The sequence below is a fragment of the Heterodontus francisci genome, unplaced genomic scaffold (assembly GCF_036365525.1).
Source record: "Heterodontus francisci isolate sHetFra1 unplaced genomic scaffold, sHetFra1.hap1 HAP1_SCAFFOLD_43, whole genome shotgun sequence".
NCBI lineage: Eukaryota > Metazoa > Chordata > Chondrichthyes > Heterodontiformes > Heterodontidae > Heterodontus > Heterodontus francisci.
In genome coordinates, this window is record NW_027141852.1 from 11,507,361 (window position 1) to 11,579,449 (window position 72,089).

At 45.8% G+C, this 72,089-nt stretch overlaps 4 non-coding genes across 4 annotated transcripts; all 4 read right to left on the bottom strand.

Moving 5' to 3' along the window:
- Nucleotides 1-3,209: 3,209 nt before the first annotated feature.
- Nucleotides 3,210-3,298, bottom strand: trnar-ucu (transfer RNA arginine (anticodon UCU)). The gene is given in 2 exon segments: nt 3,210-3,245; nt 3,264-3,298. It is a non-coding gene; the product is annotated as a tRNA-Arg (tRNA).
- Nucleotides 3,299-25,340: 22,042 nt separating this feature from the next.
- Nucleotides 25,341-25,423, bottom strand: trnal-cag (transfer RNA leucine (anticodon CAG)). The gene has a single exon. It is a non-coding gene; the product is annotated as a tRNA-Leu (tRNA).
- Nucleotides 25,424-29,146: 3,723 nt separating this feature from the next.
- Nucleotides 29,147-29,229, bottom strand: trnal-uaa (transfer RNA leucine (anticodon UAA)). Its single transcript has one exon. It is a non-coding gene; the product is annotated as a tRNA-Leu (tRNA).
- Nucleotides 29,230-53,080: 23,851 nt separating this feature from the next.
- Nucleotides 53,081-53,171, bottom strand: trnar-ucu (transfer RNA arginine (anticodon UCU)). The gene is given in 2 exon segments: nt 53,081-53,116; nt 53,135-53,171. It is a non-coding gene; the product is annotated as a tRNA-Arg (tRNA).
- Between the last annotated feature and the right edge of the window lie 18,918 nt (nt 53,172-72,089).

Sequence of the window (72,089 nt, forward strand, 5' to 3'; positions counted from 1 at the left end):
GTCTTTATATTTCTCGCTCGCTTTCTCTCATACTCTAATTTTACCTTCCTTATCAATCTTTTAGTCATTCTTTGCTGTTTTTTTATATTCTGTCCAATCTTCTGACCTGCCTCCCATCTTTGCACAATTATAGGCTTTTTCTTTAAGTTTGATAGTATCTTTAACTGTTTTCCTGAACCATGGATGGTGAGTCCCACCTTTGGAATTTTTCTTTCTCATTGAAATATATCTATTCTGTGCATTCTGAAATTTTCCTTAAATGTCTGCCACTGCATCTCTATTGACTTATCCCTTAACCTAATTTGCCAGTTCACCTTAGCTAGCTCTGCTTTCATGCCCTTATAATTGCCCTTATTTAAGTTTAAAATACTCGTTTGGGACCCACTCTTCTCTCCCTCAAACTGAATGTAAAATTCAATCATATTATGATCGCTACTACCTAGGGGCACCTTAACTACGAGGTCATTAATTAATCCTATCTCGTTGCACAATGCCAGGTCTAGTATAGCCTGCTCTCAGGTTGGCTCCAGAACTTATTTTTCCAAGAAATTATCCCAAAAACATTCTCTGTACTCCTCATCTAGGCTACCTCTGCCCATCAGAATTTCCAGTCTATATCTAGATTATAATCCCCCATAATTATTGCTGTACCTTTCTGACAAGCTGCCATTATTTCTTTTTTTATACCCCATCCTACAGTGTGGTTAATGTTAGCTGGCCTGTACACCACTCCCACAAGTGACTTCTTCCCTGTATTATTTCTCATCTCAACTCAAACTGCTTCTACATCGTGATCTCCTGAACTTAGGTCATCCCTCTCTATTGCGCTAATACCATCATTAATTAACAGAGTTACCCCATCACCTTTTCCAAGCTTCCTGTCCTTCCTAAATGCCATGTCACCTCCAATATTCTCATCCCAATCTCTGTCGCCCTGCAGCCATGTCTCTGTAATGACTATCAGATCGTACTTATTTATTCTATTTGTGCTCTCTGTTCATCTGTTTTGTTTCGAAAGCTCCATGCATTCAGATACAGAGCACTTAGTTTTGTCCTTTTATTATTTTTGTAACCTCTAGCCTTATCTGTTGATTTACTCTTAGATTTGTACATTCTGTCCCTTCCTGTCACAGTCTGTTTATCATTTCCCATATTTATACCTTTCTCTCTTGCCTTGCCTCTCCTCCTTGATTCACCATATCTTCCCAAATTTGATCCCTTGCCCCCACTATTCAGTTTAAAACCGTCTCTACGTCCCTCGTTATGTGGCTCGCGAGAACACCGGCACCAGCACGGTTCAGGTGTAGACCGTCCCAACGGTACAGCCACCTCTTTCCCCAGTACTGGTGCCAATGCCCCACGAACCAGAACCCACTACTACCACACCAGTCTTTCAGCCGCACATTACTTTCTCTAATCTTATTTGGCCTATGCCAATTTGCACATGGCTCAGGTAATAATCCAGAGATGATTACCTTTGAGGTTCTGCTTCTTAATTTGGTGCCTAGTTCCTCATACTGACTATGCAGAATCTCTATCCTTGTCCTGCCTATGTCGTTGGTACCGACATGGACCACGACAACTGGATCCTCCCCCTCCCATTGTATGTTTCGCTCCAGCCCTGAGCAGACGTCCTGAATCCTGGCACCGGCAGGCAACACAGCCGTCTGGACTCTTGCTCTTTGCTGCAGAGAACAGTGTTAATCCACCTTACTATACTGTCCCCTACTACCACTACATTCCTTTTTTCTCACACTTTGAGCCGCAAACACGTTTTTTTAATTTTCAAAATATACTTTATTCATAAAAATCTGCAAATATTACATTGCCAAACAGTTTCAAACAGCACCAAAAAATACAAACATTGCAAGGGAGATCAGTTTCCTTCTCTCCTATCATGAGTTTCTTCACAATCCTTCCATTTCACTATTGTCATGCCAATTACAGTTTTACATTTACAGCAAAAGAAAATATCAACGATACAGTTCGAGGGATTTCCCATGGATCCAGCCCCTCAGTTCAGCTTGGTGGGGGGACCTTACACTGTGGTCTTTCCCCATTGAGCCTTTGCTGCGGCTGCTCCAAGCTTTAGTGCGTCCCTCAGCACGTAGTCCTGGACCTTGGAATGTGCCAGTCTGCAACATTCGGTGGTGGACAACACTTTGCGCTGGAAGACCAGCAAGTTTCGGGCAGACCAAAGGGCGTCTTTCACCGAATTGATAGTCCTCCAGCAGCAGTTGATGTTTGTCTCGGTGAGCGTCCCTGGGAGCAGCCCTGAGAGCACAGACTCCTGTGTTACAGAGCTGCTTGGGATGAACCTCGACAAAAACCATTGCATCTCTTTCCACACCTGCTTTGCAAAGACACATTCCAGGAGGAGGTGGGCGACCGTCTCTTCCCCACCACAGCCAACGCGGGGGCACTGTGCGGAGGGGGCGAGACTTCGGGTGTGCAGGAAGGATCTGACGGAAAGGGCCCGTCTCACCACCATCCAAGCTACGTCTTGGTGCTTGTTTGAAAGTTCTGGTGATGAGGCATTCCGCCAAATGCCTTTGACGGTCTGCTCGGGGAACCATCCGACAGGATCCACCATCTCCTTTTCCCGTAGGCCCTTGAGGACATTCCGTGCAGACCACTGCCTGATGGACCGGTGGTCAAAGGTGTTTTGCCGCAGAAACTAAACACTTTTTTTTTATTTCCAAAATATACTTTATTCATAAACATCTGTAAAAATTACATTGCCAAACAGTTTCCAAACAGCACCAAAAAATACGAACATTGCAAGGGAGATCAGATTCCTTCAATACTCTCATGAGTTTCTTCCCAACCCTTCCGTTTCACAATTGTCATGTCAATTACAGTTTTACATTTGCAGCAAAATGGACCTTAATCACTTACAGATACTCATCAAACATGCAGCTTTTTCCAAACCAATCAACGACCTGCTTGCCTGTGATGTCACAGCTCAACAGATCCTCACCAAACAGCTCCTTCCACTGCACCGAAGCAAGAACCAAATCCTGTAAACTCACCCCAGCGGCTCTCTGTTTCCCTGCTCTCACTCTCCATTGTAATATCACTTTTTGATTTTTTTACCCCAGCTCTGCTCCTGCTGTGCTCCTCTCTCTCGCTCTGTCTCTGAGTCGGTGCTTTTGACACACTTGTTCACTCTCTGTTCCCTCGTGCTCTTCTGTCTCTGGTCCAAAATCTGTCTCTGGTGGGATTTGAACCCACAACCTTTGAATGCCTTCTTTATCATTATTTAGAAGTCCAACACGCTATCCATTGCGCCACAGACCCGCACATACTTTGATAAGCATCACCAAGGCCTTTGATCTTGTCAGCAGAGACGGACTCTTCAAATTGCGATGGAAACTCGGCTGCCCTCCTGAACTCTTGGGCATCATCTCTTCTTTCCACGAGAACATTCACAGTTCCATCAGTTACAATGGAGCAACATCAGACACTTTCAAGATCAGCAGTGGGGTAAAGCAAGGCTGCGTGCTGGCGCCAACTCTCTTCGGAACAGAGGAACATAGGAGTAGGCCATTCATCCCGTCGAGCCTTTTCTGCCATTCAATTCGATCATGGCTGATCATCTACCTCAACGCCCCTTTCCCGTGCTCTCCCCATATCCCTTGATGTCATGAGTATCAAGATTTCTAACAATTTATGTCTTGAACATGCTCAATGATTGAACAGCCACAGCTCTCTGCGGTAGAGAATTCCAATGATTCACCACCGTCTGAGTGTAGAAATTGAACTCGATCTCAGTTTAAATGGCCTACTCCTTATTCTGAGACTTGGTCCCCTGATTTTAGACTCACCAACCAGGGCAAACATCCTATCTACATCCACACTGTCACGCCCTATAAGAATTTTATCAGTTTCAATGAGATCACCTCTCATTCTTCGAAACTTAAAGGAATACAGGCCCAGTTTCCTCATAAGACAATCCCACCATCCCAGGGATTAGTCTGGTGACCCTCTGTTTCACTCCCTCTATGGCAAGTATATCCTTCCTTCGATGAGGAGACCAAACTATACACAATACTCCAGCGCGGTTTCACCAAGGCTCTATACAATTGCAACAAGACATCTTTACTCCTGTACTCATGACCCCTCGTGTGAAGGCCAACATACCATTTGCCTTCCTAATTGATTGCTGCACCTGCACAAGAGCTTTTAGTGTCTCATGAACAAGGACACCCAGGTCCCTTTGGAGATCAACACTTCCCAACCTCTCACCATTTAAGAAATACTCTGTCTTTCTGTTTATTCCACCAAAGTGGAGAACTTCACACTTACTCACATTATATTCCATCTGCCATGTTCTTTCCCATTCACTTAGCCTCTCCAGGTTCCCTGGAAGCCTCTCTGCATCCTTCTCACAGCTCACACTTCACCTAGCTTTGTGTCATCTGCAAACTTGGAAATATTACATTTAATCCCTACATCCAAATCATTTATTTCGGTTGTTAACAGCTGTGGCTCCAACACTGATTCTTGCAGTACCCCAATAGTAACAGCCTGCCATCCTGAGGAGGACCCGTTATTCCTGCTCTCTGTTTTCGGTCTGTTAACCAATTCTCAATCCATACCAGTATATTATCTCCAATCCTATGTGCTCTAATTTTGTTTACTCACCTCCTGTGTGGGACATTACCAAAGCATCCACTGGTTCTCCTTTATCTGTTCGACAGGTAACATCCTCAAAAAACTCAACGGATTTTTTCAAACCTGTTTTCCTTTTCATAAATCTATGTTGACTCTGCCCAATCATATCATTATTTTCTAACTGTCTATTTATCACATCCTTTATAATTGGTGTATTCTTCTCCATGCTGCTATAGTACACTTTCAGTGACACAGATGGGGGTGTTCACCTGTATATCAGAGCTGACGACAAGCTGTTCATCTTGGCAAGACTCCACTTGGACGTAGAGACTTGGACGTAGAGACTCCACTTTCTATCAACATTGACAACATCACTTTGGAGGTTGTCAACAGCTTCCCATACCTTGGATCAACAATCACCAGCAATCTGTCCCTTGATGCTGAAATCAGCACCAGGATTGCCAATGCTGCAGCTGTCATGTCAAAGTTGAAAAGACGGGTGTGAACCGACAGCAAACTGACCGTAAATACAAAGCTCCACGTGTACCAGGCTTGTGTTCTCAGCACCCTCCTTTAAAGTAGAGAATCATCAACAACTTATGCAAGCCAAGAAAAGCAGCTGAACAGCTTCCACCTCCACTGCCTCAGATGGATATTGGACATCTCCTGGCAGGACAGAGTGCCGAATGAGGAAGTACACCAGCGTGCAGGGATCCACAGCATGTTTGCCCTCTTGAGTCAGAGGCGGCTCTGTTGACTGGGCCAAATGAATGACAGTCACATTGCCAAATACATGCTCTGTGGTGAGCTTGCTATCAGCACAAGACCAACAGGTCAGGGAAAAAATCAAGTTATTTGGAGAGGTTTGAGTTAATTAAGGAGAGTGGGCATTGATTTATAAATGAAAGTTCATGCTTGATGAATCTAACTGCATTTTTTGATAAACTATCTGAGAAAGTTGATGAAGGGAATGCAGTGGATGTTGTTTATATGGATTTTACAAAAGCATTTTATAAAGTACCACATAAAAGGGTGGTTAACAAAATTGAGGTTCATGGATTAGGAGGGTCAGTGTCCATTTGGATAGGAAATTGTTTTAAGGACAGAAAACAGCGAGTCATATGAAATGGTTCTTGGTCAGACCGGAGGACAGTCGACAGTGGTGTTCCCCAAGGGTCAGTGCTAGAACCATTGCTTTTTTTTGCTACAGATTAATGACTTGGATCTTGGAATATCGAGCAGAATCCCAAAATATGCCGATGACACCAAACTTGGAGGAGTGGCAAACAGTGAGGATGATATGAACTGCCTGAAACAGGTTAGTTATCGGCTAGTAGGATGGGCAGACAGGTGGCAGATGGAATTTAATAGTGACAAGTGTGAGGTGATGCATTTTAGCAGAAGAAATAGGTAGAGGCAATATGTACTCAATGCTACATTTCTGAAGAGTGTGCTGGAATAGAGGGACCTGGAGTACATGTCCATCATTCTTTGAAGTTGGCAAGACATATTGCGAGAGTGGTTAGCAAAGCATGTGGGATCTTGGGCTTTATAAATAGAGACATTGAGTACAAAAGCAGGGTTGTTATGCTGAACTCTGGTTAGGCCCCAATTGGAGTGTTGCATTCAGATCTGCTCACCAATCTTTAGAAAGGATGTGCGGATTCTTGAGAGGATGCAGAGAATATTTACCAGAATAGTTCCAGGGATGGAGGGTTTTAGTTTCAAGGTTAGGTTAGAAAAACAGGGTTTTTTCTGCCTGTATCAAAGGAGATTGAGGGGAGAATTGATAGAGGTGTCGAAGGCTATGACAGTTTTAGATAAGTTGGCAAAGAAAAATTGTTCCCATTAATATTGGTACAAGGACTAGGGGATTCAGATTGAAGGTTTCGGACAAGAGATGCAGGGGGAATGTGCGGAAGAGCTTTTTTACACAGTGATTGGTAATGATCTGTAACTCGCTGCCCCCGAGGGCGGAGGAAGTGGAGACAATCGTTGGTTACAAAAGGAATTTCGATGGGCATTTGAAGGAAATACATTTACAGGGCTAGGGGGATCGAGCAGACAAGTGGGACTGACTGGATCGCTCCATGGAGAGCTGGCCTGTACTCGATGGGGCAAATGGCCTCCTTTTATACCACAAATGACCCAATGACTCGATGAGTCTATGTCACTCTCAGAATCAAGACAACAGAGTGACAGATTTAACACAACATTATAACATATGTTTGGTTTGACAAATTCAATAGTAACTCGTCTCCACTCCTAGTATTTCTAAATCCCACACATTCACTATAATGTCAACAATTATTTCCTGTTGTGTCTCTCAGATTTGTAAACTTCACTATATTGGAGCGAGGTGACATCTACTGGCGGGAAGCAAGAACTCCAATCAAGCAGCAGAAACTCCACAGTCTGTCAGGGTTAAAGAAACATTGCAATATGAGGAAATAGTGAAGGGGTTTGATCGGGTTGATGGAAACATGATTCCACTTGTGGTATCGTATGAAGCAAGGGCCGGAAATATAAAATTGTCGTTAATAAAAGAAATGAGGAATTCATGAAAAATGCATTTGCTTAGAGAATGGTTATAGAGATATACAGCACTGATATAGGCCCTTTGGCCCACTGAGTCTGCACTGACCATCAACCACCCATTTATACTAATCCTATGTTAACCCAGAATTCCCTACCACATCCCCACATTTCTCCTATCACCTACCCTGGGGCCAATTTACAACAGTCAATTTATCTATCAACCCACAAGTCTTTCGTTGTGGGAGGAAACCAGAGTACCTTGTGGAAGCCCACATAAACAACTTGCAAACTCCACACAGGCAGTATACAGAACTGAATCGGGGTCATTGAAGTTGTGAAGCTGCAGTGCTCACCACTGCACCACCCTTAGAATGTGGATAGAGTAAAAAGTGAGATTGGATGGACAGAAGCAGTCTGAAAAGATGGCTCAAACAAAAGGTGAAAACCCTGAAATGTTAACTCTTTTCTCTCTCCACAGATGCTGTCAGAGGTGCTGAGTATTTCCAGCACTTTCTGTTTTTATTTCAGCTTTGTAGGATATTGTTTTGATCTGAAAAAAATGCATGATCGGCTGTGGGTGCCAGTGAAATTCCACAGGAGCGAATAAAAGCTATGCTAACGGTGGCTCGTTGGTTTAGGGGTATGATTCTTGCTTTGGGTATATAAGTGATTAATATGTGGGAGGTCCTGGGTTCAAATCCCAGACGAGCCCTTCTCTGTTGCCATTTTCAGTTTAAGGTCATCGATTGCTTTCAGCCTTCCAGAAAGCGGAATCGATTTCCAAACTGAGCCTGCTTGAGGACCGGGCAACTGGATTCAAAGAGCTTGTCGACAACATTGAAATGAACAAAATATACAGATTGTCAAGTGGGAATATAAGGTTGCAACAGTAACTGAAGGCCTGCTCTGGTCAGCAAATGAAACCCGACCCAAGCCTGACAGCACCACATCCGACCTGGTCCGAGTCCTTTCATTTTTTTCCCGTGCCCGAACTGACCACCAGAATGTTCAGTTAAACTTGCTTCCGTTTTTCACTTTTTAAGCTTGTGCAGGTAAGGCAACAAAAACTGTAACTGGACTTGAAATGTTGTTTAAATGTACATTAAGATTAGAGCTATGCACCGGAGGTGATGAGCTGAAGATTGTTACCATAGAAGTTAGTGATTGTGAGGTCACTAGTTAAAGAGAAAGTCATGGAGTTGTGCCCAGACAGGTTGTCTCACACTGTATTGATTAAAATATTGCCCGAAGGCTAGAAAATATAATTATACATTCCCTAGACTCCTGCTTTACAGGTTGAAATACTTTCTGCAAGTTTATCCAGAGAGCAGCTGAGATGCAGAGACCAGGAAGGTCTTGAATGATTAATTATTATAAAATATACATTCTTATATTAAAGAGATTGTGCTCTACCTTCGATGGAATCGCTCACTGCATACTAGTGCGGAGTGTTTCCCGCCTTGACGTCCTGACTGTCACTGGATCTTGAGTCCAGGCCTCTGGATTACTGGTCCAGTAATCTTTGAAATTTCTCCCTTGATCTAATATTTTGATCTGGTAAGTCAGATTTTACAAAAAAAAATTAAATGATTTAAGACTGCTTCATGTTCAGCAGTGCCAAATGAGTAAAGAAATTCAAATATATTCAAAATTATATATCAACTATTAAATACTAATGCCCAGCTTTGAATACAAAAAATGCCTCTAATTGTGTTCTGGTCTGGAATGGAATTCTTCAGTGTTTCTGTTTAGCTTGGATTGACTCATCAATTTTCTTGTTTTTCACTTTGTCGATGCCTTTGAATAATTGTGGATCCTTCTTCAGGGTGTCTTCTTTCACCAGGTAGTTCTGACCTCTGATGATGTTGATCGGAATCAGCTTCAATTTGCTGATAGTTTTGGAAGTGAGCAGATTTCCTTTGCTTGAGTTTACAACATGGAACTTAGTCTGGCGTGTGGACCCATGGGAGGATTTGAAAGCTGCCCTTGCATTGGAGCATACAGTTGCATCCATCCAAACAGAGGTACAGTAGAAGTGACATATTCAGTTCAGTCTGTCGATCATAGGACTTTTAATCTTAGGGTTGTGAGTTTGAGCGCCATTTATTTTTTCCATTTTTTAGGCTTCATTAGCAGAGAATACAGGGAGTGTTTGAAATGAAATTCAACAACAGTATGAGAAACGCTCTCTTTCATTCGGGACTCTCGAGAGCGAGGAGTGAACAGCTGGGAAGTCAATTTCATCGGGAGTTTTGGCGGAGCAGGGACTGCTGGGTAAGTAGAAACCTATATATTTGGGCTGTGTAAATTCTCTTACCTTTTCGTTGTGCAGCTTTTCCAGGAACACAGGCATTGCGAGCGAGGAGTGAACAGCTGGGAAGTCAATTTCATCGGGAGTTTCGGTGGAGCAGGGACTGCTGGGTAAGTAGAAACCTATATATTTGGGCTGTGTAAATTCTCTTACCCTTTCGTTGTGCAGCTTTTCCAGGAGCACAGGCATTGCGAGCGAGGAGTGAACAGCTGGGAAGTCAATTTCATCGGGAGTTTCGGTGGAGCAGGGACTGCTGGGTAAGTAGAAACCTATAGATTTGGGCTGTGTAAATTCTCTTACCTTTTCGTTGTGCAGCTTTTCCAGGAGCACAGGCATTGCGAGCGAAGAGTGAACAGCTGGGAAGTCAATTTCATCGGGAGTTTCGGTGGAGCAGGGACTGCTGGGTAAGTAGAAACCTATATATTTGGGCTGTGTAAATTCTCTTACCTTTTCGTTGTGCAGCTTTTCCAGGAGCACAGGCATTGCGAGCGAGGAGTGAACAGCTGGGAAGTCAATTTCATCGGGAGTTTCGGTGGAGCAGGGATTGCTGGGTAAGTAGAAATATATATATTTGGACTGTGTAAATTCTCTTACCTTTTCGTTGTGCAGCTTTTCCAGGAGCACAGGCATTGCGAGCGAGGAGTGAACAGCTGGGAAGTCAATTTCATCGGGAGTTTCGGTGGAGCAGGGACTGCTGGGTAAGTAGAAACCGATATATTTGGGCTGTGTAAATTCTCTTACCTTTTCGTTGTGCAGCTTTTCCAGGAGCACAGGCATTGCGAGCGAAGAGTGAACAGCTGGGAAGTCAATTTCGTCGGGAGTTTCGGTGGAGCAGGGACTGCTGGGTAAGTAGAAACCTATATATTTGAGCTGTTTCTGAACCCGAGACACTACTCTTGTAGTGTCTCCCACCCGCCCTCCTCCTCTTACCAAAAAAAAGGACTCGGTTGTGTGTAGGTAAGGTAAGGCTTTTTCTATTTCTCTTCTTGTTTTATCGTGTGATTGGTTAAAAACTTGGGTATTTAGAATAGTGGGAATGGAGGTGAAGGCAGTTGAATGTTCCTCCTGCAGAATGTGGGAGGTAAGGGTCGCCAAGGGTGTCCCTGCTGACTGCATCTGCAGGAAGTGCACCCAGCTCCAGCTCCTCGAGGACCGCGTTAGGGAACTGGAGCTGGAGCTGGAGGAACTTCGGATCATTCGGGAGGCGGAGGGGATTATTGAGAGGAGTTATCGGGAGGCAGTCACACCTCAGGTAAAAGAAGAAGGTAGATGGGTTACTGTCAGGGGAAGGAGAGGGAACCAGCAGGCAGTGCAGGGATCCCATGTGGCCGTTTCCCTCAACAACAGGTATACCGTTTTGGATACTGTTGGGGGAGACGACTTATCAGGGGTAGGCAATGGGATACAGGTCTCTGGCGCAGAGTCTGTCCCTGTTGCTCAGAAGGGAAGGGGTAAGAGGAGCAGAGCATTAGTCATTGGGGACTCCATAGTTCGGGGAACAGATAGGAGGTTTTGTGGGAACGAGAGAGACTCACGGTTGGTGTGTTGCCTCCCAGGTGCCAGGGTACGTGATGTCTCTGATCGTGTTTTTGGGATCCTCAAGGGGGAGGGGGAGCAGCCCCAAGTCGTGGTACACATAGGCACCAACGACATAGGTAGGAAGACAGATGGGGATTTAAGGCAGAAATTCAGGGAGCTAGGGTGGAAGCTTAGAGCGAGAACAAACAGAGTTGTTATCTCTGGGTTGTTGCCCGTGCCACGTGCTAGCGAAGTGAGGAATAGGGAGAGAGAGGAGTTGAACACGTGGCTGCAGGGATGGTGTAGGAGGGAGTGTTTTGGTTTCCTGGATAATTGGGGCTCTTTCTGGGGTAGGTGGGACCTCTACAAACAGGATGGTCTTCACCTGAACCAGAGGGGTACCAATATCCTGGGGGGGAGATTTGCTAGTGCTCTTCGGGGGAGTTTAAACTAATTCAGCAGGGGGATGGGAACCTAAATTGTAGTTCCAGTGTGCAGGATGTTGAGAGTAGTGAGGGCAGAGATAAGGTTATAAGGACACAAGAGGGCACTGGCAAGCAAGAGCTTAGTTTAAAATGTGTCTACTTCAACGCCAGGAGCATCCGGAATAAGGTGGGTGAGTTTGCAGCATGGGTTGGTACCTGGGATCTCGATGTAGTGGCCATTTCAGAGACATGGGTAGAGCAGGGACATGAATGGATGTTGCGGGTTCCGGGATTTAGATTTTTCACTAAGAACAGAGAAGAGGGTAAAAGAGGGGGGCGGGGGGGGGTGTGGCATTGTTAATCAAGGAAAGTATTACAGCGGCAGAAAGGACGTTTGAGGATTCGTCTACAGAGGTAGTCTGGGCCGAGGTTAGAAACAGGAGAGGTGAGGTCACCCTGTTGGGAGTTTTCTATAGACCTCCAAATAGTTCCAGAGATGTAGAGGAAAGGATAGCAAAGATGATTCTTGACAGGAGCGAGAGTAACAGGGTAGTGGTTATGGGGGACTTTAACTTTCCAAATATTGACTGGAAATACTATAGTTCGAGTACTTGAGATGGGTCTGTTTTTGTCCAGTGTGTGCAGGAGGGTTTTCTGACACAGTATGTAGACAGGCCAACCAGGGGCGATGCCACATTGGATTTGGTACTGGGTAATGAACCCGGCCAGGTGTTAGATTTAGACGTTGGTGAGCACTTTGGTGATAGTGATCACAATTCGGTTAGGTTTACCTTAGCGATGGGCAGGGACAGGCATATACAGCAGGGCAAGAATTATAGCTGGGGGAAAGGAAATTATGATGCGATTAGGCAAGATTTAGGATGCGTAGGATGGGGAAGGAAACTGCAGGGGATGGGCACAATCGAAATGTGGAGCTTATTCAAGGAGCAGCTACTGCGTGTCCTTGATAAGTATGTACCTGTCAGGCAGGGAGGAAGTTGTCGAGCGAGGGAGCTGTGGTTTACTAAAGAAGTTGAAGAGCTTGTCAAGAGGAAGAAGAAGGCTTATGTTAGGATGAGACGTGAAGGCTCAGTTAGGGCGCTTGAGAGTTACAAGCTAGCCAGGAAGGATCTAAAGGGAGATATAAGAAGAGCAAGGAGAGGACACGAGAAGTCATTGGCGGATAGGATCAAAGAAAACCCTAAGGCTTTCTATAGGTATATCAGGAATAAAAGAATGACTAGAGATAGGTTAGGGCCAAACAAGGATAGTAGTGGGAAGTTGTGTGTGGAATCGGAAGAGATAGGGGAAGTGTTAAATGAATATTTTTCGTCAGTATTTACTGTGGAGAAAGAAAATGTTGTCGAGGAGAATACTGAGATACAGACTACTGGGCTAGATGGGATTGAGGTTCACAAGGAGGAGGTGTTATCAATTTTGGAAAGTGTGAAAATAGATAAGTCCCCTGGGCCAGATGGGATTTATCCTAGGATTCTCTGGGAAGCCAGGGAGGAGATTGCAGAGCCTTTGTCCTTGATTTTTATGTCGTCATTGTCGACAGGAATAGTGCCGGAAGACTGGAGGATAGCAAATGTTGTCCCCTTGTTCAAGAAGGGGAGTAGAGACAGCCCTGGTAATTATAGACCTGTGAGCCTTACTTCGGTTGTGGGTAAAATGTTGGAAAAGGTTATAAGAGATAGGATTTATAATTATTTTGAAAAGAATAAGTTCATTAGAGATGGTCAGCACGGTTTTGTGAAGGGTAGGTCGTGCCTCACAAACCTTATTGAGTTTTTTGACAAGGTGACCAAACAGGTGGATGAGGGTAAAGCCGTGTATGTGGTCTATATGGATTTCAGTAAGGCGTTTGATAAAGTTCCCCACGGTAGGCTATTGCAGAAAATACGGAAGTATGGGATTGAAGGTGAATTAGTGCTTTGGATCAGAAATTGGCTAGCTGAAAAAAGACAGAGGGTGGTGGTTGATGGGAAATGTTCATCCTGGAGTTTAGTTACTAGTGGTGTACCGCAAGGATCTGTTTTGGGGCCACTGCTGTTTGTCATTTTTATAAATGACCTGGATGAGGGTGTAGAAGGGTGGGTTAGTAAATTTGCGGATGACACGAAGGTCGGTGGAGTTGTGGATAGTGCCGAAGGATGTTGTAGGTTACAGAGGGACATAGATAGGCTGCAGAGCTGGGCTGAGAGATGGCAAATGGAGTTTAATGCGGAAAAGTGTGAGGTGATTCACTTCGGAAGGAGTAACAGGATTGCAGAATACTGGGCTAATGGGAAGATTCTTGGTAGTGTAGATGAGCAGACAGATCTTGGTGTCCAGGTACATAAATCCCTGAAAGTTGCCACCCAGGTTAATAGAGCTGTTAAGAAGGCATATGGTGTGTTAGCTTTTATTAGTAGGGGGATCGAGTTTAGGAGCCACGAGGTCATGCTGCAGCTGTACAGGACTCTGGTGCGGCCGCACCTGGAGTATTGCGTGCAGTTCTGGTCACCGAATTTCGGAAGGATGTGGAAGCTTTGGAAAAGGTGCAGAGGAGATTTACTAGGATGTTGCCTGGTATGGAGGGAAGGTCTTACGAGGAAAGGCTGAGGGACTTGAGGTTGTTTTCGTTAGAGAGAAGGAGGAGAAGAGGTGACTTAATAGAGACATATAAGATAATCAGAGGGCTGGACAGGGTGGACAGTGAGAGCCTTTTTCCTCGGATGGTGATGGCAAACACGAGGGGACATAGCTTTAAGTTGAGGGGTGATAGATATAGGACAGATGTCAGAGGTAGTTTCTTTACACAGAGAGTAGTAGGGGCGTGGAACGCCCTGCCTGCAACAGTAGTAGACTCGCCAACTTTAAGGGCATTTAAGTGGTCATTGGATAGACATATGGATGAAAATGGAATAGTGTAGGTCAGATGGTTTCACAGGTCAGCGCAACATCGAGGGCTGAAGGGCCTGTACTGCGTTGTAATGTTCTGTGTTCTATAACTCTCTGCAGCATCTCGCTGTGAAAGATTGAACTTTATCTCATTTCTTTTTCAGCTGGGAGTCAGTGCTGCTCAGTGGGAATTCTAGCTGCCTCCCACCTCACAATCCATCAGTGCTGAGAAAGCAATGGGAAATATTACTCATGGCTGAGCAAGCAGAGGACACCGATTTAAGGTGAATGGGAAAAGAACCAAAGGCAACATGAGGAAAAACCTTTTTTATGCAGCAAATGGTTAAGATCTGATATGTACTGCCTGAGAGTGTGACGGAGGAAGATTCAACCATAGCTTTCAAAAGGATATATGATAATTGTCTGAAGGGGAAAAAAATCAGGTTTTCATTGAATACATGAGGATGTGGCATGAGCTGAGTTGCTTGTGCAGAGAGGCAGCACAAGCACGATGAGCTGAATCCTCCTTTTGTGCTGTAAGTATTCTGTGATCTATGATTCTATACAAAGTGAAACCAACACTCACAGATGAGAAACTGACAGGTACAGTGTAAACCCCAGACTAACAAACCAGCAATTGCCAGGGACAGAGTAAAACCAACAGTCCTCGACAAGAAACTGACAGATACTGTGTGAAACCCAAAAATCACTTATCAGGATTTGGCAGTTAATGTGTAAAAACCTCTCTTCAATATCCATCCTGCAAGGTACAAAGAAAATTAGGTACAAACCCAGGCTCATACTTCGAAGACTGAGAGATAAAGAGCAAAACACAGACTCACCTACAAGAGGCTGACAAGTACAGAGAATAAAATAGAGGGGGTGCAGATTAAAAACACATGCATGTAACGGATACTGATAGGGATAGAATCAAACCCTTTCTCACACATGACACGAAAATTGGTGGTGTTGTAAATAGTGAGGAGGAAAGCCTTAGATTACAGGCCAATATAGATCGTCCGAGGCAGAGAATATAAGAGCAGGGAGGTTATGACGGAGCTGTATAAAATGCTAGTTAGGCCACAGCTGGAGTACTGTGTACTGTTCTGGGCACCACACTATAGGAAGGATGTGATTGCACTGGAGAGGGTGCAGAAGAGAGTCACCAGGATGTTGCCTGGGCTGGAGCATTTCAGCTATGAAGAGAGACTGAAAAGGCTAGCATTGTTTTCCTTAGAGCAGAGAAGGTTGAGGGGAGATAAGATTGAGGTTTACAAAATTATGAGGGGCATTGATGGGTTAGATAGGAAGAAACATTTTACCTTAGCGGAGGGGTCAATAGCCAGGTGGCATAGATTTAAGGTAAGGGGCAGGAGGTTTAGATGGGATTTGAGGAAAAAAATTTTACCCAGAGGGTGGTTGGAATCTGGAACGCACTCCCTGAAGAGGTGGTAGAGGCCGGAACCCTCACAACATTTAAGAAGTATTTACATGAGCACTTGAAATGCTATAGCATACAAGGCTACGGGCCAAATACTGGAAAATGGGATTAGAATAGTTAGGTGCTTGATGGCCAGCACAGCCACAATGGGCTGAAGGGCCTGTTTCTGTGCTGTATAACTCTATGACTCTATATCAGAAACTGATAGATCTGGACAAAAGCTGATGTTCACATACAAGTTGTTGAAAGATATGTGATGAAACTCACATTTTTTTTATTTCCAAAATATACTTTATTCACAAAAATCTGTAAAAATTACATTCCCAAACAGTTTAAAACAGCATCAAGTCAAAAAATACAAACAGTGCAAAGGTGATCAGTTTCCTTCAATACAATCATGAGTTGCCTCACAACCCTTCCATTTCATTGTCATGCCATATACATTTTTACATTTACACAAAATTTCTCCGATACAGTTCGAGGGATTTCCCATGGATCCAGCCCCTCAGTTCAGCTTGGTGGGGGGACCTTCCACTGTGGTCTTTCCCCATTGAGCCTTTGCTGCGGCTGCCCCAAGCTTTAGTGCGTCCCTCAGCACGTAGTCCTGGACCTTGGAGTGTGCCAGTCTGCAACATTTGGTGGTGGACAACTCTTTTCGCTGGAAGATCAGCAAGTTTCGGGCAGACCAAAGGGCGTCTTTCACCGAATTGATAGTCCTCCAGCAGCAGTTGATGTTTGTCTCGGTGTGCGTCCCTGGGAATAGCCCGGAGTGCACAGACTCCTGTGTTACAGAGCTGCTTGGGATGAACATCGACAAGAACCACTGCATCTCTTTCCACAAAGTTAACTCACATAGCAATAGCAGAAACAGTCACAAACCAAAAACTGAAACATACAGAGTAAAAACCCACATTCTCACACCAGAAATTCACGGCTACAAAGTGAAGCTGACTCTCTCCTCCCAGGCACTGACAGGTACAAAAGAAAACACACACTAACATACCAGGAAATTAAATGTAGGAAATAAAACCTGATTATCATGTCAGAGATCGGCATTAATGATAGTTGTGGTACCCAGAATGCTCTGCGCTCTCGAATTTGCCTTGTCTCTGATAAGGAGCAGGCGCGGTAGTGGCTGAGCTCCATCTGCAGCTGGAGCGGAATATTCACAAAGTGCAGGGAGACCGTGCCCGTAGCGGGTGCACACAGCTGGAGCAGGGCGTCAAGGCCACAATAGGATGGAACAATCCCGTTTGTGTCCCTGCGGGTGGCGGTGAAGCTTTTCCCTGTGAGGCTTCCCGAAACTGCCCGCCAGCAAGGTCAAATGATCAGAGAGCGTCTGTAAATGGATAGGAATTGGGGATTGAGCAGGGAGCGTCTCTAAATGAATAAGATTTGGGGACTGGGCAAGGATCGTCTGTAAATGGATAAGAATTGGGGATTTGGTAGGGAGCGTTTTTTTATCCGTTCGTGGGATGTGGGCGTCGCTGGCTCGATCTCAGCAACAGTAATGTGTCCAGTTCTGGGCACCAGGTTTCAGAAAGGACATCAAAGCTTTTGAGACAGTTCGGAGGAGATTTACGAGAATGATACCAGAGATGAGGGGTTTCAGTTCTCTGGACAGGGTGGTGAAGCTGGGATTGTTGGCCAAAAATGTCAAGGGGAGGTGAGGAGAGATCTTTTTACCCAGTAACTGATTCGGATTTGGAATGAATTGTCTGACAGGGTGGTGGAAACAGATTCAATTATAACTTTCATAAAGGAATTGGACAAATATTTCAAAGTGAATTTCTCCAGGACTATGGGGAAATAGGCAGGGGGTTGGACTAATTGCATCATTTTTTTCACAGATTCAGCACAGGCACAAAAGACCGATTGGCCTCCTTCTGTGCTGTATGATTCTATGAAATAGTGACACTCAGGGCAAGTCTGTATAAGAAGGAGAAATGGAGACAGGACAGGGAGAGCACATCATCAAAACTGGGAGATACTACATTGGACAGGGAGGGTCGGAGGGGGAGAGAGCAGGTACATACAGTCAGAATCAGCACCTTCAGGGGAAGAGAGAGAGAGGAACCAATGAGTGTAGACGTGAACCCAGCCAGAGTCAACCTGCTGAAACACCAGTGAGTTCACACTGGGGAGAGATCATTCACCTGCTCCGTGTGTCGGAAGGGGTTCATTCAGTCATCCAACCTCACTGAACATCAACTTGTTCACACTGATCAGAGACCTTTTTAATGTCCTGACTGTGAGAAGAGCTTTAAAATCAGTAATGATCTGCTGAAACACCAACACACTCACTCTGGGGAGAGGCCGTTCATCTGCCATGTGTGTGGGAAGGGATTCACTCAGTCATTCAATCTGCTGCAACATCAGCAAGTTCACATGTAACTGCAGGGGTTGGATTCTGCTGTTGTTGCTGCTATTCATCACTTTCAGAGACAAAGTTGGGTCTTATTTTATAACCAGTGTAGTCCAGAGCAAAAGCGTCTTCTTAATGTTGAGATAAATGGGAGAAGAAACCGGGAAGTGGCGGCGAGGATGGGGGAGGTGCTGCACCATCACTTTAATGGTGCACCCTCCCTCCCCCGGGGTCCTCGCTGCACGTCCGCCAGGCCTGGTGGCTCTGATTGGGGTCGTGAGAGCCAATGAGACTCGGTGCAGCTGAGGCTGCGCTCACCCCCGCTCAGCTCTGTTGTGATATTTAAAATACGAAAGGCCTGTTGGACTGAGAGCTGATCTGGAATTTAGAAAGCAGAATTACTGGAGGCTCATTGCTGCTCAGCACAATCTCACCCCCAATCCTGGGAATTGTTGATTCTGACACCCTGTAGTTCAGTTCTGCAATTAACTGGAGGGGGAGATGTGTGAGCAGAGAAACAGAGCGACATGAAAACACAGCTGGACAGATGTGCAACAGGTCAATCCACTGTTACAATAACTCCATCACTGACTCCCTCCTGACAGTAACCAGCCCTTTCACAGAGACTGTGGGTGGCTCTGAAAAGAGCCTTTGGTTTATTAGATGTCATTTCGGCCGCTTTACTTTTTCTGGGAGCTCTGAGTGCTGGTTTTCTTGGGCAGCAGCAAGGCCTGGATATTAGGCAGCACCCCGCCCTGAGCGATGGTCACGTCTCCCAGCAGCCTGATGAGCTCCTCGTTGTTGCGGACGGCCAGCTGCAGGTGTCTGGGGATGATGCGGGTCTTCTTGTTGTCCCGGACCACGTTACTGGCCAGCTCGAGGATTTCAGCGGTCAGATACTCGAGCATTTTGCAGCGCCAACATCATCACATTTCCGCAACAAATCCATCTTCGTGCATGCGTGATAAAGCATCATTGGGTATCTAGCCACCCCATCCCCCCACCACTTGGCTGGAGGAAGTGGCCGAATGGGAGATTTTGAAGCTGTAGCTCTCCCCCCTCGGCAACTCACTCCAGGCCTCGACGATTCCCCCCCTCAGCCGCTCGCTCCAGACCTCGCTGCTCCCCCCGCCCCACTCCTCTGGCCAGTTGTTCCTCGCTTCGCACCACCCCACTCTCTGGCCACTCGCTCCAGGCCGTGCCGCTTCCCTCCTCTCAGCCACTCTCTCCTCCGTCGCCCCGTCACTCCTTGCGGCCCTCCTGCCTCTGCAGGTGGCGCCTGGTGAAGAAATGTGGGAGCGAGTGTCACGGCCAGAGCTAGCAGCTGTGGGCTGGGCTGGGACAGGGTGGGGGGTGGGGGTGCGGAGAGCGAACAGAGTGCGGAATTTCGCCAGTAGGGAGGAGGGGGAGAAAGCGAGTTGCAGAGGGGGGAGAGCGGTCAGTGGGGTGGGAGCTAGTAGCTGCGTTCGGGTGAAGTCAGCCCTGGTCAGTTATATATAAACAAATCACAATAACGAATTGGCAGCACATTTTATCCTCTGCCCGATTTTCCTTTCCATCGATCGGGGTGCTAATTCACTATCTTCCAATGGAAATTCAATCATAAAATTCCTTTTGTATTTAATAGGATTACTGAAATGTTAAATGGATCTGAGGATTACAGTTAGTATTAGCAAACGCACCCGAGTGAATTAGCACCCCAATCGATGGAAAGGAAAATCGGGGAAAGTATAAAATGTGCTGCCAATTCGTTATTGAGATTCGTTGAGTAATTCGATTCTGCCCAACACTGAAATTGGCGGCTTTTTTGAATTCAATCTTTCTGCCAGGACGACAATTTAAGCCAATGATTTGCTGTATTTTCTAATTCGAGGCTCGGCAATTGGTTAAGACATGCGAATGGGAAGAGGGTGACCAATCAGAAGTGGGCTCTGGATAGCGCGGGCTCAAACTGCGGGAATTCCAGGTCCCTGAATGAATGAGCTGAAACTGATCAGTTTCACAAACCCTGTCAGTTTCAGTGCAGGAAACACCGTCTCGGGAGAAATAACATCACAAGTGGGTCTGGTTCCAGTGACGGCTGCTGCAAAACTCCCGGATTCTCTCATTGCAGCGAAATCATTTTGAAATTCTATGAAAACAATGAGTGATTCTGGAGGAGTGATGGCTTTTCACTGAGGGCATGTGTCGACTGGAGAAATAACTAACTGTAGAGCCTCGGGCACTGTTTCCACAGCCCGTTCAGAAAATCAAATCCACTGCACATCCTTGCTACAAATGAAATGTCAAATTTGGGGATTCTAGTTTTGTATCTCGAGCACAGCACAGATTTATTCCAGACAGTTCTAAACAGCCTATCCCAGCTCCCGTTTCCAGGTCACTGCTCTCTCTGTGAGGTGGTGGGTGTCTCTTAGAAGAGCATTTGTTGTGTTTGCTGGAAAGGGTCGAGTTGTTCAGCCGCTGAATTCGTAGAGAGTGCGGCCCTGACGTTTCAGAGCGAACACCACATCCATGGCAGTGACCGTCTTGCGCTTGGCTTGCTCAGTGTAGGTGACCGCATCCCTGATCACATTCTCCAGGAAAACCTTCAACACCCCGCGAGTCTCCTCAGAGATCAAACCTGAGATCCGCTTGACCCCGCCACGGCGAGCCAGGCGGCGGATTGCTGGTTTAGTGATGCCCTGGATATTATCAGGAAGCACTTTGCGGTGCCGCTTTGCTCCGTCTTTGCCCAGTCCTTTCCCTCCTTTACCTCTGCCAGACTTTCTTTTATTAATTTCCAAAATATACTTTATTCATAAAAATCTGTAAAAAAAAAATACATTACAAAACAGTTCCAAAAAGCACCAAGTCAAACAATACAAAGAGTGCCAAGGAGATCAGTTTCCTTCAATACAGGAGTGAGTTGCCTCACAACCCTTCCATTTCATTGTCATGCCATGTACATTTTACAGCAAACAAATATTTTCTGGCTACAGTTCGAGTGGTTTCCCATGGATCCAGCTCCTCAGTTCAGCTTGGTGAGGGGACCTTACACTGTGGTCTTTCCACATTGAGCCTTTGCTGCGGCTGCCCCAAGTTTTAGTGCGTCCCTCAGCACGTAGTCCTGGACCTTGGAATGTGCCAGTCTGCAACATTCGGTCATGGACAACTCTTTGCGCTGGAAGACCAGCAAGTTTCGGGCAGACCAAAGAGCGTCTTTCAACGAATTGATAGTCCTCCAGCAACAGTTGATTTTTATCTTGGTGTGCGTCCCTGGGAACAGCCCATAGAGCACAGACTCCTGTGCGACAGAGCTGCTTGGGATGAACCTCGACAAAAACCACTGCATCTCTTCCACACCTGCTTTGCAAAGACACATTCCAGAAAGACGTGGGCAACGTCTCTTTTCCACCACAGCCACCTCGAGGGCCGCGTGTGGATGGGATGAGACTTCAGGTGTGCAGGAAGGATCTGACAGGGAGGGCTCTTCACACCATCAGCCAGGCTACATCTTGGTGCTTGTTTGAAAGTTCTGGTGATGAGGCATTCTGCCAAATGACTTTGGACTTCTGCTCAGGGGACCATCCGACAGGATCCACCATCTCCTTTTCCCGTAGGGCCTTGAGGATATTCCGTGCAGACCACTGCCTGATGGATTGGTGGTCAAAGGTGTTTTTCCACAGAAACTTTTCCATGAAGGAAAGGCAGTACGGCACAGTCCAACTGGATGGAGCATTCCACGGCAATATGACCAGGCCCATCCTTTGCAACACTGGGGACAGATAGAACCACAGCACGTAGTGACACTTGAAGTTTGCAAACTGGGGATCTACACACAGCTTGATGCAGCCGCACACAAAGGTAGCCATAAGGATGAAGGCGACGTTGGGTACATGTTTCCCGCAATTATCCAGAGGTTTGAACATCGTGTCCCTCCGGGCCCGGATCATTTTGGATCCCCAGATGAAGCGGAAAATGGCTCAGGTGATCGCCACAGCGCAGGAATGCGGTATGGGCCAGACCTGCTCCACGAATGTGAGCGCCTCGCACCTGATGACCAGGTTCTTACCCATAATGGAGAGAGATCGCTGCTCCCACATGCTCAGCTTATGTTGTACCCTGGCTACTCGCTCCTTCCAGGTTTTGGTGCACGTCTCAGCCCTTCCAAACCATATCCCCAGCACCTTCAGGTAATCTGACCTAACGGTGAAGGGGACAAAGGATCGGTCAGCCGAGTTCCCAAAGAACATGGCCTCGCTCTTGCCGTGTTTAACATTGGCTCCCAAGGCCAGTTCGAGCTGGTCGCAGATGCTCATCACTCTGCGCACAGACAGTGGATCCGAGCATAAAACGGCGACGTCATCCATGTACAGGGAGGTTTTAACCTGAGTGCCTCCGCTGCCTGGGATTGTCACCCCTCTGATGCTCGCATTCTTCCTAATAGACTCAGCAAAGGGTTCAATACTGCAAACAAACAAGACAGGGGAGAGAGGACAGCCCTGTCTGACTCCAGATTGGATCGGGAAACTTTCTGATTCCCACCCATTGATTGAGACTGCACTACTGATGTTTGTGTAGAGTAGTTTGATCCAATTGCAGATTCCCTCCCCAAACCCCATTTTGGAATGCACATCCATCATGTAAGTGTGCGATATCCTGTCAAAAGCCTTCTCCTGGTCCAGGCTGATGAGGCAGGTGTCCACCCTCCTGTCCCGTACATAGGTGATCATATCCCTGAGTAGCGCAAAGCTATCAGAGATTGTCCTGCCTGGTTTAGTATAGGTCTGATCAGGGTGAATCACCAACTCCAGAGCAGACTTGAATCGACTGGCTATGTCTTTTGACAGAATCTTGTAGTCAGCATTAAGCAGAAATTGGGCCACCAATTTCTGATTTCTGTCCTCTCCCCCTTCTGCTTGTCGATGAGGGTGATGATGCCTTTCCTCATGGATTCTAACATGCTGCCAGCCTGGAGCATACTCTTGTTTACTGGCAGACATGTTGATTCTTTCCTCAAATCAGTGCACAATAAAAGAGACTGATTCTGTCAGGCTCCTTTTTATACAGGCCACCTGGACCTGGCTGAGAAAGGCAGAGTGAGAGCAGGGAGGGGAGGAGACAAGAGTGAAGATTAAACAGAGAGCGAGATGGAGGAGACACCCAGAGTGACAGACAGAGAGAGAACGGCCTCTCATCTTTCAGCTCCACCTCCAGTTTCCTCCGGGCTGCCAATTTCAAACCCTTTATTAACAGTAGAACCAAAACCCAGCTCTCCACACAAACCCTTCCAGACTCGGCCTTCATAGTCAAGGCTTTCCAGAAAGCCGGAGCTTTTAAATATGGTCCCGATGCAATTAACACTCAGTAATATTCCCACCTAAACACAGTCCATTCTATACTAAGAAACCTCCTCAGTAACATCACCATTTCCTCACACATCCGCTTCCTGCAGTTTACAAACACCTTACTGCAGCTGTTTGGGGAATCTCCTGTGTTAAGATTGGAGTTGGAAAGCGGCCTTTACCCGGCAGTGTTATTGTCTCACACTGAATCTGCCAGACATCCTGTTCTCTTTATTGCGAGAGAGAAAGCACGGATTTAGGAAATGTTCATTTGAAATGATCTCTATTGAGAACGAGCCCGGCCGTGGGACAGGTATTCCAGTGCAAAGAGCTGTCCATGACCGAGTGTTGCAGACTGACACATTGCAACGTCCAAGACTATGTGCTGTGGGACGGCATTAAAGCTTGGGGAAGCCACCATGGAGACTCAATGGGGAAAGGCTGCAGTCTGAGGCCCTAGTAGGCCACAGTACAGTGAGGGGCTGGAACCCGTGTAAAACCCCTCGGACTGTTTGCACCAGAGAATGTTTGATGTGTAATGTAAATACTGTAAATATAACCTGTGCAGGCAGGGATAGTGAGATACATCATGTACATTATTGAAGGAAACTGATCTGTATTGTACCTTATGTAATATTAAATTTGAACTGCTTTGCAATGTAATTGCACAAATTATATGAATAAAATACATATTGTGCAAAAGAAAGCAGCTTTCCTGTCAACACACACCTTGTCTCAGGGCACAACTTTCCTGTGATCTTGTCATACCCAACTTCGCTCTATATCTTCTGACACACACACTTTACAGTCTGTCATTTCCAAAAACAAGCATTCTAAAATCAAAAGACCTTTTGTTTATTTCTCCTTTCTTTTCATTTCTCCTCTATTCTTCTCAATCACTCCCTTCAACAGTCCTATTCAGATCAAGGTGGAATGTGAATAGTGTCACAACTCACCTGACACTATTATTACCCTTCTTTTCTCTTGTCTCATTCAATGGGAAAGTTTTATTCACCAGTCTGTTGCTGTTTTACACTCTTGCCATACCATCTGGTATTGCATCCATCTGAATTCTGTGCTTTCATGGCCTTACATATCTTTTCCTCTTCTGGATGATTTGTTTGCTTCAGTTCCATTCAACCAGGCTGGACCACAGGGAAGCTTAGAACCTTTGCCTTGGACGGGTCCACGTTGATCCATTACATTCAGAATCACCTCCTTGAAATAACTCCATAGTACAACTACAGTAACCACACAGAATCTGCTTCAAACACTCCTCCACATTTTATCTGTTCTGACCGTCAACACCTCCAGCTCTTTTGTTTAAGTGGAACCCATCAGGTGTGTATAGGCTCCTTCTATTCTGAAAGCTGTAGCACTGGTTCAGGGAATTCAGCCCTGTTTCTCTACTCTAAAGGCTCAGCCATGCTTGATCTGCGTGGTATTTTACTTTTATTGCAACGTTACAAGACCTCCAATCCTCTGGAAAATGATGGTCAGACCTTCCACTATTTCTTCCCTGGCTTCTTTCAACAGCCTGGGGTACATTTCATCTGGACCTGGTGATTTATCTACATTCAAGGATGTTCATCCCATTAAGACTTCCTCTCTCGTTCAGTTATCACGTACAATACTTCACACTCCTCCTCCTTCATAACAATATTTGCATCGCCCTCTCATTCGGGAAAACAGTAAAGTATTCAATAATGATATTGGCAACATCTTCCACCCCGATACAAAGGTTACATTTTTGATCTTTTATGTGCCCTGCTGTTTGCCTAGTTGCCTCTTACTCTCATGTTTAGTTGCAACATCTTTGGGTCCATTGTTGCTTTGTTTGTCCATGTTCTTTCCTGCTTTCTCTTTGCTCTTCACCGCTGCTCCCAAACGCTTCCAGTGCAGTCAAAACACAAGGTGTCACAAGTGGGATTCGAACCCACGCCTCCAATGGAGACTGCGACCTGAACGCAGTGCCTTAGACCGCTCGGCCATCCTGACTACCTGCGACGTGCTATCAATGCTAAGGAAATTATTCATTCTTTGTGAAAGTATTTGTGAGATTGTGGAAATGTCTGGAAGAGGAAAGACCAGCGGGAAAGCTCGAGCCAAGGCCAAGTCTCGCTCCTCCCGGGCTGGACTGCAGTTCCCGGTGGGCCGTGTTCACAGGCTCCTGAGAAAGGGGAACTATGCTGAGCGTGTGGGTGCCGGAGCCCCGGTCTATCTGGCTGCTGTGCTCGAGTATCTGACCGCTGAAATCCTCGAGCTGGCCGGGAACGCGGCCCGGGACAACAAGAAGACCCGCAACATCCTCAGACACCTGCAGATGGCCGCCCGCAACGACGAGGAGCTCAACAAGCTGCTGGGAGGAGTGACTATCGCTCAGGGCGGGGTGCTGCCTAATATCCAGGCCGTGCTGCTGCCCAAGAAAACCAGCGCTCAGAGCTCCCAGAAAAAGTAAAGCGGCCAAAATGTCATCAAATAAACCAAAGGCTCTTTTCAGAGCCACCCACAGTCTCTGTGAAAGGACTGGTTACTGGCAGAAGGGAGTCAGTGATGGAGTTATTGTCACAGTGGATTGACCTGTTTCACATCTGTCCAGGTGTGTTTTCAGTTCCCTCTCTGGATTTCGCTCTGTTTCTCTGCTCACACATCTCCCCCTCTCGTTAAGTGAAGAAGTGAACTACAGGGTGTCAGAATCAACAATTTAATAAATCCCGCTGCCTTCGATTTTATAAATCCCGAGACCATCCCGGTACATTAACGGGAACTGGTTCGGAGCTGATGAACTAATTTAATAATGGAAGTGTCCGGGTTAATTCTCTGTTTTTCATTTGGACAGTTTGAATTGTGTTTTTTTTTCTCTCCGGTGATCTGAGCGCCGCTTCTCAATGAGAATCTGCTCCCGGAACAGAGTAAATGCAGGAAGGAAGAGGCCATTCTCGGGCTGTGTGTTTCTCTCCTAACCTGATCTGTTTAGACCGCACTGTTCCCAGAGGACGGAATCAGTGAGAGTTGTGCACACACAGGAGCTGAGTCCATTGCAGCGCTTTCAGATGTGCCTTCCCCCCGGCCCTCCCTATTCTGCGGACACAGAGCTGTCTGTTTCCCCCGGCGGCGGGATAGAGTCGGGGATTCTCTCCCCGCAGTGTCAGGGTCTGCAGCCCCGGGGAACTGGCGGTTTCAGTCAGAGTGACCGAGCTGCCTGACATATCCTGTGTACTGATCTCCAATGAATTCAAATATTAGTGAACTCATTGGGTAATGTTTGTAAATAACCCTCATGTGAACGGACCCGGCTCCATTAATGCCATCCAAATAAAACTGGGATCCATTTCTTATCCCCAAATGCCAGCTAACGGATCCCAGGAGCGGGGTTGAGATTGTGCTGAGCAGCAATGAGTCTCCGGTAATGCTGCTTTCTAAATTCCAGATCAGCTCTCAGTCCTGCAGGCCTTTCGGGAAAGTGATGTGACAAAACAGAAACCATGTGGCCGCCCCTCCAATCTAATGGGTTTGATGATGAACAGAGATGTCAGCTCTTTCCTTTGCTGATTTGGTGGCTCTGAAAAGAGCTTGTTACACTTGTTACTGAAGCTGGGTTTTAGGTGCGTTCCCCGCGGATGCGGCGGGCCAGCTGGATCTCTTTGGCCATGATGGACCGGGATCATTCTGGTGAATCTGCTCATTTTCCGGCAGAAGCAACAGTCGCTGTTTGAACTGTTTAAAGGCAGGGGTGTATTAGCAGCCAGAAAGTGAAGGGCAGTTCATTGCTCCCTGCAGCATTATCCGCCTCTTTCAGGAGAAAAGATCAGAAACCGCTCGTTTCTGTCAGTCCCCGAGAAGCCTGTGAGAAGCGGTTAGTCGCTAATTTGTTCCTTTTACAGAGTGGAAGCTGATATTTGTCCCGTTTTAAATTGCTGAACCGGACCTTCCTCCCGCCGCTTACAGTTAACAGATTGAAAAATGTAAACGATTCCTAAAATCGCGTCAGCATTTTGTGACGGTAAATACAGTAAAACAGAACATAAAATGAGAGGTTTTAAAATTGTTGCCTGAAAATTGAAATTTTCCATCACTTCAATTCCTTCCTGCTCTGGAATTGCCGGGCTTTTTCCAATTGGAAAATCTAAGCCAATGAGAACTTCTATTTACTTATATGTGATTCTCCTATTGGTTAAGAATTGGATTGAGAAGAGGATGACCAATCAGAGACAGAGTCAAACTGCGGGGATTCCAGGCCCCCAGTAACTGAGCTGAAACTGTTCAGATTGACAAACCCTGGCAGCAGCTTCACACATTGGACACTTCACACTGAATCATTCAAGGGCTGGTGTGAGAGAAGCTTTAGATCCTGTCATTACTCTCTGACTCATTATTCATCTAGAACCAAACAATTAGTAAATGTGAAGCAGTGAAGAGACTTTTCACTCTCACTGCAGAATGTGTCATCTGGGGAAATAAGGAACTATTATATTCGGAGATTCCAGGTACATTCCTCCCTGAACAAATCCATTCCTAACATTCCCGATCACAGCCTATCCCAGCTCCTGTTGTCACCCGACTCCAGCTGAATTGGAGAAACTCATGTGTTGGGGTTTGAGTTGTGAGGTGGGGTTTCTCCGCCAGTGTTACTGTCTTACAAACTCTCCCCCTGAATTTGTGAACTGAGACTGCACCGAAGACATCTCCAGTTGGAGTGAGGGCCGGATATCCCTCTGTTTTATTACAGAGAGTGGGGAAAGGGCTGGGTGGAGGGGATGTCAGCGAGTCGCCAGGGATCCTGGATTTACCCCAAATCATTTCCATGTGGAATCTGCAGGCGGGGCCGGGACAGGGATCATTTGATCAGGGGATCAGCTCTTTCCTGAGAGATGTGGGTGGCTCTGAGAAGAGCCTTTGTGTTCAGATGTTTCCAAGTTTCCCGCGCTCTTTCACTTCTTTCCAGACCCTGCTTTCTGAGCCTTCGCTGCTTTCGGCTTGACCTTGCTCTTCCATGTCTGCACTTTCTTCAGCGCCTTTCCGCCCGCCGCACTCTTGCCTTTTTTGACCTTCTTCGCAGGAGACTTTTTCTGAAGCGCTGCTTTCTTCACCGCCTTATTTGGCGTTGCCGCCGCCTTGCTGCTCGTTTTCTTGGCTGTTACTTTTTTTGTTGTCACTTTCTTGTCTGCTGGTTTCTTCACTAAAGATTTCTTGTCTGCTGGTTTCTTCACTGAAGATTTCTTGTCTGCTGGTTTCTTCACCTTCTTTCCCACTTTTCCCTGGGTTTTCCTTCTTGCTGATTTTGAAGGAGCCGGTGGCTCCCTGTCCCTTGCTCTGCACCAGGGAGCCTTTGTTCACATTCCTCTTGATACTTTGCTTGATCTAGGTCTTGAGCTTCTCCTGAGCGGTGGCAGACCTGCAAGGAATCAACTACCAGCTAGCGTATAAAGCGAGACCAAGGCTCAGGGCCTTCAGTTACCTGGAGGGGAGTCGGAGAGGCAGCGGATCCTGTGAGGAACCACAATCCAGGAAGGATGAGAAGGTCATTGTCAGGGTACAGAGGAGATTAAGTCAAAGATTTACCAGTTTATAAGCAAGCGCAGAGCCAAGGAACGGTGCTGGGGCAGATCAAATAATAGGAAGCTGTGCTCAGTTGGAAGGCAAGAGTGATTAAATGACAGAAGAGATGATGGTGCAAGGCAAAAGTCAGGGAAAGAATAAGTAACATTTTGTAAGCACAGATACCAGGAGTGGGACTTGAACCCACGCAGACACATGTTTAGTGGATCTTAAGTCCAACACCTTAACCACTCAGCCATCCTGGCACATTAAGCAGCCACTGAAAATGAAATTTAATGTGATCCGGGTGCCATCTGGCCTTTGACAATATCAAGTTATGACTCCTCTCCCATGCTGAATTTGACCCTTCATTATTTATGAACCTCAATCGGATCACCCCTCAGTCTAGGTTTCTCTAAGGTGTAGGGTCCCAACTCTTTTAGTCTAACTTGATAACCAAGATGTCTTATACTGGGAATTCGTCGAATGTCTCTCCTCTGTACCCTTTCCAAAGCCTCAATATCACCCATCATGTGAGGAGACCAAGACTGGATACAATATTCCAAGTGAGTCCTGAACAAGGTTTCATAAAAGGACAAATTCGGGACATCTCAGATACTGAAGGAGTCCGTGTCCAGAAGCAGCAAGACCTGGACAACATTCAGACTTGGGCTGCTAAGTGGCAAGTAACATTCACACCACATAGGTACCAGGCAATGACCATCTCCAACAAGAGAGAGTGTAACCATCTCCCTTTGACGTTCAACAGCATTACCATCGCTGAATCCCCCCACCATCAACATCCTGGGGGTTACCATTGACAAAAGCTTAACTGGACCATTCATATACATACTCTGGCTACAAGAGTAAATCAGATAGTGGGAATTCTGTGATGAGTAACTCAGCTCAAGGCACGTGGTGAAATGCTCATTCGGAGAGCTGGAGAAATGGACTGGTCAGGTGGGCAGAAAAGTGGCAAATGGAATTCAACTTGGAGAAGTGTGAGGTGATGCCTTTGGTGAGGTCAAACACAGCAAAGGAAGACACAATTAATGGGTGAATGCTGAGAGGTGTAGAGGAAGTGAGGGACCTTGAAGTGAATGTCCACAAATCCCTGAAAGTAGCAGGATAGGTTGATAAGTTGGTTGAGAAGGCTTATGGAACCCTTTCCTTTATTAGCCGATGTATAGAATATAAGAGCAGGGAGGTTATGCTGGAACTGTATCAATCATTAGTTAGGCCACAACTTGATTTCTGTGTGCAGTTCTGGTCACCTCATTCCAGAAAGGATGTAATTGCACTCGAGAGGTTACAGAGGAGATTTACAAGGTTGTTGCCAGGACTGGAAAAATGCAGCTATGAGGAAAGATTGGATAGACTGGGGTTGTTCTCCTTGGAATAGAAGAGGCTGAGGGGAGATTTGATTGAAATGTACAAAATTGTGAGGGGTCTGGATAGAATGGATGGGAAGGGTCTATTTACCTTAGTAGGGAGGTCAGTGACTAGAGGGCATAGATTTAAAGTGATGTGTTGAACAATTAGAGGGGAGATGAGGAAAGGTTTTTTCACCCAGAGGGCTGTGGGAGTCTGGAACTCACTGCCTGTAAGGGTAGCTGAGGCAGAAACCCTCAACTCATTTAAAAGGAGTCTGGATGTGCACCTCAAGTACCTGAACCTGCAGGGCTACGGTCCAAATGCTGGTCAATGGGATTCAGCTGGGTGGCTCGTTTTTTGGCCTGCCTGTGCTGTAAACTTTCTATGTTCTATGATTCTATGCAGACACAATGGGCCGAATGGCCTCCTTCTGCACTGTAATAATTTTGTGATTTTTGACTCTCCAAAACTTGTCAACCATCTACAAGGCACAAACCAGGATGAGTGCAGCACCAACAATACTCCAGAAACTCGACACTGTTCAGGACAAAGCAGCCGCCTTGATTGTCACCCCATTCACCACCTTAAACATTCACTCCCTTCACCACTGACGCACAGTGGCAGTAGTGTGTACCATCTGCCAGATGCACTGCTGCAACTCACCAAGGCTCCGCAGACAGCACCTTCCAAACCGAAGACCTCCACCACCTTGAAGGACAAGGGCTGCAGATGCATGGAAACACCACCATGTGCAAGCTCCCCTCCAAGTCACACACCATCTGATCTGCAAATATATCGCTGTTCATTCACTGATGTTGGGTCAAAATCCTGGATCTCCCTTCCTAACAGCACTGTGGGTGTACCTACACCACATGGAGTGCAGCAATTCAAGAAGGGAGCTCACCGCCACCTTGTCAAGGACAATTAGGGATGGGTAACAAATTCTGGCCTTGCCAGTGTCACTCACATCCCATGAAAGAATATGCCTCATTTTATACTCAATTGTCCTCTGAATGCAGCCCATCCCTCTATTTGCTCCAACTATCACTTCACAGCATTGCTGCTGTAACTTTAGAGATCTGTGCACTAGAACATCCAGATCTCTGCTCAAAATTATTTTCTTTTTTCCACCTACTTTAATGTTTTTCCCTGAAGGGTGTATGAATGTTGAGCATTCGCCCTGTCTACATGAATAACACTGCACTTACCCAAATTAAACATCATTTACCAGTCATGAACCCAATCTCCCAACACATTAAGATCAGCCTGAAACAGTCGAGCTTCGTCTACAGTCTAAACACTCGCACAGATCTTCAAATCATCTGTAAATTTACAGATGGTGCGCCCTACACCTACATCCAGATCATTAATAAAAATAGTAAAGAGCAACAGTCTCAACACCGATCCCTGTGGGACACCACTGGTAACTGGTCTCCAAACAGATCCAGATCCATCTGGAACTACTTTCTGCCTACATCTGCCAGTCAGTTCCCAATCCAGATCAATATATTACCACTGATACCAGGGACTTTAATCTTATAGAGAAGCGTCTTGTGTGGAACCTTATCAAAATCTTTTGGCTGAGATCTGCTAATTGAACACAGGCCGGGGATGAGGCCTAGGCCTGTCCTGCTTTGTGTGTGGGTCTGAGGACCACACAAGGTGAGATCAGCTCACTGAGCACAGGCCCATCCTGCTCTATATGGTGCTCAGTACCTCACCAAATGAGAATAACTAACACACCACAGGCCATGGAGCCTCGGCCCATCCTTCCCCGATTGCGGTTCAGTGTCAACCAGGTCAGATTAGCTAATTCAGCACAGGCCGGAGATGGAAGCTGGATCTTTCCTGCTCTGGGGGCTCCGTACCATACCAGGTGCGATGAAGTAAAATACCACAGGCCGGGGATGGAGCCTGAGATTTCCCTGTTCTGTGTGGGGCTCTGTCCAACAACGTGTGAGAAGAACTATCATCCCTCAGGCTGAGGAAGGAGCCTGGGCCCATTCTGTTCTGTGTGGCTCCTACCACACTGAGTGGGATCAGTTAACTCAACACAGGCCATGAATACAACCAGGCCCTTTCCTGCTCCGTGTGGCTCAGTATCACACCAGGTGGCATCAGCTAACACAGCACAGGCTGGGGCTGGAGCCTGGGCCCGTCCTGCTCTGTGGGCTCAGTAACAACCCGTAAGATGAACTTTTTTCAAAAGACTTCAGTGTATTTATCTCTGTCCAACACTGTGAGGCAGCTTTCTGTGTTTATAAAGAGTGTAATTTATTGACTGGTCTCTTGGATCAAACAGGGTAACAGACAGAGGTCTGTGTGCAGAGGGTTTGGGGGTGAGCTCTGATTCCTAACCCTTTCTGGACTGTGAGGAATAAAGAATGAATGAGAGAGAGAGAATGTGGGAGAAGGGATGATGGAAGATTTTGTCCGTGAACCTGATTAAAAGTGGCTCAAACGCAAGATAATATTAAGATATCAAGAGCAGAACATTAACATAATCTGAGTTCCGCGATCTGGTCGGGTCCCATTCCCCTGAAGTGAGGAATGAACGGGTGGGAAATTCCACCTGGAGTTATATTTGTCTCCAATGAAGATGGGTTCACAGTGAGGATGGAATAGCTCAGTTGGGAGAACACTAGATTGAAGAACCAGGATACAATCCCTGGTTTCATCAGTTTTAATTTGGTGTCTCCATCAGTTTAAGTAGAGAGAATCAGAGGGGAGATTTTCCACTCTTGACCCCATGAGCTGAATTTTAAACTAACGGTGCGGCTCTCGGCAGAGGCACCGGAAGCGGGTGTCATCACCACACGAGTGAAATGTGGCCGGCCGAACCCGATCACGGAGCAGCCGACCAATTAATGAAGGGGAGGCGTGGGGCCCATGTAAACAAGGACCAGAGGTAGGGAACGAGGCACCGATGGCACCGACATCTGACACAACGGCAGGTGCTGGCACCATATTGAAAGGACTGCCAGACCTGCATTCACTGCTGCCTGGTTTAAAGGAGTGTCTTCCTGAGAGCCCTCTACTGCCCCAGGACCTGTTCTGCTGCCTCTGCTGTCCCAGGATCCGTTCTGCTGCCTCTGCTGTCCCAGGACCCGTTCTGCTGCCCCAAGACCCATTCTGCTGCCTCTGATGCCCCTGGACCCGTTCTGCTGCCTCTGCTGCTCCAGGACCCGTTCTGCTGCATCTGCTGCCCCAGGACTCGTTCTGCTGCCCCAAGACCCGTTCTGCTGCCTCTGATGCCCCAGGACCCGTTCTGCTGCCCCAGGACCCGTTCTGCTGCCTCTGCTGCTCCAGGACCCGTTCTGCTGCCTCTGCTGGCCCAGGACCCGTTCTGCTGCCTCTGCTGCCCCAGGACCCGTTCTGCTGCCTCTGCTGCCCCAGAACCTGTTCTGTTGCCTCTGCTGCCCCAGGACCAGTTCTGCTGCATCTGCTGCCCCAGGACCTGTTCTGCTGCCTCTGCTGCCCCAGGATCAGTTCTGCTGCATCTGCTGCCCCAGGACCTGTTCTGCTGCATCTGCTGCCCCAGGACCTGTTCTGCTGTCACTGATGCCCCAGGACCCGTTCTGCTGTCTCTGCTGCCTGATAGGTAAGGAGCTGAATGCGAGCCTGCAGTGACCATGGTCCAATGGTTTGGCGATGCCTTCCTGCAGGTTCGCCTCCAGGTGACAACAGATAGGTGGAATATCCTCTTCCCCAGGGATGGGAGGTGGAGACCTGTCCACCTGACCAAGCAAAGCTGCTTTGAGATAGTAGGTGAAGTCAGTAGCCATGGGGTCAACCCCAAGACATGGATCCAGTGCACGAAGTGGGTCAATGACCGGATCCAGGCTGCTCAGGCACAAACTCAAAACACTTTGGACCCTTTGGACATTGCGCATGGCAGAGTGAGAGGGAGTGTTTGGTGGAAAGGGAGTGACCACCCAGTCATGTGTATTGGGGAAGGGCAGCAGGACACGCTGCCTGAGGCTTGGCTGCATCTCGGTGGGAGGTGCACGTCAGTCATTGTCTAAACTCACACAGTCCCTCGAGAGGGGCCACATGCAGGAGGAATATGTGTGTCCACATCATGGACTGCTGGATTATCACCATCAGAGATGTTGGGCTTGTCCCCGCTGGGAGACGAACTTTGTTGATCATAGTGGCTGCAATAGAAGACAGCCCACAATCGGAAAGAGCGTGTCAAGACTGGCAGTGGATGCCTTATCTCCATGTCCTCATCCCGATGGAGGAGGAGGCCATGGAACAGGCCGGGCAGCAAAGCAGCTGCTCCATAGCTGATGGAGAGACAGGGACACCTACCTAAGAGAGTGAGTGAACATCTCCTGGGGCACAAGGGTGCATCCGCTGCAAAGGAGCCACACTGCTCATCTGTTCACCACTGCATCAATGGAGCTGCACAGTAGGGGTGGTTGGAATGTCACGATGGGCAGACTCTAACCCTTCAATGTCCCTGTTTTCACATGCAGGCTAGGATGAACGACAAGAGCGAAGAGCTGGAGAGACTGGGGGACAGCCAGACACCTCTGAGGAGGAGGAGGGAGCCTCAGAGGGTGCACCGTCACATCATTCCCCTGCACCCTCAACCAGCACAGAAACCCTCACTCGGTGGGTATCCACTCGCTGTTAGATTTGGGCACACAAGCTGGTGAGCACGTCACAGACAGGCCCGGGCAGCTGACGGAGGCTGTGACAGCCGAGGCCACTGGCAGTTGGAAGTCTGTGGGAGGCCAGGCCCATGCTGAGTCCCAGGCTGATGACGTGCCTCTGGTGTCACCAGCAACACGGGAAATGCTGCAGCTGCAGCAAGAGGTCAGGCAACAACTGGCAGAGTTGCCGGAGGTTATGTGTACCCAAGTTCGGATGATGGAGGAGTCCATCCAGGCCTTGCATGCTGTACTATCTCTGATGGGGGTGTGTCTGGCTTCCTTCCTTGAGAGATTGGTGACTCTGATGGAGAGCCAGATCCAGCCGACCAATCAGTGGCTGCCGGAGATGTGTGCAGACCTGCACTCCATCGCTTTGTCCATGAGCTCCATCCAGAGGTGACAAGGTGAGAGGGGGGGACGAGGCACCTGAACTCTTCACCAGGTCCACGTCCCTCTCAGGTCAGCAGCGAGGTACAAGTGTGTCTTATAAGGGGGAGGAGCAGCTGGCTGCTACATCTGGGGTCTCCTCTCAGGGTGCTCCTGGTGTGGACAGTAGCTCCAAAGCCCCTCTGCCAGTGACACAAGTGATGCCAGTGCTGCCTCCATCATCCTCGATGACAGAGGGGGGGTCCCTGTACCTGTGCAGGAGGCCCTCAGTGTGCCGGGGCCCTCCAGGCCTCAGGCAGCAAGAGGACGGCCACCAATGTCATTCCAAGCCATGGGGCAGCAAGGTCAGCAGCCTGTCTCCACCTCCGCTGACAGAGCAGGGCGAGCACCACGTAGGAGCATGCGGAAAAGATTTCCGAAGAGCACCTAGATTCACTTGGGTTCATGGTGAATGTGCATTCCAGATGGATAGGGTTGCATTTGATGTCACACGGAAGAAAGAAATGATGTTCTCTCACTATGTCTCCTTCCTATTGTTGATGCCCTTTGGGACTTCATTTAAACCCTTCCTCCCAAGGGGCTGGAAGTGAGGGACCAAGCCCTGAGTTCACAAAGCTTCGGTCTTGTCACTGTGCGATGTGTACCTGGACGCTGCAGTGCAGAAGGAAGCAGGCGACAACAAGGCTGCTTAAAGCTAAGACTTTATTGCTGTGGTTCCAGAAGGTGGTAAGGCTCAAAGGAAACTTGAATGTATAAGGTTGTCTCATGTCTCCCTTGTGTGTATCTCATGGCCCCTTTCCTGCTGTGCCTGAGGTTCTTCATCTGGCACTGCTTGGGCAGCATCCTCCTCCACATCCTCATCATCAGAGGAGACATCACACTCCACGATATCCTCACTTGTCAACACCTCACCCCTCTGTAATGCCAGATTGTGCTGTTCACAGCAAACCACCACGATATGTGAGACCCTCGCCGGGACATACTGAAGGGCTCCACTGGATCGATCTAGGCACCTGAATCTCATCTTCAGGAGACCAATGGCCTCCTTGATGGTCGCTCGAGTTGACCCGCAGCAGGTGTTGTACCTCTCCTCTGCATCCGTGCGTGGGTTCCTCACAGACGTCAGTATTCATGTCCTCAGTGGGTAGCCCTTGTCTCCAAGGATCCATCTCTGAAAGCGGATGGGGCCGCGGAAAGGTTCTGGCACCTGGGAGTGCCTTGGTATGCAGGCGTTGTGGCTGCTTCCCGGGATTTGTGCACACACCTATGGGATCCATTTGCAGTGGTTGCAGACCAATTGCACACTGAGCAAGTGGAAGCCCTTCCTGTTGAAGGCTGCTGGCTGGTCTGCAGGAGCCTTGATGGTCACATGGGGTGACACCCTACACCTGGGGGAATCCAGTGATGGCCCCGAATCCTATAGTCCTCTCAGCTTGACTGTTTGGATCGATGTGCACATCGTCACCGGCCCTCCTGAACAGGACATTGGTGACCTCCTTGATGCACTGATTCACCACAGACTGTGAGATTCCACACATATCTCCAGTGGATCCCTGCAATGATCTGCTGGTGCTGAAGTTCAGTGGCACAGTGACCTTCAGTGACACTGGTATCAGGTGCCCACCAAGTCCCATGGGGCACAGCTGCATCATGGCAGAGAGATCAGTGACGACCTCCGTGCAGAGGCGCAGTCTGTGGAGACACTGTCACTCGGACATCTGCAGGTAGTTGAACCTCAGCTGACGTGTTCCTCTGCCTCCTTCTCCAGCCTGCTGTTCGAAGCTGGCCTTCCTGTGGGCCCCCAAGCTGCTGTGGTGCCCCTGCTGGTGCCTGCGCCTCCCTCCCTTCCTCCCTACTCCTCCTCCTCCTCAATGTGAGCCTTGAATGAGGCCCATGACAGGTTGACCCTCCCTGAGTGCAAGGCCTTCACAGTAAACAACACCCAGCCACATTTACCTCACTTGTCACCCTCAATGAGGTGGCACTGCCCCAATGGTACCCTGGTGTGGCTCCCCCTGCAGAGCTGGCACATTGGCCCCCACTCCTGACAGTGTTTCCCGATGCCCTTTCCCCCTCCACCCTTGCTGCCAAGTTACGCTGCCTCACCCGATAGCTTCCCAGTGAAGCCAACACTCAGCTCCCACCTCCCAGTCACCTCCTTTAACCAGGCGAGGCTCTGAAGCCCCGTGGTTCCCGTGCACTATTAGTTCAATTGGATCCAGTGAATAAAATTGCTGACAATTGGACTCATAAATACTTTAAATGCCTTCTTGCCGAGTGGATGTGCGAAGTCTGCCCTCCATGTCAGCCGCCGACAGAAAAATCCGGTCCGACGTCTTCCATCCCTATTTTATACACCCCCCCTCCCCCTACCCAGCCTCCATTCCCGTCTCCAACGGTCCCTTAAAATTCTGGCCCATGTCTCTAAGACTAATGGGAGTGAAACTACATCTGCTCCTTAGCCTGAACAGGGAGAGCTGCTCTCTCTGTGTTTAAAGTGAATGAATCTGCTCTTTACCTTGTCTTACTGGAATGTTCACTGTCTGGAAATGTCTGTTTGAAAATGTTTTCCTGTTATATTAATGGAGCAGAGAAGCAGATGTGAGTTGCTGTTCAACAGAGAGGTTTGGAAGTGGGTGAAGGGGTGGAGTGATGGTGTGAGTGAGAGGTGCAGTGAGTTGGCCATTCTCAATAGAGTGTCAGGAATGAAGGTCAGAGGAACAGACCAGGCAGGAAACACAGAAAGAGCGAGGAGAAGCTGGTGTGAAAAACAGAGATTAAACAACAGGCTTGTTCAGTTGGTTTCGGTCTGATGTTCAGAATACCCGGAATCTGGGTTCACTTCCCTTCCAACTCAGCGAATTATATCAACATTATGTTCATAAAACCATAGAATGATACCCAAAGAAGGAGACCATTTGGTCCATTGTGTCAGTGCTGTCTCTTTGGTTATGTTATCCAATTAGAACAGCTGCTCAGCTTTTTCCTGTAATCTGTACATTTTTCCTTCCAGTATTTATCCCAATTGCTTTTCAAAGTTACGACTGAATCTGCTTTCAAGTCCTGATCAGACAGTGCATTCCAGATCACAACACATCACTGTATAAAAAATCATTCCTCATTTCGCCTCTGGTTCTTTTCTCAATTACCTGATAAATACATCCTCTGGTTCCTGACCCTTTTGCCACTGGAAACAATTTCTCCTTATTTAACTGATTGAAAACCTTCTTGATGATGTCACATACTAGACTGCCAGTAAAACTGAAGCCCATGGAATAAAAGAGACAATGACAGCATGGATATGAAGTTTGCAGACTGATAGGAACATAGAAGCAGGAGTAGGCTATTCAGCCCATCGAGACCACCCCACCATTCAATATGATGATGACTGATCATCCACTTCAATGCCTTTTTCCCACACTATCTCCATATCCCTTATGTCATTTGTATTTAGAAATCTGTCAATCTCTGCTTTAAACATACTCAATGACTGAGCTTCCACAGCTCTCTGGTGTAGAGAATTCCAAAGATTCACAACCCTCTGAGTAAAGAAATTTCTCCTCGTCTCTGTCCTAAGTGGCTTTCCCCTTCTGTTGAAATTGTGTCCCCTGGTTCTAGATTCCTCAACCGGAGGAAAAACTTCATCTACCCTGTCTATCCCTTTAAATATTTTGTAAGTTTCAATGAGATCACCTCTCATTCTTTGAAACTCTAGAGAATACAGTCCCAGTTTCCCCAATCTCTCTTCATAGGACAGTCCTGCCATCCCGGGAACAGGTCTGGTGAACCTTCATTGCACTCCCTCGATGGCAATGATATCCTTCCTGAGGTAAGGGGACCAAAACTGCACACAGTATTCCAAAGTGCAGTCCAACCAAGGTTATATACAATTGAAGCAAGATTTCACTACTCCTGAACTCAAATCGTCTTGTGAGAGAGGCTAACATATCATTCGTCTTCTGAAATGCTTGCTGCACCTGCATGTTAGCTTTCAGTCACTTATTGACAAGGACACCCAGGCCCCTTTGTACATCTACACTTTCTAATCTCTTACCATTTAAGAAATAATCTGCACATCTGTTTCTCCTACCAAAGTGGATAACCACACATTTTTACACATTATATTCCATGTGCCACTTTCTTGTCCACTCACTAAGTCTGTCCAAATCCCCTTGAAGCTGCTTTGCATCTTTCTCACAACACACATTCCCACCTAGTTTTGTGTCATCTGCGAACTTGGAAATACGACATTTGGTTCCCACCTCCGAATCATTGATATATATTGTGAACAGCTGGGTCACAGTGTGGTGGTGAACAGTTGTATTTCTGTCTGGAGGAAGGTTTACAGTGGGTTCCCCATGGTTCCTCATAACTTCAGTTATGTGCAGACACTGGAAAAGCTGGGGTTGTTCTCCTTGGAGCAGAGCAAGTTCAGAACAACTTTGACAGAGTTAGAATCAAGGAATCAAATGGTTACAGTACAGAAGGAGACCATTCAGTCCATCATGTCCATGACAGCTCTTTGCAAGAGCAAATCAGCTAATTCCACTCCTCTGCCCTTTCATTGTAACCCTGCAAATTTTCTCTATTCAGGTGTTTATCCAATTCCCTTTTGAAAGCCACGATTGAATCTGCCTCCAGCACACTCTCAGGCAGTGTATTCCAGATCCAAACCACTCACTCTGTCCCACACCCCTGGTACCATTGCAGAAAATCTCTTCTGTTCATTTCATCCCTCATAAATAATTGAAATGAAATGTTTATTAGGAAATGCACAATATAAAAAAGAGAGAGAAATAAATGCTGAGAAAAATAGAAGTCAATGCTTGGAAGGTAAAAGGAGCAAAAGATGTAACTTTTATTCTGGTTGAGTGAGAGGAATATATCACACTCTGGGGCTTTTTAAGAGGATTTACTGATAAACCTGGGATTTGAGAGGAAGCGGGTTCATGGTTTACAGAACAAATTCAGTCCCTGGGGTGGAGCCAACAGCTGCACCGTCCAATAACAGACAGGATGGGGACACTGTCTCAGGCCTGGTGAGCTCAGTCGATGAAAGCATGAAACTCTGAATCTCAAGTTTTTGAGTTTGAGCCCCACGGTGGGTGTCTTTTATTTCCTTTTTAGGCTGATTTTACAGCCATTCTCCAGCTCTGAATTCCTCGGCAGAGAGTTCAAGGAGTGTTTGAAATGAGATTCAACAGCAGTATGAGAAAGTCTCTCCTTGATTCAGGACTCTTACCTCTCTGCAGCAACTCGCTGCTGAAGATTGAACTTTATCTCATTTCATTCTCAGCTCATGGTCAGTGTGGACCAATGGGACTTCTGGCTGTCTCCCACTTCACAATCCATCAGTGCTGAGAAATCAATGGGGAATATTACTCACATGTTGTAATGTTTTATAAATACTTGAATGTATTTCACACTGTGTCTAACAGTGTGAATCTCCCCTGGTATATCAGCTCACCAACACTTCAACAGAACATTCACATAATGTGAGCTCTGAGATCTGTTCAGATCCCATTCCCAAGACCTGGAAAGTGGGATTGGGCTGGATCGCTCTTTTTCAGCTGGCACAGACACGATTGCTAAATGGTCTCAGTCTGTGCCATAAATTTTCTCCATTTTCTATGAAGTGAGGTGTGATTGGGAGGGGCAATTCCACCAGGGTTATATTTTCTACCAAAACAATGACACATGGGATACTTCACTTTTTTATTCATTCATTCATGCGATGTGGGCATCGCTGGCTAGGCCAGCATTTATTGCCCATGAGAAGGTGGTGGTGAGCTGCCTTCTTAAACCATTGCAGTCCATGTGGGGTAGGTACACCCACAGTGCTGTGAGAAAGGGAGTTCCAGGATTTTGACCCAGCGACAGTGAAGGAACGGCGATATAGTTCCAAGTCAGGATGGTGTGTGGCTTGGAGGGGAACTTGCATGTGGTGGTATCCCCTGTATTTGCTGCCCTTGCCCTTCGAGGTGGTAAAGGTCACTGGTTTGGAAGGTGCTGTCTAAGGAGTTGTGGTGCATTGCTGCAGTGGATTTTGTAGACGGTACACACTCTGCAACTGTGCGTCGATGGTGGAGGGAGTGAATGTTTGCAGATGGGGTGCCAATCAAGCGGGCTGCTTTTTTTTTTTTTAGATTAGAGATACAGCACTGAAACAGGCCCTTCGGCCCACCGAGTCTGTGCCGAACATCAACCACCCATTTATACTAATCCTACACTAATCCCATATTCCTACCAAACATCCCCACCTGTCCCTATATTTCCCTACCACCTACCTATACTAGTGACAATTTATAATGGCCAATTTACCTATCAACCTGCAAGTCTTTTGGCTTGTGGGAGGAAACCGGAGCACCCGGAGAAAACCCACGCAGACACAGGGAGAACTTGCAAACTCCACACAGGCAGTACCCGGAATCGAACCCGGGTCCCTGGAGCTGTGAGGCTGCGGTGCTAACCACTGCGCCACTGTGCCGCCCTTTGTCCTGGCGGTGTTGAGATTCTTGAGTTGGAATTGCACCCATCCAGGCAAGTGGAGAATATTCCATCACACTCTTGACTTGTGCCTTGTGGATGGTGGACAGGCTTTGGGGAGTCAGGAGTCATGGATGAGTGAGAGGAATATATCACACTTTGGGGCTTTTGTAAAAGGATTTATTAATAAACCTGGGATTTGAGAGGAAGCTGCTTCATGGTTTACAGAACAAATTCAGCACCTGGGGTGGAGCCAACAGCTGCACTGTAATTACTCACCTCAGGATTCCAAGCCTCTGACCTGCTTTTGTAGTCACGTTATTTGTATGGCTACCCATGGTAACCTCCATGATGTTGATGGTGGGGGATTCAGTGATTGTAATGCTATTGAATGTCAAGGGGAGATGGTTAGATTCTCTCTTGTTGGAGATATTCATTGCCTGGCACTTGTGTGGTGCGAATGTTACTTGCCACTTATCATCCCAAGCCTGTGAGACTGAAATAGCTCAGTTGGGAGAGTGTTCGACTGAAGATCCCTGGTTCAATCTGGGGTTTTGGCAGTTCTCCTTTATTCTGCATCACCCTTTGGTTTTGACTCTTGAGCTGCACAATTTACACTGAAATTATTTACCCAACTCTGAAGGTTGGATTGGAATAGAGAGATATCAAGGATGGGAAATATTTACATTGTCTGCTTTAGCTTATTCTTTATCTCCCTGTGTCCTTTCCCCCAGTTTTTGACTCTCTCGGGGCCGGGTGAACATTTGATTTGCTGCATTTGTCCCAAACGGAAGCCTTTTCCACATCTCTGGGTGGTCAGACTCGCTCTGTCTGTTTTTGTTGCTCGTGACCATTAACGAGAACAGGCCACGAGTTCAACGTTTATCAGCAAACGGAAGATAATTGGAAAGAATTCTGTGTTACTCCAAATCAGTGACAAAGATACAATGGATGTTATTCAAAATAAATTCCCTTTGACATTTTATGTAAACTTGTTTGCATCCAAAAGTTGGATTTTAAGTGTAACAAAAATGTGTCAAATTATTGACTGACCATGTGACAGCGCACATGGGGATCAAATCCACAGCCTTGTTGTTATCAACACTGCGTCCTAACCAACTGAACTAAGCGGCCGATAGACAGAGCCAGGTATGGGTTTGAGCCGCACGCTGGGCGGTTTGTGTTTTATTTCTCACACTGGGTGACAGAGCGATTGTACAAACAATGGACACATCACATCCCTGAAACATTGTTCTGATATAAAACAGTGTGAAATAAGAACTGAGCATGGAAATGGAACAGAACCAGAAATCAGGACTTTAATCTATTAAAGTTGATCTTGAAATTCAACCATTCACTGAACATTCCAATAGATCGAACTCTCTTCTGAAATAAAATCCAGGAACTTGAGCTGCTGCAAAACACAACTGAGCCTGACGTGATTTGAACACGCAACCTTCTGATTTGGAGTGAGACTCGCTACCGTTGTGCCACATGCTCACAGATAAAGCAGTGTCCCATTCCTGACAGATTTACTTCTTGTTTAGATTCAGTGATTGAAATTAGTTCAATCCTCATCTGACCACCACTCTGCAAAGGCCTGCAATCCGACCTGAACCCGACAACCTGTGTCGGGTTCGGGTCATGTCGGGTCGCTCTTCAGGTTCTGGCTTTCGGGCTCGGGTCAGGTTGGGTCAGGTTCAGGTCAGGCTGGGTCCAGGTTGGTCTGAGTCCGTGTCGGACACACACAGTAAGTATTACATTTAACTTTGCTGGGAAGTTGAGTTTAATAAGTGTCAAAAGTTGAAAAGCCAACCAAAGCCGGGAGTCCGGGTCATGAAGGAGGGAAACTCTGAGTCTGCTCAGTGAGCAAGTGAGCATCTCTATGACGTCATTGCGCTCATGCTGCAGCTTCCTGTAGATTCGGAATCGGGAGGTGGAGAAAGTGAACATTCCGGTGGTCGGGTAAGGCTCGGGTTAGTTTGGGCGTGGGAATAAATGGAGATACTCGGGCCGGGTCAGGCTCGGGTCCAATGTGGTTCTGTCAGGTTCGGGTCGGGCCTTTACCGCTCTGTCAGTTCAGTGCCTTATTTAAACTATTACTTGGAGTTCTGTTTTACAGGGTCTCGGCTGTTTAAGTGTTTCCCAGACCCACTACTCTGATTAATCAGACATTTTGCTGCTAACTGCTGCTGCTACAATTGAAATGTAAAAAAGAATTTCCAGTGACCTGCAACCAATGGGCAAATACATTTCAGAAAGATAAAGCTCATTCACCAATCCACAAATGTGTTTTTCTGCTTATATTTATAAACAATTCCTTCTCTCCACTATGAGAACTATACAATCACTACAGTTATTTGAAAGTTAGTATAAGATGTTCCAGTTCATCAATTTTAAAACTGCAGCAGGTATTTTCCAGAAAACTTCTCTGTTGGAACCTCAGTCCCATTTAGATTGAAAGTGGACAATTAATGTATTCACTTGTTCATTGTGGACAGGTGTCTGACTTCGAATAAATCTCATTAACTTTCAATGAGGTGGCAGTATTTCTGTGCTCCCATTTTACACAGTCTGTCCTGTTCATGCACCATGTTTTTATTCTCTTCTCCCATTCTCCACAGGATACAGATTACAAGCATCATCAATCTAGCTGTTGAAAAGCATTGGAAGAATCTGGTCACACAGGTATTGAAACATTCATTTTCTGCCATTTTCCAAGTTGGTTGCTTTAAACACAATACGATGTGCAATCATCTTGAAAAGAGATTCTCTTCAATATCCAATACAAACTGTATTGCAAACCTGACAGACAAACACAGGAGAACAAGTAATAAAAGCAAAATACTGCGGATGCTGGAAATCTGAAACAAAAACAAGAAATGCTGGATTCACTCAGCAGGTCTGGCAGCATCTGTGGAAAGAGAAGCAGAGTTAACGTTTCGGGTCAGTGACCCTTCTTCGGAACTGACAAATATTAGAAAAGTCACAGATTATAAACAAGTGAGGTGGGGGTTGGGCAAGAGATAACAAAGGAGAAGGTGCAGATTGGACCAGGCCACATAGCTGACCAAAAGGTCATGGAGCAAAGGCAAACAATATGTTAATGGTGTGTTGAAAGACAAAGCATTAGTACAGATTAGGTGTGAATATACTGAATATTGAACATCAGCAAGTGCAAACCTGAAGAAAAACAACCTGAAAAAAACAGTGGGTGAGCAAACTGAACAAACTAAGATGAACTGAAATAAATACAAAAAAAGATTGTAAAAAATGTAAAAAGGAATGCCAAAAAAAAAGGGAAGAAAAAATAACTAAAAATGAAAGTAAAGTGGGGGGCTGTCATGCTCTGAAATTATTGAACTCAATGTTCAGACCGGCAGGCTGTAATGTGCCTAATCGGTAGATGAGATGCTGTTCCTCGAGCAAGTGACTAGTGAACACAAACCTCATGGTGCTCATTTTCAGATTTATTGCAATCACTTACAAAACAAGTGAAAGAATATTACAGTGAAATGATTTGGAAAGTAGGTGTGACTTTTGTTGGTGCATTTCTTTGCTCTGTTGGTGAAACTTTCTTGCACCTGACTCCTGTTCATGTCTCTGTTTCCTCTATTGAATGAGGAAGGAGGTATTTGATCAGTAATCAACTGGATTGTGTACCTTTGAGAGGGGATTTCTGCACCATCAGGGCTGGAAACAGGAGTGAGTGAAAGACAATGTGTGGAGTTTGATTTTGTACAGAGGGAGAGCAAATCTAACAGGACTGTGAGATATTGGCCTGGATTTTACAGCCCCAATCGCGGTGAACTCTGAGACTTTCACTGCTATTGAGGGTCTGAACAGCACTGCAACTGCCGGTACTTGCACACACTAACACCAGCATCTGGAAGTTGTGGTGGTGAGAAATGTGCTTGGAAGGAGCCTCTGATCATAATCGCACCAGCCCACTCTTTAAAGTGACAGGGACCTGTAGTTCAGCAATTTGGGCTCATTGCCCACAATGTACCCTGATTTTTACCTGGGTTGGATTAAAGCCGGTACCAACAGGCTCAGGGCTGCTCGGGAAGGACTTTTCTGTTGACACAACAGCTCCACTATTCCAGGAAGACACCGGCAGCAGCAGTTGTCAACTTTCAGAGGGAGTTCAGACATTTTAAATGTTGTATTTTATTTCTTAATTGTATGTAACTTTTTAGCATAGCCTGATCAGAGTTCTTAAATTTACATCTGACTTTTTATTAACAAGATTGAAGTGCTTTTAAAAGATCTCTAAATGTATATGACTTTTTATCAAGATTTACTTGGCTTCTTTGTAAAGACTCTTGAGCAAGATTGAAGTGACTTTTAAAAACTACAACTTATCCTTTAAAATCCTGCTTCCATGTAGATGACATTGGAAGATGACTTCAGAATAGCTTAGACTATCTTTCTAACAGGTACTGCAACAGCTTAAGACCTACTTTTCTGCAAAAGCTGGTGAATTACCTTCCGGGAGCGGAGAGGAGCGGAGCGGAGCAGACCTATATGGACCGATATAAGGAGAACGTTGAGAGCGGAGCCTATAAATCCAATCCGAGGATCGAGGCCCAGTCTCTTACCTTCCAGGAGTGGAGTGGAGCTCTTCCAGTGTGCTGGAGTTTTGAAAAAAAAGAAGCCAACTGTGATGTCAGAGGAGAGCTGCAAGGTGATTGGTTGGTGAGTCACTGCTTTTAGTGTATTTAAATATCTTGAAGAAAAGGGCAAAGTTTTTTTACTTGAAAAAAAAACCTCTGCTGATAAGATGAGTACTACTAAAGTGTTTTTTTTATTCAGTGTAGCTTCTGAAGGACTTTAGATTGTAGTGGGTAGAACATGGCCCCTAGTGTCATTAGTATTTTTTAATTAAGGGAGTAACTAATTAATCTAAGGGTAAGTCATGGCAGGAGAGCTCAGCCCCGTGATATGCTCCTCCTGCGCGATGTGGGGATTCAGGAACCCTCCCAGTCTCCATGACGACCATGTGTGCAAAAAGTGTATCCAGCTGCAGCTACTGGCTGCTCGCATTATGGAGCTGGACCTGCGGGCGGTTTCACTGTGGAGCGTCCACGAAGCTGAGGGCGTCATGGATAGCATGTTTAGTGAGGTGGTCGCACCGCAGGTAATGGATGCACAGGCAGAAAAGGGATGGGTGACCACCAGATGGAATAGTCGGAGCAGGCAGGTAGTGCAGGAGTCCCCTGTGGCCATCCCCCTCTCAAACAGATACACCACTTTGGTTACTGTTGGGGGGAAGACCTCCCAGGGGAAAAGAGCAACAGCGCGGTCCGTGGCACCACGGAGGGCTCTGCTGCACAGCAGGGGAGGAAAAGGGGTGGAAGAGCTATTGTGATAGGGGATTCTATCATAAGGGGTGCAGATAGGCGTTTCTGTGGCCGCAAACGAGACTCCAGGATGGTATGTTGCCTCCCTAATACTAGGGTCAAGGATGTTTCGGAGCAGCTGCCGGAAATTCTGAAAGGGGAGGGTGTGCAGCCAGAGATCGTGGTCCATATTGGTACGAACGACAGAGGCAGGAAGAGAGATGAGGTTCTGCAAAGTGAATATAGGGAGTTAGGCAGAAGGTTAAAGAGCAGGACCTCGAGGGTTGTAATCTCAGGATTACTCCCTGTGACACGTGCTAGTGCGGGTAGGAATAGGAGGATTAGGCAAATGAATGCATTGCTGAAGACTGGCAAAGGCGGGAGGGCTTCAGGTACTTGGATCATTGGGATCTCTTCTGGTGCAGAGGTGACCTGTACAAGAGGGACGGGTTGTATCTGAACTGGAAGGGGACCAATATCCTTGTAGGGAGATTTTATAGTAATACACTGGAGGGTTTAAACTAGTCTTGCAGCGGTGGTGGGACCCAAAATAGTAGTCTCTCCGATGAGATAGTTGAGGCAAATGGAGAGGTTAAAGCAAGCAAGTCCAGTAGGCAGGCCAGGCAGGGGCAGGACAGGGAGCGTGGAAGGTCTGGTGGGCTAAACTGCATTTACTTTAATGCAAGTATCCTTACAGGTAAGGCAGATGAACTCAGAGCATGGATCGGTACATGGGATTGTGGTATTGTAGCTATTACGGAAACGTGGTTGAGGGATGGGCAGGACTGGCAGCTCAATGTTCCGCGGTACCGATCCTTCCGGCGTGACAGAGGTGGAGGTAAGAGAGGAGGGGGAGTTGCACTATTGATTAGGGAGGACATCACGGCAGTACTTAGAGAGGATATCCCGGGGTGAATGTCCAGTGAGGCCATACTGGTAGAACTTAGAAATAATAAAAGGGTGATCCTTTTGATGGGATTATACTGTAGGCCCCCCAATAGTCAGAGGGAAGTGGAGGAGCATATATGTAGGGAAATCACAGATAAGTATAGGAATTATAGGGTTGTAATAGTAGGTGATTTTAACTTCCCTAATATTGACTGGGACTGCCTTAGTGCTAATGGATCAGATGGGGAAGAATTTGTTAAGTGAGTCCAGGATAGTTTTCTGAAGCAGTACGTGGATGGCCCGACTAGAGAAGGGGCTACACTCGATCTCCTCTTAGGAAATGAGAATGGGTAGGTGGTTGATATGGCAGTGCGGGAGCACTTTGGGACAAGTGACCACAACTGTATTAGCTTCAAGATAGTTATGAAAAAGAATAGGACTGGTCCTCAGGTTGAAGTCCTAAATTGGGGGAAGGCTAATTTCCATGGCATCAGACAGGAACTCTCAAAAGTTGAATGGGAGAGGCTGTTTACAGGTAAAGGGACGTCTGGCAAGTGGGAGGCTTTTAAAAGTGAGATAGGAAGAGTTCAGGGCCAGCATGTTCCTGTTAGATGGAAGGGCAAGGCTGGCAAGTTTAGGGAACCTTGGTTGACGAGAGATATTGAGGGTCTGGTCAGGACAAAGAAGGAGGCATACGTCAGGTATAGGCAGCTGGGATCGAGCGAGTCCCTCGAGAAGTATAGGGGATATAGGAGTATACTTAAGAAGGAAATTAGGAGGGCGAAAAGGGGCCATGAGATTTCCCTGGCAGATAAGATAAAGGAGAATCCTAAAAGATTCTATAAGTGTATTAAGAGTAAAAGGGTAGCTAGGGAGAGAATAGGTCCCCTTAAGGATCAGTGTGGCAATCTGTGTGTGAAGCCACGCGAAATGGGCGCGGTCTTAAATGAATATTTCTTGTCTGTATTTACCATGGAGAAGGTCATGGAAGCTAGTGAGTTCAAGGGAGGGAACAGCGATATCCTGCAGCATATCAACATTACAAAGGAGGAGGTGTTGGAGGTTTTGAAGCGCATTAAGGTGGATAAATCCCCAGGGCCTGATCAGATGTATCCTAGGATGCTATGGGAAGCAAGGGAGGAGATTGCTGGGGCGCTGGCAGAGATTTTTGTATCATCGTTAGCCACGGGTGAGGTACCGGAAGACTGGAGGATAGCTAATTTGTTAATTAATAAATTAAATAACAAATCATGTCACCTCTTTCTCTTCTAAACTCTGGCGGAGACAAGCCTAGCTTGTCCAATATTTCCTCGTAAGACAGCCCACCCATTCCATGTATTAGTCTCGTAAACTTTCTCTGTACTACCTCCAATGCATTTACATCCTTCCGCAAATAAGGAGACCAGTACAGTACTCAGTACTGCAGAAGAGGTCTCACCAATGTCCTGTATAGCGGAAGCATAACCTCCCTACTATTGTATTCAATTCCCATGGTGATAAATGATAACATTCTATTAGCTTTCCTAATTACGTGCTGGACCTGCATACTAACCTTTTGCAATTCATGCCCTCGGACACCCAGATTCCTCTGCATCTCAGAGCTCTGCAATCTCTCACCATTTAGATAATATGCTTTTTTATTCTTCCTGCCATAGTGGACAATTTCCGACTTTCCCACATTATACTCCATTTGCCAGGTCTTTGCCCAATCACTTAACCTATCGATATCCCTTTGTAGCCCCCTTATGTCCTCTTCACAACCTACTTTCCTACCTATCTTTGTGATCAGCAAATTTAGCAACAATACCTTCGGTCCCTTCATCTAAGTCATTTATATAAATTGTAAAAAGTTGAGGCCCCAGCACAGATCCCTGTGGCACACCACTCGTTACTTCTTGCCAACCAGAAAATGACCCATTTATGCTGACTCTCTGTTTCCTGTCAGCTAGCCAATCTTCTATCCATGCCAATATGTTACCCCCGACACCATGAGCTTTTATTTTCTGCAATAACCTTTGATATGGCACCTTATCCTTCTGGAAATCGAAATACAATACATCCACTGGTTCCCCTTTATCCACAGCACATGTAACTCCCTCAAAGAACTCCAATAAATTGGTTAAACATGATTTCCCTTTCAAAAAAACATGTTGACTCTGCCTGATTACCTTAATTTTTTCTAAATGCCCTGCTATAACATCTTCAGTAATCGCTCCTAACATTTTCCCTAAGACAGATGTTAAGCTAACTGGCCTGTCGTTTCCTGCTTTCTGTCTCCCTCCCTTTTTGAATAAATGAATTACATTCGCTACTTTCCAATCTAACAGAACCTTCCCGAAGCGAGGGAAATTTGGAATATTAAAACCAGCGCATCAGCTATCTCACTAGCCAATTCAGGACCTGGCGACTTGTCAACCCGCAGCTCCAACAATTTGTTTAGTACCACTTCCCTGGTGATTGTAATTTTCTTGAGTTCCTCCATCCCTTCAATTTCCTGATATACGGCTAATACTGGGATGTTATTTGTATCCTCAATAGTGAAGACCGATGCAAAGTATCTGTTCAATTCATCTGCCATCTCTTAATTATCCATTATTAATTCCCCAGACACACTTTCTATTGGACCAACAGTCGCTTTGTTAACTCTTTTCTTTTTAAAATATCTATCGAAACTCTTACTAGTTGTCTTGAAATTTCTTGCGAGCTTTCTCTCATACTCTAATTTTACCTTCCTTCTCAATCTTTTAGTCATTCTTTGCTGTTTTTTTTATATTCTGTCCAATCTTCTGACCTGCCTCCCACCTTTGCACAATTATAGGCTTTTTCTTTAAGTTTGATAGTATCTTTAACTGTTTTCGTGAACCATGGATGGTGAGTCCCACCTTTGGAAATTTTCGTTCTCGTTGAAATGTATCTATTCTGTGTATTCTGAAATATCCCCTTAAATGTCTGCCACTGCATCTCTATTGGCTTATCCCTTAACCTAATTTGCCAGTTCACTTTAGCTAGCTCTGCTTTCATGACCTTATAATTGCCCTTATTTAAATTTAAAATACTAGTCTGGGACCCACTCTCCTCTCCCTCAAACTGAATGTAAAATTCAATCATATTATAATCGCTACTACCTAGGGGCACCTGAACTATGAGGTCATTAATTAATCCTATCTCGTTGCACAATGCCAGGTCTAGTATAGCCTGTTCTCTGGTTGGCTCCAGAATGTATTGTTCCGAGAAATTATCCCCAAAACATTCTATGTATTCCTCATCTAGGCTACCTCTGCCCATCTGAATTTTCCAATCTATATGTAGATTAAAATCCCCCATAATTATCACAGTACCTTTCTGATAAGCTGCCATTATTTCTTCCTTTATATCCCATCTGACAGTGTGGTTAATGTTAGGTGGCCTGTACACCACTCTCACAAGTGACTTCTTGCCTTTATGATTTCTCATTTGTACCCAAACTGCTTCTACATCGTGATCTCCTGAACTTAGGTCATCCCTCTCTATTACGCTAATACCATCATTAATTAACAGAGCTACCCCGCCACCTTTTCCAAGCTTCCTGTCCTTCCAAAATGCCATGTCACCTCCAATATTCACATCCCAATCTGTGTCGCCCTGCAGCCATGTCTCTGTAATGACTATCAGATCGTACTTATTTATTCTATTTGTGCTCTCAGTTCATCTGTTTCGTTTCGAATGCTCCATGCATTCAGATACAGAGCATTTAGTTTTGTCCTTTTATTATTTTTGTCACCTCTAGCCTTATCTGTCGATTTACTCTTAGATTTGTACATTCTGTCCCTTCCTGTCTCGGTCTCTTTATCATTTCCCATATTTATACCTTTCTCTCTTGCCTTGTCTCTTCTCCTTGATTCACCATATCTTCCCAAATTTGATCCCTTGCCCCCACTATTCAGTTTAAAACCGTCTCTACTTCTCTAGTTATTTGGCTCGCTAGAACACCGGCAACAGCACGGTTCAGGTGTAGACCGTCCCAACGGTACAGCCACCTCTTTCCCCAGCACTGGTGCCAACGTCCCATGAACCAGAACCCACTACTACCACACCAGTCTTTCAGCCGCACATTACTTTCTCTAATCTTATTTGTCCTATGCCAATTTGCACATGGCTCAGGTAATAATCCAGAGATGATTAACTTTGAGTTTCTGCTTCTTAATTTGGTGCCTAGTTCCTCATACTGACTTTGCAGAACCTCTATCCTTGTCCTGCCTATGTCTTTGGTACCGACATGGACCACGACGACTGGATCCTCCCCCTCCCATTGTATGTTTCGCTCCAGCCCTGAGCAGATGTCCTGAATCCTGGCACCGGCAGGCAACACAGCCGTCTGGACTCTTGCTTTTGCTGCAGAGAACAGAGTCAATCCACCTTACTATACTGTCCCCTACTACCACTACATTCCTTTTTTCTCCCTCTTTGAGCCGCAAACACTTACTGCAGACGTGTTTGCCCTGGATCACACTGGCATCCAGGAACTCCCACATGCTGCAGCTGTGACACATCACCTGTCCTGTCATCCTTAACGTGTTTCAATTAACTACTTAAATATTTTATTCAATTATTCATTTTATTGCATATTTTATTAAACTTACCACTAGTTTGTTTACTATTTTAAACGTTAGGACTAAAATGGATCTTAATCACTTACCAGATGCGCATCAAGCAGGTCGGTTCTTCCAAACCAATCAACTACCTGCTTGCCTGTGATGTCACAGCTTACCAGATCCTCACCAAACAGCTCCTTCCACTGCACCGAAGAAAGAACCAAATCCTGTGTCCTCACCCCAGCGGCTCTCTGTTTCCCTGCTCTCACTCTCCATTGTGACGTCACTCCTCGATTTTTTTTTCCCCTGCTCTGCTCCTCTCTCTCTCGCTCTGTCTCCGAGTCTGTGCTTTTGGCGCATTTCTTCATTTGTTGTCCCGTTGTGCTCCTCTGTTTCTGGTCCAAAATCTGACTCTGGTGGGACTTGAATCCACAACCTTTGAATATCGTCTCAATCATTATTTAGAAGTCCAACACGCTATCCATTGCGCCACAGAGCCTCACACATTTTTGTTAACATCACTAAGGCCTTTGAGCAGAGACGGCCTCTTCAAACTGCAATGGAACATAGGCTGCCCTCCTGACCTCTTGGGCATCATCTCTTCTTTCCACGAGAACATGCACAGTTCCATCAGTTACAATGGAGCAACATCAGACGCTTTCAAGATCAGCAGTGGGGTAAAGCAGGGCTGCGCGCTGGCGCCAACTCTCTTAGGAACATAGGAACATCGGAGTAAGCTGTTCAGCCCGTCGAGCCTGCTCTGTCATTCAATTCGATCATGGCTGATCACCGACCTCAAAGCCCCTTTCCCATGCTATCCCCATATCCCTTGATGTCATGAGTATCAAGATTTCTATCAATTTCTGTCTTGAACATGCTCAATGATTGAGCTGCCACAGCCCTCTGGGGCACAGTATTCCAATGATTCACCACCGTCTGAGTGAAGAAATTCCACCCATCTCAGTTTGAAATGGCCTACTCCTTATTCTGAGACGATGTCCTTTGGTTTTAGACTCACCAACCAGGGCAAACATCCTGTCCACATCCACACTGTCACGCCCTGTAAGAATGTTGTCAGTTTCAATCAGATCACCTCTCATTCTTCGAAACTTTAAGGAATACAGGCCCAGTTTCCTCATAAGACAATCCCACCATCCCAGGGATTAGTCTGGTGACATAAAAACAAGAAATGCTGGAACCACTCAGCAGGTCTGGCAGCATCTGTGAAAAGAGAAGCAGAGTTAACGTTTCAGGTCAGTGACCCATCTACGGAACTGACATATATTAGAAAAGTCACAGGTGATAAGCAAGTGGGGTGGGGGTGGGGCAAGAGATATCAAAGGAGAAGGTGTAGATTGGACAAGGCCACATAGCTGACCAAAAGGTCATGCAGCAAAGGCAAACAATATGTTAATGGTGTGTTGAAAGACAAAGCATTAGTACAGATTAGGTGTTAATGGACTGAATATTGAACAGCAGGAAGTACAAACCTGAAAAAAAACAGTAGGTAAGCAAACTGAACAAACTGAGATGAAATGAAATAAATGCAAATAAAAGATTAGTCTGTTGACCCTCTGTTTCACCCCCTCTATGGCAAGTGTATCCTTCATAAGATGAGGAGACTAAACTGTACACAATACTCCAGTGCGGATTCACCAAGGCTCTATACAATTGCAGCAAGACATCTTTACTCCTGTACTCATGACCCCTCGTGTGGGTACAACATACCATTTGCCTTCCGAATTGATTGTTGCACCTGCACAAGAGCTTTTAGTGTCTCAGGAACAAGGACACCCAGGTCCCTTTGGACATCGACACTTCCCAATGAAAGAATAGTCAGGATGAATGCGTGGCTTGAGAGAAGGTGCAGGAAGGAGGGGTTCAGATTTTTGGGACATTGGGACCGGTTCTGGGGGAGGTGGGACTATTACAAATTGGACGGTCTACACCTGGGCCGGACTGGAACCAATGTCCTTGGAGGTGTTTTTGCTAACGCTGTTGGGGAGGGTTTAAACTAATGTGGCAGGGGGATGGGAACCAATTGAGGTCAGTTGACAGTAAGGAGGTAGTAACAAAAGCCTGTAAGGAACTAGATAATGAAGTCAGTGTGACTGAGGGGAAGAGCAGGCAGTGAGCAGATGATGAATATAAAGGGACTGGTGGTCTGAGGTGCATTTGTTTTAATGCAAGAAGTGTAGTAGGTAAGGCAGATGAACTTAGGGCTTGGATTAGTACCTGGGAGTATGATGGTATTGCTATTACTGAGACTTGGTTGAGGGAAGGGCATGATTGGCAACTAAATATCCCAGGATATCGATGCTTCAGGCGGGATAGAGAGGGAGGTAAAAGGGGTGGAGGAGTTGCATTACTGGTCAAAGAGGATATCACAGCTGTGCTGAAGGAGGGCACTATGGAGGACTCGAGCAGTGAGGCAATATGGACAGAACTCAGAAATAGGAAGGGTGCGGTAACAATGTTGGGGCTGTACTACAGGCCTCCCAACAGCGAGCGTGAGATAGAGGTACAAATATGTAAACAGATTATGGAAAGATGTAGGAGCAACAGGGTGGTGGTGATAGGAGATTTTAATTTTCCCAACATTGACTGGGATTCGCTTAGTGTTAGAGGTCCAGATGGAGCAGAATTTGTAAGGAGCATCCAGGAGGGTTTTCTAGAGCAGTATGTAAATAGTCCAACTCGGGAAGGGGCCATACTGGACCTGGTGTTGGGGAATGAGCCCGGCCAGGTTGTTGAAGTTTCAGTAGGGGACTACTTTGGGAATAGTGATCACAATTCCGTAAGCTTTAAAATACTCATGGACAAAGACGAGAGTGGTCCAAAAGGGAGAGTGCTAAATTGGGGGAAGGCCAACTACACCAAAATTCGGCAGGAGCTGGGAAATGTAGATTGGGAGCAGCTGTTTGAAGGTAAATCCACATGTGATATGTGGGAGGCTTTTAAAGAGAGGTTGATTAGCGTGCAGGAGAGACATGTTCCTGTGAAAATGAGGGATAGAAATGGCAAGATTAGGGAACCATGGATGACAGGTGAAATTGTGAGACTAGCTAAGAGGAAAAAGGAAGCATACATAAGGTCTAGGCGGCTGATGAAAGACGAAGCTTTGAAAGAATATCGGGAATGTAGGACCAATCTGAAACGAGGAATTAAGAGGGCTAAAAGGGGTCATGAAATATCTTTAGCAAACAGGGTTAAGGAAAATCCCAAAGCCTTTTATTCATATATAAGGAGAAAGAGGGTAACTAGAGAAAGGATTGGCCCACTAAAGGACAAAGGAGGAATGTTATGCTTGGACTCAGAGAAAATGGGTGAGATTCTAAACGAGTACTTTGCATCGGTATTCACCGAGGAGAGGGACATGACGGATGTTGAGGTTAGGAACAGATGTTTGATTACTCTAGGTCAAGTCGGCATAAGGAGGGAGGAAGTGTTGGGTATTCTAAAGGGCATTAAGGTGGACAAGGTTCCAGGTCCGGATGGGATCTATCCCAGGTTACTGAGGGAAGCGAGAGAGGAAATAGCTGGGGCCTTAACAGATATCTTTGCAGCATCCTTAAACACGGGTGAGGTCCCGGAGGACTGGAGAATTGCTAATGTTGTCCCCTTGTTTAAGAAGGGTAGCAGGGATAATCCAGGTAATTATAGACCGGTGAGCCTGACGTCAGTGGTAGGGAAGCTGCTGGAGAAGATACTGAGGGATAGGATCTATTCCCATTTGGAAGAAAATGGGCTCATCAGTGATAGGCAACATGGTTTTGTGCAGGGAAGGTCATGTCTAACCAACTTAATAGAATTCTTTGAGGAAGTGACAAAGTTGATTGATGAGGGAAGGGCTGTCGATGTCATATACATGGACTTCAGTAAGGCGTTTGATAAGGTTCCCCATGGCAGGCTGATGGAGAAAGTGAAGGCGCTTGGGGTCCAAGGTGTACTAGCTAGATGGATAAAGAACTGGCTGGGCAACAGGAGACAGAGAGTAGCAGTAGAAGGGAGTTTCTCAAAATGGAGACGCGTGACCAGTGGTGTTCCACAGGGATCCGTGCTGGGACCACTGTTGTTTGTGATATACATTAATGATTTGGAGGAAAGTATAGGTGGACTGATTAGCAAATTTGCAGACGACACGAAGATTGGTGGAGTAGCAGATAGTGAAGGGGACTGTCAGAGAATACAGCAGAATATAGATAGATTGGAGAGTTGGGCAGAGAAATGGCAGATGGAGTTCAATCAGGGCAAATGCGAGGTGATGCATTTTGGAAGATCCAATTCAAGAGTGAACTATACAGTAAATGGAAAAGTCCTGGGGAAAATTGATGTCCAGAGAGATTTGGGTGTTCAGGTCCACTGTTCCCTGAAGGTGGCAACGCAGGTAAATAGAGTGGTCAAGAAGGCATACGGCATGCTTTCCTTCATCGGACGGGGCATTGAGTACAAGAGTTGGCAGGTCATGTTACAGTTGTATAGGACTTTGGTTCGGCCACATTTGGAATACTGCGTACAGTTCTGGTCGCCACATTATCAAAAGGATGTGGATGCTTTGGAGAGGGTGCAGAGGAGGTTCACCAGGATGTTGCCTGGTATGGAGGGCGCTAGCTATGAAGAGAGGTTGAGCAGATTAGGATTATTTTCATTAGAAAGACGGAGGTTGAGGGGGGACCTGATTGAGGTGTACAAAATCATGAGAGGTATAGACAGGGTGGATAGCAAGAGGCTTTTTCCCAGAGTGGGGGTTTCAATTACTAGAGGACACGAGTTCAAAGTGAAAGGGGAAAAGTGTAGGGGGGATATGCGTGGAAAGTTCTTTACGCAGAGGGTGGTGGGCACCTGGAACGCATTGCCAGCGGAGGTGGTAGATGCGGGCACGATGGAGTCTTTTAAGATGTATCTAGACAGATACATGAATGGGCAGGAAGAAAAGAGATACAGAACCTTAGAAAATAGTCGACATGTTTAGAGAGAGGATCTGGATCGGCGCAGGCTTGGAGGGCCGAAGGGCCTGTTCCTGTGCTGTAATTATCTTTGTTTTTTTTAATTTAAGAAATACTCTGACTTTCTGTTTATTCTACCAAAGTGAATAACTTCACACTTATTCACATTATATTTCATGTTCTTGCCCATTCACTTAGCATCTCCAGGTCCCCTGGAAGCCTCTCTGCATCCTCCTCACAACTCACACTTCACCAAGCTTTGTGTCATCTGCAAACTTGGAAATATTACATTTAATCCCCACATCCAAATCATTTATATAGGTTGTTAACAGCTGTGGCTCCAACACTGATCCTTGCAGTACCCCAATAGTAACAGCCTGCCATCCTGAGAAGGACCCGTTATTCCTGCTCTCTGTTTTCGGTCTGTTAACCAATTCTCAATCCATATCAGTATATTATCCCCAAGCCGATGTGCTCTAATTTTGTTTACTCACCTCCTGTGTGGGACCTTACCAAAGGAAAATACAAATACCACACATCCACTGGTTCTCCTTTATCTGTTCTATAGGTAACATCCTCAAAAATCTCAACCGGTTTTTCAAACCTGTTTTCCTTTTCATAAATCTATGTTGACTCTGCCCAATCATGTCATCATTTTCGAACTGTCTAGTTATTACATCCTTTATAATTGGCATATTCTTCTCCATGCTGCTATTGTACACTTTCAATTACTCAGATATAGGTGTTCACCTGCACATCAGAGCTGACGACAAGCTGTTCAACTTGGCAAGACTGTGCGCCAAGACCAAAGTGGGTAAATTCCTAGTCTGTGAGTTGCTATTTGCTGATGATGCTGTGCTGACATCCCATAATGAAGTTCAGTCACAGCAGCTTGTAGATCGGTTCTCCCTGGCCTGCAAAGAGTTTGGACTGACAATCAGCATCAGGAAGATGAAAGTTACGGGCCAGGACGTAGAGACTCCACTTTCCATCAACATCGACAACCTCACTTTGGAGGTTGTCAACAGCTTCACATACCTTCAATCAACAATCACCAGCAATCTGGCCCTTGATGCTGAAATCAGCACCAGGATTGCCAATGCTGCAGCTGTCATGTCAAAGTTGAGAAGACAAGTGTGAACCGACAGCAAACTGACCGAAAATACAAAGCTCCACGTGTACCAGGCTTGTGTTCTCAGCACCCTCCTTTATAGTAGAGAAGCATCAACAACTTATACAAGCCAAAAAAAGCGGCTGAACAGCTTCCACCTCCACTGCCTCAGATGGATACTGGGCATCTCCTGGCAGGACAGAGTGCCGAATGCGGAAGTACACCAGCGTGCAGGGATCCGCAGCATGTTTGCCCTCTTGAGTCAGCGGTGACTCTGTTGACTGGGCCAAATGGATGACCGTCACATTGCCAAATACATGCTCTTTGGTGAGCTTGCTATCAGCATGAGATCAACAGGTCAGGGGAAAAAATCAAGTCCTTTGGAGAGGTTTGAGTTAATTCAGGAGAGTGGAAATGGATTTATCAATGGGAGTTCATGCTTGACGAATCTAACTGCATTTGTTGATAAACTATCTGAGAATACTGATGAAGGGAATGCAGTGGATGTTGTTTATATGGATATTACGAAAGCATTTTATAAAGTACCACATAAAAGGGCGGTTAACAAAATTGGGGTTCATGGATTAGGAGGGTCAGTGTCCATTTGGATAGTAAATTGTTTTAAAGACTGAAAACAGCGAGTCATATTAAATGGTTCTTGGTCAGACCGGAGGATAGTCGACAGTGGTGTTCCCCAAGGGTCAGTGCTAGAACCACTGCTTTTTTTGCTAAAGGTAAGTGACTTGGATCTTGGAATACAGAGTAGAATCTCAAAATATGCCGATGACAGCAAACCTGGAGAAGTGGCAAACAGTGAAGATGATATGAACTGCCTGCAACAGGACAGTGATAGGCTAGCAGAATGGGCAGACAGGTGGCAGATGGAATTTAATAGTGACAAGTGTGAGGTGATGTATTTTGGCATAAGGAATAGGGAGAGGCAATATATACTTAATGGCACAGTTATAAATAGTGTGCAGGAATAGATGGACTTGGGGTTCATGTGCACCGATCTTTGAAGGTGGCAAGACATATTGCGAGAGTGGTTAGCAAAGCATATGGAATCTTGGGCTTTATAAATAGAGGCATTGAGTACAAAAGCAGGGAAGTTATGCTGAACCATTATAAAACTCTGGTTAGGCCCCAATTGGAGTGTTGCTTCCAGTTCTGCTCAGCAGACTTTAGAAAGAATGTGAGGGTCCTTGAGAGGACGCAGAGGCGATTTACCAGAATGGATCCAGGGATGGGGCATTTTAGTTACAAGGTTAGGTTGGAAAAGCTAGGATTATTCTGCCTATATCAAAGGAGATTGAGTGGAGAATTGATAGAGGTGTATAACACCTCTAGAGAACAGGCCATCCTGGACTGGGTATTGTGTAATGAGAAAGGATTAGTTAACAATCTTGTTGTGTGGGGTCCCTTGGGGAAGTGCGCCCATAATATGATAAAATTCTTCATTAAGATGGAGAGTGAGAGAGTTGATTCCGAGACTCGGGTCCTGAATCTAAACAAAGGAAACTATGAAGGTATGAGGCGGGAGTTGGCAATGATAGATTGGGGAACGTTACTTAAAGGGTTGACAGTGGATAGGCAATGGCTAGCATTTAAAGAACGCATGGATGAATTACAACAACTGTTCATTCCTGTCTGTGCAAAAGTAAAACAGGAAGGGTGGCTCAACTGTAGCTTTCAAAAGAAATTAAGGAAAGTATTAGATCCAAGGAGGAGAAATATAAAATGGCCAGAACAAGCAGCAAACCTGAAGATTGTGAGCAGTTTTGAATTTAGCAGAGGAGGACAAAAGGATTGATTAAGAAGGGGGAAATAGAGTATGAGAGTAAGCTAGCAGAGAACATAAAAACTGACTGTAAAAGCTTCTATAGATATGTGTAGATGAAAAGATTAGTGAAGACAAATGTGGGCCCCTTACAGTCAGAAACGGGGGAATTTATAATGGTGAACAAAGAAATGGCAGACCAATTAAATACATACATCTGTCTTCACAAAGGAGGATACAAATTATCTCCCAGAAATGTTGGGGAACTTAGGGTCTAGTGAGAAGGAGGAACTGTATGAAATCAGTATTAGGAGGGAATGTTTGGGAAATTGATGGGATTGAAGGCCGATAAATCGCCAGGGCCTGATAATCGACATCCCAGAGTACTTAAGGAAGTAGCCCTTGAAATAGCAGATGCATTTCTGGTCTTTTTTCAAAATTCTATCGACTCTGGAACAGTTCCAATGGATTGGACGGTAGTTAATGTAACTCCACTATTTAAAAAAAGAGGCAGAAAGAAAACAGCGAATTATATACCGGTGAGCGAGGCCTGGACAAGGTATGCCAGCCAAGAGCGACGTCTCAATTCATTCCAACTTCGCTGCCTTCGGAGAATACTTGGCATCAGGTGGCAGGACTATATCTCCAACACAGAAGTCCTTGAATCGGCCAACACCCCCAGCTTATACACACTACTGAGTCAGCGGCACTTGAGATGGCTTGGCCATGTGAGCCGCATGGAAGATGGCAGGATCCCCAAAGACACATTGTACAGCGAGCTCGCCACTGGTATCAGACCCACCGGCCGTCCATGTCTCCGCTATAAAGACGTCTGCAAACGCGACATGAAATCGTGTGACATTGATCACAAGTCGTGGGAGTCAGCTGCCAGCATTCGCCAGAGCTGGCGGGCAGCCATAAAGACAGGGCTAAATTGTGGCGAGTCGAAGAGACTTAGTAGTTGGCAGGAAAAAAGACAGAGGCGCAAGGGGAGAGCCAACTGTGCAACAGCCGCGACAAACAAATTTCTCTGAAGCACCTGTGGAAGAGCCTGTCACTCCAGAATTGGCCTTTATAGCCACTCCAGGCGCTGCTTCACAAACCACTGACCACCTCCAGGCGCGTATCCATTGTCTCTCGAGATAAGGAGGCCCAAAAGAAGCCTGACATCAGTCGTGCGGAAAATGCTGGAGCCCATTATAAAAGATGTCATAGCAGAGTGCAATAATAACTCGTCTCCACTCCTAGTATTTCTAAATCCCACACATTCACTAGAATGTGAACAATTATTTCCTGTTGTGTCTCTTTCAGATTTGTAAACTTCACTGTATTGGAGTGAGGTGACATCTACTGGCGGGAAGCAAGAACTGCAATCAAGCAGCAGAAAATCCACAGTCTGTCAGGGTGAAAGAAACATTGCAATGTGAGGATACAGCGAAGTGGTTTGATTGGGTAGATGGAGACATGATTCCACTTGTAGTGGTGTCTGAAGCAAAGGCCAGAAATACAAAATTATCATTAATAAAAGAAATGAGGAATTCATGAAAAATGTAGTAACGTAGTGAATGGTTAGAATGTGGAGAGAACAGAAAGTGAGATTGGATGGACAGAAGCAGACTGAAAGGTTGTCTGAAACAAAAGGTGAGTGCCCTGAAATATTAACTGTGTTTCTCACAGCACAGATGCTGCCAGAGCTGCTGAACATTTCCAGCACTTTCTGTTTTTATTTCAGCATTTGCAGGATGTTGCTTTGATCTGAAAAAAAATGGATGATTGGCTGGGGGGTTCCAGTGAAATTCCACAGCAGCTAATAAAACCTGACCTGTCAGTGGCTCGTTGGCCTAGGGGCATGATTCTCGCTTAGGGAATATGGTTAATTAACATGCGAGAGATCCCGGGTTCAGGTCCCGGACGAGCCCTGGTCTGCTGGCATGTTTAGATTAAGGTTATCCATTGGTTTCAGCCTTGCAAAAGGCGGAATTGACTTCCATACGGAGCTGGCTTGAGGACCAGACAACTGTATTCAAAGAGCTTGTCGACAAAATTGTCATTAACTAAATGTACAGGTAGCCAAGTGGGAATATAAAGTTGTTGCTGTAATTGTGACCTGACTCCAAAAACAACAGGACTGGGTTCTGGACTGGAATGGAATGGAATTCTTCAGTGTTTCTGTTGTTTGGCTTGCATTGACTCATCGATTTTCTTGTTTTTCACTTTGTCGATGCCTTTGAACAATTGTGGATCCTTCTTCAGGGTGTCTTCTTTCACCAGGTAGTTCTGACCTCTGATGATGTTGATTGTAATCAGCTTCAATTCGCTGATAGTTTTGGAACTGAGCAGATTTTCTTTGCTTGAGTCTACAACATGGAACTCAGTCTGACATGTGGACCCATGGGAGGATTTGAATGCCATCCCTGCGTTGGAGTTGCATCCATCCAATAAGAGACCGAGTAGAAGTGACAGTTCTGTCAGTCGAATATGAGACTTTTAATGGCAGGGTTGTGAGTTTGAGTGCCATTCTGTTTTTCCCTTTTTTAAGGCTTCATGAGCAGAGAGTACAGGGAGTGTTTGAAATGAGCAAGTCTCGCTTTGATTCAGGACTCTTACCTCTCAGCAGCATCTCACTATGAAAGATTGAATTTGATCTCATTTCATTCTCAGCTCGGGGTCTGTGCGGCTCGGTGGCACTTCTGGCTGTCTCCCGCTTCACAATCCATCAGTACTGAGAAAGCAATGGGGAATATTACTCACATGTTGTGTTCTTTAATTTTTTGGAAAACTTGAATGTATGTATTTTCTTCCAAAACAAGGACACCAAACCACTGTTAATGTAGGGCTGAAATAGCTCAGTTGGGAGAGCGTTAAACTGAAGATTTAAAGATCCCAGGTTCAATCCTGGGTTTCAGCAATTTCGCTTCCTCATGTGTCCCTTGCCTTGGTTCTGATTTTCCAGTTGCACAATTTGCTTTGAGATTATTTACCAAGCACCAGTGGATTGAATTTGAGAAACAACACAGAATCATTTACAACATCGAAGGTGGTCATTTGGCCTATCACGTCCATGCTGGCTCTCCCCGGAGCAATCTAGTCAGTTCCACTCACCAGCTCGATCCCTTTCCTCCTGCAAGTTTCTTTCCTTCAAGTATCCTTCTAATTTCCTTTTCAAATCATCGATTGTCTCTGCTTCCACCACACTCGTGGGCCAAGTCATTACCACCCACAACATAAGAAAGTTCCACCTCATCAAGGATGGGAAATACTTACATCTTCTATATTTGCTTATTCTCTATTTCTTTGAGAATAGACTGACAGTCAACATGAAAGGAAACCCAAAAATCTTCGAGCAGCATGTAAATGATAAGTGGGTAGTAAGAGGTTGAGTCAGGCCTATTAGGGACAAAAAGGATAATATAAGCTTAGAGGTGCAGGGCAATGTTAATCTACTTAATGAGTACTTTGTATCAGTGATCACTAAGGAAGTGGAATTTGACAAAATATCAGTCGAAGTGAAGAGAGTAGAGTCAATGGAGAGGGTACAAATTGAGAGAGGGAGGTACTAAAAAGGCTGGCTGTGCTTAGGGTAGATCAATCACCTGGTCTGGATGGCTCACATCCCAGGTTGCGAAAGGAAATGCGGATGCAGATAATGGAAGAGTTTGCCATAATCTTCCAATCTTCCCTGGATACGGGGGAGGTGCCAGGAGTAAACAATGGCAAATGCGACGCCCTTATTCAAGAAAGGGTGTAAGGACAGTCCGGCTAACTACAGGCTAGTTAGATTAACAGCAGCGGTGGGTAAGGTTTTAGAAAGAATAATCAGGGTAAAAAATCAACATTCACTTGGAGAGGTTTGAGTTAATTAAGTAGAGTGAGCATGGATTTATAAATGGGAGTTCATGCTTGACTAATCTAACTGCATTTTTTGATGAACTAACAGAGCAGGTTGATGAAGGGAATGCAGTGGATGTTGTTTATATGGATTTTAAGGAAGCGTTTGACAAGGTACCACATAAAAGTGGGGTTTACAAAATTGAGGTTCGTGGTATAGCCGGGTCAGTGTCCAATTGGATAGAAAATTGGTTTAAGGACAGAAAACAGGGAGTCTTATGAAATGATTCTTTGTCAGACTGGAGGATAGTCGACAGAGGTGTTCCCCAAGGGTCAGTGCTAGAACCACTGCTTTTTTTGCTAAAGATAAATGACTTGGATCTTGGAATATTGAGTAGAATCACAAAATATCCCGATGACAACAAACTTGGAGGAGTGGCAAACAGTGAGGATGATATGAACTGCCTGCAACAGGACAATGATAGGCTAGCAGAATGGGCAGACAGGTGGCAGATGGAATTTAATAGTGACAAGTGTGAGGTGATGTATTTTGGCATAAGTAATAGGGAGAGGCAATATTTACTTAATGGCACAGTTCTAAAGTGTGTACTGGAATAGAGGGACTTGGGGTTCATGTGCATCAATCTTTGAAGGTGGCAAGACATATTGCGAGAGTGGTTAGCAAAGCATATGGGATCTTGGGCTTGAAAAAAAGAGGCATTGAGTCCAAAGCAAGGAAGTTATGCTGAACCATTATAAAGCTCTGGTTAGGCCCCAGTTGGCGTGTTGCTTCCAGTTTTGCTTACCACACTTAAGAAAGAATGTGAGCGTCCTTGAGAGGATGCAAAGGAAATTCACCAGAATGGATCCAGGGATGGAGGATTTTAGTTACAAGGTTAGGTTGGAAAAGCTAGGGTTGTTCTTCCTGCATCAAAGGAGAGTGAGGGGAGAATTGATAGATGTGTTTTCGGCTATGACAGTTTTAAATAAATTGGCAAGGAAACATTGTTCCCGTTAACTATTGGTACAAGGACTAGGGGACACAGATTGAAGGTTTTGGACAGGAGATACAGGGGGAATGTGCGCAAGAACTTTTTTACACTGATTGGTGATGATCTGTAACTCGCTGCCCACGAGGGCGGTGGAAATGGAGACAATCGAGGATTACAAAAGGCATTTGAATGGGCACTTGAAGGAAATAATTTTACAGGGCTATGGGGATCGAGCAGACAAGTAATAACTCGTCTCCACTCCTAGTATTTCTAAATCCCACACATTCATGATAATGTGAACAATTCTTTCCTGTTGTGTCTCTCTCAGATTTGTAAACTTCACTGTATTGGAGTGAAGTGACATCTACTGGCAAGAAACAAGAACTGCCGTGATGAGATCAGCCATGATTGTATTGAATGGCAGAGCAGGCTCGAGTGGCTGACTTGCCGACTCCGGCTCCTCGTTCTTATGTTCATAGAATCATACAGCACAGAAGGAGGCCATTCGGCCCCATTGTGCCTCTGCTGACTCTCTGACAAAAAGATCCAATTAGTCCAACCCCCTGCCTATTTCCCCATAATCCTGGAGAATTTCACTTTGAAATATTTGTCCAATTCCTTTATGAAAGTTATAATTGAATCTGTTTCCACCACCCTGTCAGACAATTCATTCCAAATCCGAATCAGTTACTGGGTAAAAAGATCTCTCCTCACCTCCCCTTGACATTTTTGGCCAATTATTTTAAATCTGTGTCCTCTGGTTACTGACCCCCAGGACATTGGAAACAGTTTCTCCCTCTCTACCCTATGAAAATCCTTCATGATTCTGAACACCTCTATTAAATCTTCCCTTAACCTTCTCTACTCAGAGGAGAACAATCCCAGCTTCACCAGCCTGTCCAGAGAACTGACACCCCTCATCTCTGGTATCATTCTAGTAAATCTCCTCTGAACTGTCTCAGAAGCTTTGATGTCCTTTCTAAAGCCTGGTGCCCAGAACTGGACACATTACTCGAGCTGAGATCGAGCCAGCGACGCCCACATCCCACGAACGAATAAAAAAACGCTCCCGAACCAGTCCCCAATTCTTAAGCATTTATCGACGCTCCCTGACCAGTCCCCAAATCTTATTCATTTAGAAACGCTCCCTGCCCAGTCTCCAACTCTTATTCAATTATCGACACTCCCTGCCCAGTCCCCAATTCATATCCATTTCCAGACGCTTCCTGACCAGTACCCAAATCTTATTCATTTAGAGACGCTCCCTGCCCAGTCCCCCAATTCTTATCCATTTGCAGACGCTCCCTGCCCAGTCCCCAATTCTTATCCATTTACAGACGCTCCCTGACCAGTACCGAAATTTTATTCATTTCGAGACGCTCCCTGCCCAGTCCCCAATACTTATCCATTTATAGACGCCGTTTCGGGAGCCTCACCGGGAAAAGCTTCACCACCGCCATCCGCAGGGATACAGATGGGATTGTTCCATCTTATTGTGGCCCTGAGGCCCTGCTCCAGCTGTGTGAGCCCGCAAAGTCTTCTCGCACTTTGTGAATATCCCGCTCCAACTCTGAACCCGCCGCTCTTGCTGCTGACAAAGCTCTCTACCGCGCCTGCGCGCCCCGCTCCTGTCACAGATAGGGCTGATTCTAGGCCGCTGAGCATTCTGGGTATCACACCTGTCATTAATGCTATTCTTTCAGCTGAAAGGTTTTATTCCGTACATTTCATGACCTGGAATCGTCGTGAGTGTTTTCGTTTGCACCTGTCAGTGCCTGGGAGGATAGAGTCAGCTTCACTTTGTAGCCATGAGTTTCTGGTGTGAGAAAGTGGTGTTTAACTCAGTATATTTCAGTTTTTGGTCTGTGACTGTGGGTATTATTCAGTACTTGTTTGTTTCTGCTATTGCTCTGTGAGTTTCACCACATATCTTTCAACAACTTGTATGTGAGCATCAGCTTTTGTCTATATCTATCAGTTTCTGAGAAGTGAGAAAGGGTTTGATTCTATCCCTATCAGTTTCTGTTACATGCATGTGTCTTTAATCTGCACCTCCTCTGAGTGTGTCTTCGTCTCTGTACTTGTAGGTGAATATGTGTTTTGCTTTGTATCTCTCAGTCTTTGAAGTGTGAGCCTGGGTTTGTACCTAATTTTCTTTGTACCTTGCAGTTGGGATATGAAAGAAATATTTTTACACGTTACCTGCCAACTGCTGCTACGTGACTGTGGGTTTCACACTGTATCAGTCAATTTCTTGTCTGGTAATGCGAAGTTTACAGTGTACCTGTCAGTTTCTTGTATGTGAGTGTTGATTTCACTCTGAAAAGAATCATAGATCATAGAATAGTTACAGAACAAAAGGAAGCCATTCAGCTCATTGTGCTTGTGCTGCTTCCATGCACGAGCAACTCAGCTCATGCCACAGACTCATGTATTTCATGAAAACATGCAATTTTTCCACTTCAGATAATTATCTTATGCCATTTTGAAAGCCATGGTTGAATCAGCCTCCATCACACTCTCAAGCAGTGCATATCAGATCTTAACCACTCGCTGTGCAAAAGAAGTTTTTCCTCATGTTGCCTTTGGTTCTTTTGCCATTCACCTTAAATCGGTGTCCTCAGGTAACAGAGCCGTGAATAATATTCCCCATTGCTTTCTCAGCACTGATGGATTGTGAAGCAGGAGACAGCCAGAAGTCCCACTGAGCCGCACTGACCCCGAGCTGGGAATGAAATGAGATGAAGTTCAATCTTTCACAGCGAGATGCTGCAGAGAGATGAGTCCCGAATCAAAGTGAGACTTTCTCATACTTTTGCTGAATTTCATTTCAAACACTCCTTGTACTCTCTGCTAATGAAGCCTTAAAAAAGGGAAAAACAAAATGGCACTCAAACTCACCACCCTGAAATTAAAAGTTTAATGTTTGACTGACTGAACTGTCACTTCTACTCGGTCTCTTATTGGATGGATGCAACTGTATTCTCCAACGCAGGGGTGGCATTCAATTCCTCCCATGGGTCCACATGTCAGACTGAGTTCCATGTTGTAGACTCAAGCAAAGGAAATCTGTTCAGTTCCAAAACTATCAGTGAGTTGAAGCTCATTACGATCATCATCATCAGAGGTCAGAACTACCTGGTGAAAGATGACAACCTGAAGAAGGATCCACAATTATTCAAAGGCATCGACAAAGTGAAAAACAAGAAAATCGATGAGTCAATGCAAGCCAAACAACAGAAACACTGAAGAATTCCATTCCATTCCAGTCGAGAACCCAGTCCTGTTGTTTTTGGAGTCAGGTCACAATTACTGCAACAACTTTATATTCCCACTTGGCTATCTGTACATTTAGTTAATCAAGCTCTCTGAATCCAGCTCTCTGGTCCTCAAGCAGGCTCCATATGGAAATCAATTCCGCCTTCTGCAAGGCTGAAACCAATCAATGACCTTAAACTAAAAATGCCAAAGAAGAAGGACTTGTCCAGGATTTGAACCCAGGATCTCTCACACATTAATTAATCACTCACCCTAAGCAAGGATCATACCCCTAGATGAACATGCCACTGATATCAGAACTTCCTTTTAGCTCCTGTGGAATTTCACTGGCAGCCGAAGCCTACCATCCATTTTTTTTTCAGAGCAAAGCAACATCTTACAAATTCTGAAATAAAAACAGAAAGTGTTGGAAATGTTCAGAAACTCTGGCAGCATCTGTGGAGAGAGAAACAGAGTTCACCTTTCAGGCCGTTTACCTTTTGTTTGAGCCATCCTTTCACACTGCTTCTGTCCACCCAATCTCACTTTCTATTTTATCTAGATTCCACCCACTCACTACCTAAATACATTTATCATGAATTCCTCATATCTTTTAATAATGACAATTTTATATTTCTGGCCTTTGCTTTGGACTCCACCACAAGTGGATACATGTCTCCACCTACCCAATCAAACCCATTCACTATTTCCTCACATTGCAATGTTTCTTTCACCCTGACAGACGATGGAATTTCTGCTGCTTGATTGCAGTTCTTGCTTCCTGCCAGTAGATGTCACCTCACTCCTGTGCAGTGAAGGTGACAAATCTGAGAGCACACAACAAGAAGTAATTGTTCACGTTGTTCATTGTTCAGTGAACAGGTCCCTCTATTCCTGCACACTCTTTAGAACTGTGCCATTAAGTATATATTGCCTCTCCCTATTCCTTCTGCTAAAATGCATCACCTCACACTAGTCACTATTAAAATCCATCTGCACCTGTCTGCCCATTCTGCTAGCCTATCACTGTCTTGTTGCAGGTGGTTCATTTCATCCTCACTGTTTGCCACTTCTCCAAGTTTGGTGTTATCGGCATATTTTGAGATTCTACTCTATATTCCAAGATCCAAGTCATTTATCTGTCGCAAGTAAAAAGCAGTGGTTGCAGCAGTGACCCTTGGGGAACAGCACTATCGGCAACCTTCCAGTCTGAGAATGAATCATTTATTACGACTTGCTGTTTTCTGTCCTTAAGCCAATTTTCTATCCAATTGGACACTGACCCTCCTATTCCACGAACCTCAATGTTGTTAATCACCCTTTTATGTGTCGTTTCTTAAAATCCATATAAACAACATCCACTGCATTCCCTTCATAAACCTTCTCTATTAGTTCATCAAAAAATGCAGTTAGATTAGTCAAGCATGAACTCCCATTTATAAATCCATGCTCACGCTCCTGAATTAACTCAAACCTCTCCAAGTGACTGTTGATTTTTTCCCTGATTGTTCTTTCTAAAACCTTACCCACCACTGCTGTTATTTTAACTGGCCTGTAGTTAGCCGGACTGTCCTTACACCCTTTCTTGAGTAAGGGTGTCACATTTGCAACTGTTCAATCCTCTGACACCTCCCCCGTATCCAGGGAAGATTGGAAGATTATAGCAAGCCTTTCTGTTATCTGCATCCACATTTCCTTTCGCAATCTGGGATGAAAGCCATCCGGACCAGGTAATTTATCTTCCTGAAGCATAACCAGCCTTTTCAGTACCTCCCTCTCTCAATTTGTACCCTCTCCATTGCCTCTACACTCTCCACTTCTACTGATATTTTGTCAAATTCCACTTCCTTAGTGATCATTGATACAAGGTACTTATTAACTAGATTAACATTGCCCTGCAGCTCTAAGTATATATTACCCTCTTTGTCCCTAATGGGGCCCACTTCACCGCTGACTACCTGCTTATTATTTATATACTGCTCGAAGATTTTTGGGTTCCCTTTCATGTTGACTGCCATTCTATTCTCGTAGAGATAGGGAATAAGCTAAATATGGAAGATATAAATATTTCCCATCCTTGGGTGAGGTGGAATTTTTTTATGCTGTGAGTGGTAATGTCCTGACCCACGAGTGTGGTAGAAGTAGAGACAATCAATGATTTGAAAAGGAAATTGGATGGATACCTGAAGCAAAGGAACTTGCAGGAGGAAAGGGATCGAGCAGGTGAGTGGAACTGAGTAGCTGGCTCCGATAATTGCTGCAGTCACTTCGATCCCCCTTAATTTTGTACAAGGTGACAATGTTTGCATCACGCATGTTTTGAGCCCTTGTTGAGCTCGACTATGGAGGGCTCACTGTCCAGTTCCTCCATGACAGGGAAGTCTGGAATGGCACTGAGAGCTACTTCAATGACAATGTTCTCCGTTATGTAGAGTTCAAGATAATGCTCCACTCAACTTTCCATCTGCTTGTTAGGTTCAGTGATGATCACCCCTCTCTTTGTCTTCAAAAGGTGCTGATTTAGTTACTACTGGGCCCATTGCTTTCTTAATTCCTTCATACATCCCGCAGGCATCCCCGGATTCATCAGCAGAGTTTTAACCAGTATTGATTGGTGCAGTGCCGAGCAGTCTGCAGAGACTTGTTTCTGGCAGCTCTGAGAGCATTTAGATGTTGTTTGCTGGGGACTTGTTTGTAGTTCATGAGGGCTCTCCTCTTAGTTACAGTAACTGACTCCATTTCAGTCCAATAAGCCTCAAACCAGTCAGCATTCCTCCCATCTCTTTTCCTATACACAGTGAGTGCAGAGTTATAGATGGTGGTGTGCAGATGATTCCACTTTGACACTGCACTGAGGCCTTGAGCATTGTTGTCTGAAAGAGCCTGATCGAGGATGTTGAGGAACTCCTGGGTCCTTTCTGGATCAGTGGTTCGGCAAGTGTTGATCAGAAGACGAGCTTTTATCATGGATGGATGAAGCTTCCTTGGCTGAAGCCTGACCTTGTTACACACCAGGGAGTGATCAGTGTCACAGTCAGCGCTGTGATAGCTGCGAGTGATGAGGACACTGCTGAGGGTGTTATGTCTGGTGATGATAAGGTCTAGCTGGTGCCAATGGCATGATCTCGGATGTCTCCAGGACACCTTGTATCACAGCTTGACCTGGAAGTAGCTGTTCATCACACAGAATCCATGGTGACAGCATAGCTCCAGCAATCTCTGTCCATTTTCGTTCATCTTGCCAATCCCCTGGTGCCCTATGCACATTGGCAAAGCTGTGTAGTCAGTATCCAAGCTTGTGTTGAAGTCTCCTAGAAGGTACAGTCCCTCAGTGCTGGGAATTCTACTGATGGCAGTGTCAAGTGTCACATAGAATTGATCCTTGACATCTGGGGTGGAGGTGAGTGTCGGGACATAGATGCACATGAGATTAACTGGGCCCACACTTGTTGACAAGTGAAGAGTAAGAAGTCTCTCTGAGCCTACTGTGGGTGGTTCACTCATC